Source organism: Gopherus flavomarginatus, chromosome 1 (assembly GCF_025201925.1).
Source record: "Gopherus flavomarginatus isolate rGopFla2 chromosome 1, rGopFla2.mat.asm, whole genome shotgun sequence".
NCBI lineage: Eukaryota > Metazoa > Chordata > Testudines > Testudinidae > Gopherus > Gopherus flavomarginatus.
The window spans coordinates 368,710,373-368,782,461 of NC_066617.1; the positions used below are offsets into that span (position 1 = coordinate 368,710,373).

The 72,089-nt window shown below is 47.1% G+C and overlaps 1 protein-coding gene and 2 pseudogenes across 1 annotated transcript; 1 reads left to right on the forward strand and 2 right to left on the reverse strand.

The window, feature by feature from the left end:
- Window positions 1-15,544: 15,544 nt before the first annotated feature.
- Window positions 15,545-16,510, forward strand: LOC127047104 (olfactory receptor 52B2-like). The gene has a single exon (XM_050945095.1). It carries the CDS (start codon window positions 15,545-15,547, stop codon window positions 16,508-16,510), a length of 966 nt encoding a protein of 321 aa, XP_050801052.1.
- Window positions 16,511-34,084: 17,574 nt separating this feature from the next.
- On the reverse strand, window positions 34,085-35,049 carry LOC127037781 (olfactory receptor 51G2-like; annotated as a pseudogene).
- Window positions 35,050-47,191: 12,142 nt separating this feature from the next.
- On the reverse strand, window positions 47,192-50,780 carry LOC127032676 (olfactory receptor 51G2-like; annotated as a pseudogene).
- Between the last annotated feature and the right edge of the window lie 21,309 nt (window positions 50,781-72,089).

Here is a 72,089-nt window from a genome sequence, read left to right on the forward strand (position 1 = left end):
GGTACTGCTCTTGGGTCCTACCTGGAAAGCTGCTGGTGAAAGAGCCTGTGTCCAATTGCAGCTGGGTGTGTCTCTACCTGTGTGATGCTGGTGAAAGTGCAGGTGGGAGGGCTTTGCAGCTTGTCACAGCAGTACAGGGTGAGAGGGAGCCCAGGCTGTCAGCGGGCTCAGAGGTACCCCAGTTCCAGATGGCACCCTGAGGGGAACTTGTCACAATCAGTATCAAAGCAGCCCTTATAATTGGTTCCTCCTGGGTTATTTTGGACATTTGCAGCTATGCTGCTTAAAACCAGCTAATTTCTGCAAACCAGAATGGACCCCATCCTGGGGTCCTGACTAATTTTAATGGAAGTGTTGCCTGAGTGAAGATCTCGGGATTTGGGGTGCAGAATATTACAGGGCCTGAGGAGGTTTCCAATGTGGTTTACTCTGAACAGTCACATAACCAAGGATGGCCCAGTCCAGAACCCATTGAGTTCACAGTAAGACCCCTGGTGACTAATGTGGGAGTGCATCAGGGTAACCCAGTGACCTCTTCCACACACCCAACCTCAGCGCAGTCACAGGAGCGTATCTCAGAGCCCCGGCTCCCATCCTGCCCCTGCAGTCAGAGTTACGCACCCCCATTCTAGCCACCTCCAGCTCAAACATTTCCTAGGTTTCATGTTTCTGTTCGCTCCTTCACCGATTCAATCCACGCAAACGACTCACCAGGCTCCGGCCCCAGCTGGGGAGGAGGAATCTCTGCCTGTGACCGTGTCAGGGAGCTGCAGGCAGCAGGAAATCTGCACTGACCGAGGCTGAGGTACAGGGATATTTATACTGCTGCCCTGGGAATCCCAGCAGGGACTCAGAGCCAGCACGGAGCCCCAGGGACCTGCCTCTGTGCCTGGCTCAGGTGGGGAAGAGCAGCAGGGAATTAACTCTTTCCTCCTCTTCTGTGGTGAAGTGCGACTGTTCTTACTGTGGTCTGTGAATGCTGAGTGGGGGATGTTGGCCTGGAAGGACAGTCTGCACTGGGGGATTGGAGACTGGCCTGAGGGAGGAGACCTGAGCATGTAACGCTAGAACCCAGGAAGGGGTTAGAGGGCAGGTGACACCTCTGCCTGGGAAACTGAACAGAGGCTGAAGGAGAGGCTGGGGGGGAGTTTTTCAGCTTGGAAGCTGGCTGGGAAATGGAGACAGACACCAGATGGGGCTCAGGTCTCTCAACGGGGCTGGGGCCTGCCTGGGGCCCCAGATGTACCTAACTAAAGGGGGTCCTGTTGTCTGTACCGGCAAGACCTGTCCTAGACTGTGTTCCTGTCATGTAAATAAGCCTTTGTTTTACTGCCTGGCTAAGTGTCTCGCCTGACTGCGAAGTGGGGGTGCAAGACCCAGTGGCTTCCCCAAGACCCCGCCTGGGCAGACTTGCTGTGGGAAGTACACAGAGGGGCACATGCTGAATGCTCCAAGGAGAGACCCGGGAGGTGAAGCCATGTGAGCTGCTTGCCCTGAAAACAGTCTGCTCCAAAGGAGAGGAGGCTCCCCAAAGTCTGGACTGGCTTTGTGGGGTGCAGTTCCAGAGCATCTCTCGCGGACTCTGTGACAACTGGTGGCAGAAGCGGGATCTACTTACTTTAAGTCGCAGCTGCAGAAACTATCGGAAGCCTGCATCCCAAGAAAGGGGGAAAAAAACATAGGCAGGAGTTGTAGACCGAGCTGGATGAGCAAGCATCTCAGAGAGGTGATTAAGAAAAAGCAGAAACCTACAAGGAGTGGAAGAAGGGTGGGATTAGCAAGGAAAGCTACCTTAGTGAGGTCAGAACATGTAGGGATAAAGTGAGAAAGGCTAAAAGCCAAGTAGAGTTGAACCTTGCAAAGGGAGTTAAAACCAATAGCAAAAGGTTCTATAACCATATAAATAAGAAGAAAACAAAGAAAGAAGAAGTGGGACCGCTACACACTGAGGATGGAAAGGAGGTTAAGGATAACCTAGGAATGGCCCAATATCTAAATAAGTACTTTGCCTCAGTCTTTAAAAAGGCTAATGGGGAGCTTAGGGGTAGTGGAAGGATGACAAACGGGAATGAGGATATGGAGGTGGATATTACCACATCTGAGGTAGAAGCTATACTTGAACACCTTAATGGGACAAAATTGGAGGGCCCAGATAATCTTCATCCAAGAATATTAAAGGAACTGGCACATGAAATTGCAAGCCCGTTAGCGAGAATTTTTAATGACTCAGTAAACTCAGGGATTGTACCGTATGACTGGAGAATTGCTAACATAGTTCCTATCTTTAATAAAGGGAGAAAGAGTGATCCGAGTAACTATAGGCCTGTTAGTTTGACATCTGTAGTATGTAAGGTCTTGGAAAAAATTTTGAAGGAGAAAGTAGTTAAGGACATTGAGGTCAATGGTAATTGGGACAAAGTACAACATGGTTTTACTAAAGGTAGATCGTGCCAAACCAACCTGATCTCCTTCTTTGAGAAGGTGACAGACTATTTAGACAAAGGAAACACAGTGGATCTAATTTACCTCCATTTCAGTAAGGCATTTGACACGGGTCCACATGCGGAATTATTAGTCAAATTGGAAAAGATGGGGATCAATATGAGAATTGAAAGGTGGATAAGGAACTGGTTAAAGGGGAGACTCCAATGGGTCGTACTGAAGGGTGAACTGTCACGCTGGAAGGAGGTTACTAGTGGAGTTCCTCAAGGATCGATTCTGGGACCAATCTTATTTAACCTTTTTATTACCGACCTTGGCACAAAAAGCGGGAATGTGCTAATAAAGTTTGCGGATGACACGAAGCTGGGGGGTATGGCTAACACGGAGAAGGACTGGGATATCATACAGGAAGATCTGGACGACCTTGTAAACTGGAGTAATAGTAATAGGATGAAATTTAATAGTGAAAAGTGCAAGGTCATGCACTTAGGGATTAATAATAAGAACTTTAGATATAGATTGGGGATGCATCAGTTGGAAGCAACAGAGGAGGAGAAGGACCTTGGAGTATTGGTAGATCACAGGATGACTATGAGCCGCCAATCTGATATGGCCGTTAAAAAAGCTAATGCGGTTTTAGGATGCATTAGGCGAGGTATTTCCAGCAAAGATAAGGAGGTGTTAGTACCGTTCTATAAGGCGCTGGTGAGGCCCCACCTGGAATACTGTGTGCAGTTCTGGTCTCCCATGTTTAAGAAGGATGAATTCAAACTGGAACAGGTTCAGAGACGGGCTACTAGGATGATCTGAGGAATGGAAAACCTGTCATATGAAAGGAGACTCAAAGAGCTTGGCTTGATTAGTCTAGCCAAAAGAAAGCTGAGGGGGGATATGCTTGCTCTTTATAAATATATCAGAGGGATTAATATTAGGGAGGGAGAGGAATTATTTAAGCTTAGTACCAATGTAGACACAAGAACAAACGGGTATAAACTGGACACTAGGAAGTTTAGACTTGAAATTAGATGAAAGTTTCTAACCATTAGAGGAGTGAAGTTCTGGAACAGCCTTCCAAGGGGAGTAGTGGGGGCAAAAGACATATCTGGCTTTAAGATTAAGCTTGATAAGTTTATGGAAGGGATGGTATGATGGGAGAGCCTAATTTTGGCAATTGATCTTTGATTATCACCAGATAAGTATGCCTAGTGGTTGGTGATGGGATGTTGGATGGGATGGGATCTGAGTTACTGCAGAGAATTCTTTCCTGAGTGCTGGCTGGTGAGTCTTGCCCACATGCTCAGGGTTTAGTTGATCGCCATATTTGGGGTTGGGAGGGAATTTTCCTACAGGGCAGATTGGCAGAGGCCCTGGAGGTTTTTCGCTTCCCCCTGCAGCGTGGGGCATGGGTCACTTGCTGGTGGATTCTCTGCAGCTTGAGGTCTTCAGACCACAATTTGAAGACTTCAATAACTCAGGCATAGGTTAGGGGTTTGTTATAGAAGTGGATGGGTAGAGTTCTGTGGCCTGCTTTGTGCAGGGGGTCGGACTAGATGATCACATTGGTCCCTTCTGACCCTAGAAACTATGAATCTATGAATCTATGAATCTACTGCACCCTGTGGACAGAGCTTCCTGCATTAAGTGACTGGGGAGCAGTAAAGCGAAGGGAGATTGACGGGCACCAGGTGGGCTGGAGATTCAGAGAGAGATGGTTTCAGGGAGTGATTCACCCCTGGGAGTGTGTGACCAGAGAAAAGGCTCTCGCAGTAACAGGGTCCCCTGGGGGATCGCAGCGAGATGTCCCAGGGGCGGAGGAGTCTGTAGCTCGACCCTGGCAGAGAGGGGGTGACCTGAAGAAGGACTGGTGCACTAAAGGTCTACCTGGAATGGTGGAAAGCTGAGAGCACAGGCCGGCGAGTGGGCAGCAGGAAGATGTATGCTAAATGCCTTAAGAGCGACTTTATGGAGCTGTGCAGGCAGGGGGGGCTGCGCACTGGGAGGTCCACCAAGGAACAGCTAATTGCCCAGCTGGAGGAGAAGGATCGCTTGGGTGAACAGAGCCCTGTCCCTGAGGGAAGCCACCCAGCGGATGCAGTGTGGGCCCCGGAGCCTGACATGGATGGGATGTGTCAGATGGCTGCAGAGGACATCCCGAGACCCTGCCTACTTATACCTAGGGGAGGGGTTGGGGGAAGCCCAGTGAATACCGAGGGCACCCTGACCCTGGCAGCCAGCAGGGGATCATTGCGGTGGAGCTCCCCGTCCTTGAAACAGATTCGATTGGAATATGACAGGGAGCTGAGACGGGAAGAGCTCAAGTTAAGGAGGCAACAACTGAAGTAGGAGTGGGAGGAACGGGAGAAACAGAGTAAGCATGAGCTGGAGCTGGCCCGGCTGAGGAGCAGTGGGGACCTGGCGGAGGTGAGTGAGGGGGGACCCAAGACTATAAAGAGCTTTGATAAGTGCTTCCTGGCCCAGTGTAAGGAGGGAGAGGACATAAATACCTTCCCAACATCCTTTGAGAATGCCTGCGAGGTGCACAGGGTTGACCCTGGAGACAGGACCCCTTTTCTCACCCCCTTACTGGACTCCACAGCCATGGAAGTGTACAGCTGAATGAAAGGGGCAAAAGGAGAGGACTACAAACTGTTCAAAAAGGCCCTGCTCCACGAGTTTGGGCTGCCTCCCGAGATGTACTGAAAAAAGTTCCAGAGTCAGTGCAAAACCCATGAGGTCACATACCTACAACTGGCCAACCAGGCGCAGGGGTATGCCCACAAGTGGACAGGTGGGGCCCAAGCTAAAGAGGACCTGCTTGACCTATTGGTACTGAAGCACCTGTATGAGCAGTGCCTGTCCAAACTGAGGTGATGGTTAATGGACCAGAAGCCAGAGAACCCGCAGCATGCAGGCCAGCTAGTCGATGAGTTTGTGAACAGTCAGGCAGGGGATAACAGGGAGGAGTCCCAAAGGAACAGGCCCACCACAATGCGGAAAGAGGGTGACCTTGGGATCTCCCAAAGGGGAAACATGGAGAACCTCTTCCCAAGGGGAACATCTAGCATCAGGGCCAACTGACCTGCTTGAGGGGACCCACGGGAAATGGACTTCTATTACTGTGGCCAGAGAGGCCACATACGGACCCAGTGCCCCAGGCTCAGGGACAGACTGAGCAGAACAAACCTACAGATGGTCAACTTGTTAGAGATCCAGTCGGACGAAGGGACGACGGCGCAGGCAAGGGTGCTTACAGCTTCCCAGCTGCTCAGGAGGGAGAAGGGCCCCAGGCCAGCTTCCTTGGGGGGCTGGATGCTCCGGATACAGGGTTCTCCATTTACAGGGTGGATATGGGGTGGTCCCTGCAGAACGAATGTCTTGTTCCCCTGGAGGTGGATGAGAGGAAGGTCAATGGATACTGGGGCACGGGTGCTGAGGTGACGCTGGCCCGGCCTGAGGTGGTAGCTCCAGGTCAGGTGATGATGAATATCTACCTAATACTGACAGAAGAGTGGGCGGGACCCCATTCAAAGTGCCCATGGGGAGGGTACACCTGAAGTGGGGGGCCAAGGAGGGCCCCAAGGAAGTGGGGGGGGCACCACCATTTACCCACGGAGGTGTTAATGGGGGGGATCTGGAGGACTGGCCAAGCAACTCCCAGGGTGCCCTAGTCGTAACCCATAGCCAGAGCCGGCGAGGGGCACTGCACCCTGACAACGGGGAGGGTACCTTGCCTGAGGCACAGGACCCTAACCTGTTTGGGAGGGAGTGCCCAGAGACACAGCTCAAGGAGGCTGCAGCCTCAGACCCAGCCGGTGAGAGAGAGCAGGTGTCCATCCCTGTCCCAGCTGCTGAGTTCCAGGCCGAGTTGCAGAAAGATCCCTCCTTGTGGAGTATAAGGGACCTGGCCAACCTCAGTGCGGTACAGACCATGGGAGGAGGTTGCTGGAAAAGGTTCCTGTGGGAGAAAGGGTTCCTGTACCGAGAATGGGCTCCCCCAGGGAAAATGGAGTCGGGGAGATCAGGAGGCAGCTGGTGGTGCCCCGGAAGTATCGCCGCCAGCTGCTGTGCTGGGCCCATGACATCCCCCTCTCAGGGCACCAGGGAACCTGGCGTACCCAGCAGAGGCTGCTACAAAACTTTTCCTGGCCTGGGGTCTTTACTCATGTCCAACAGTACTGCCACTTCTGAGACCCCTGCCTGAGGGTGAGGAAGGCCCAGGACAAGGGGAAAATGGCTTTAGGAGCCTTGCCCATCATAGAGGAGCCTTTCCAGAGGGTGGCCAAGGTCAAAAGGGGGGGCTCTGAACCAAGAGAGCCCGAATCACAGCCCTGCAGACTGGAACGCTGGTGGAAGACCCCTGACCAGCTTGAACCCCAGGGATACTGGGGTGGGAAAAGGGCACGGGCCGCATAAACCTTCCCACTGCAGACTACAGGTGCCATGGAGCACCCCTGACCTAAAGGGGGCATGAAACTGGAAGGGCCTGGTGTAATTCTCACCAATGAATGGGAGGGATGTTGGGGCATCCATGGAAACGTGGGTTGGTTTCAAATTCTCCAGGTCACTGGCTGAAGTGACCCTACTCAGTTTGATCTCGAAGGGGGAGAGATGTGATGAAATGGGACTGTTCTTACTGTGGTCTGTGAATGCTGAGTGGGGGGTGTTGGCCTGGGAGGACAGTCTGCACTGGGGGATGGGAGACTGGCCTGAGGAAGGAGACCTGAGCATGTAACGCTAGAACCCAGGAAGGGGTTAGAGGGCAGGTGACACCTCTGCCTGGGAAACTGAACAGAGGCTGAAGGAGAGGCTGGGGGGGGAGTTTTTCAGCTTGGAAGCTGTCTGGGAAATGGAGACGAGCGCCCGATGGGGCTCGGGTCTCTCAAAGGGGCCGGGGCCTCCCTGGGGCCCCAGATGGACCTAACTAAAGGAGGTCCTGGTGTCTGTACCAGCAAGACCTGTCCTGGACTGTGTTCCTGTCATCCAAATAAATCTCTGTTTATTGCCTAGCTAAGAGTCATGTCTGACTACGGAGTGGGGGTGCAGGACCCAGTGGCTTCACCAGGACCCCGCCTGGGCAGAGTCGCTATGAGAAGAGCACGGAGGGGCACATGCTGAATGCTTCAAGGAGAGATCCAGGAGGTGAAGCCATGTGAGCTTCTTGCCCTGAAGAAAGTCTGCTCAGAGGAAGAGGAGGCTCCCCAAAGTCTGGACTGGCTTTGTGGGGAGCAGTTCCAGAGCATTTCCCGGGGACTCTCTGACATCTCACTTGTTTGATCTGATCATTTCTCCTTTTGTATGTTATGTAGAAAGGTCGTTGTGACACTGAGGCCACCAGCAAAAAGTTCCTTCTTCCTTGCGAACAGCTCATATCTCAGGCCTGACAAAATCACTACACCACACACAAGTCTTATGGAATATTTACCCATAAAGAGTAGCATGTAAGGTGTGTGCAGAAAGCTTGTAACTTGTCAAGCTTCATAACCATTGCACAAGGCATGTCTGGGTTATAGTTAAGGAAACATAGTGATATTGACAGTGAGCTTTATGGACTTGGAGTAGAAGTTAGTCACCACAACAGCGTGTCTAGGAGATAGCCATTCCAGGAGGGCGTCATCACCCCAGTCTGGTTAGCTGGGGTTGTAATGCCAGGCTCAGTTTCCAGACATGCTCTGTCCCGAGATGATCAATAGAAAACCATCAGAGAAAACTTCAAATAATCAACACCACTTAAAGAGTAAGTGAAGGAACATTACAACAGACAGGATTGACATGCCTATGAACAGAGACAAAAGACTTTCAGGATAACACAGAGTGGGGAGAGGCCCTCTGGATCCTTTCACTGAGGAGCCATTTTGTGGGGCAGGGAAGTTCTCATGAAAAATTGGTTCCTGGTTTTTGTGAATCCAGCCAGTTCTGCAACAGACTAAACTTGGGGGGGAAGTGATTCTACATTATTAGCAGAGTGTAGAGTCCTTCTCTTAGGATGGAAGAATCCCATGCCCCACTACAGGTTACAAGTGGCTAAGCAGCAGTTCTGCAGAAAAGGACCTAGGAATTACAATGAACAAGAAGCTGGATGTGAGTCAGCAGGGTGCCCTTGTTGCCAAGCAGGCTAACGGCTTATAAGGCTGTACTAGTAGAAGCATTGCCAGCAGATCGAGAGAAGTGATTATTCCCCTCTATTCGGAATTGGTGAGGCCACACCTGCAGTATTGCATCCAGTTTTGGTCCCCCTACTACAGAAGGGAGATGGAGAAATTGGAAAGAGTCCAGCAGAGGGCAACAAAAATGATTAGGGGATTGGGGCACATGACTATGAGGAGAGGTTGAGGGAACTGGGGTTATTTAGTCTGCAGAAGAGAAGAGTGAGGGGGGATTTGGTTGCAGCCTTCTACTACCTGAAGAAGGGTCCCAAAGAGGAGGTCTAGGTTGGATATTAGGAAACACTATTTCACCAGTGGGATGGTGAAGCACTGGAATGGGTTCCCTAGGGAGATGGCGGAATCTCTATCCTTAGAGGCTTTTAAAGCTCAACTTGACAAAACTTGGCTGGGATGATTTAGTTGGTGTTGGTCCTGCTTTGAGCCGGGGGTTGGACTAGAGAGCTAATGAGATCTCTTCCAACCCTGATATTCTATAATTTTTTGATTCTATGAAGATAACTATTGAACCAAGTTCTCATTTTGTGATTTCATATTGTATCCATTTGTTTCCACCTCTCTTTCATTGCTAGTTAACTCTCCTTTTTGCTTAACTAATCTGACTATTGTTCTATTATTGATGCTCACAAGCACTGTGTGTAATAAAAGAGTGAGTATTTAAGGCAAAACAGAGTGTGACATACTATAAGCTAAGACCATAACCTGGTCTCCTACCTTGAAGGAACGTTCTCTGGTATGTTTGTCATACCAGGCCTTTTGCTCTTCCTGAGCATCCTTTAGGTTTTCTTTAGCAAGGGCTAAAGAGTGTCGGAGGGTGTTTTGTAGGTTGCTTACAAAGTCCAGAATGTTAGTCCCTGGAGAAGGTGTAAACCCCTCCCATTGCTGCTTCATCAACTGTAATGGCCCCTTAATCTCATGACCATACACAAGTTTAAACGGTGAAAACCCTAAACTGGGATGTGGTACAGCCCTGTAGGCAAAAAGTAACTGCTGCAACACTAGGCCCCAGTTATTGGAGTGTTCATTGATGAATTTACATATCATGGCCCCCAAAGTTCCATTAAACCTTTCCACCAGGCCATTGGTTTGATGGTGGTACGAGGTGGCAATCAAGTGGTTTACCCCATGAGATTCCCACAGTTCTTTCATGGTCCCTGCCAGGAAATTTGTCCCTGTATCTGTAAGGATGTCGGAGGGCCAACCTACCCTGGCAAAAATGTCTGTTAGGGCCAGGCACACAGTGTTAGCCCTGGTGTTGCCTACAGCTACTGCTTCCGGCCATCGGGTAGCAAAGTCCATGAAAGTCAGTACGTACTGCTTTTCTCTGGGTGTCTTTTTTGGGAAAGGACCCAGAATATCTACAGCTACTTGCTGAAATGGGACCTCAATTATGGGGAGTGGCTGGAGAGGGGCCTTGACCTGGTCTTGGGGCTTTCTCACTCTTTGGCATACCTCACAAGACCGGACGTACTTGGCAACATCCTTGCCCATCCCCTCCCAGTGGAAAGACTTCCCCAATCTGTCTTTGGTTCTGTTCACCCCAGCATGGCCACTGGGATGATCATGGACTAAGCTTAAGAGCTTCCCCCAGTACTTAGTTGGAACCACCAACTGTTTTTGCGGCTGCCACTCCTCCCGGTATTCACCAGAAAGAATCTCCTTGTATAAAAGTCCTTGGTCTATAACAAACCGGGATCGGTGAGAAGAGCTGAGAGGCGGTGGGGTGCTCCGTGCCGCTGCCCAAGCTTTCTGAAGGCTGTCATCTGCTTCCTGCTCCATCTGGAACTGTTCCCTTGAGGCTGGGGTCACCAGTTCTTCCTTTGACTGTGGACTTGGGCTTGGTCCCTCTGGAAGCGATGTAGGTGATGGGGTTGTTTCCGGTGCTGGTGAACCGCTCTCCGCGGGTGCACCTGAGGGTATTTCAGGCTCTGGCTGAGCCTTTTGTGTATGGCTGTCTGTTGCTTCTGCCAGTTCTGGCTCACTGGTGCCCTCTGGCATTGAGTTTGAAGATGTGGTTGCACTTGCTGGTGCTGGTTGCTGTTCCAGTTCCGGGCCGGGGACTGGAGGTGCTGCGGCTGTTTCAGTGGTTGGCATGGAATCCGGGTCCACCACCTCTGTCTGGGTCTCTGGTAACACAGACGGGGCATCTGTGGACGGCTCAGGAACAGAAATGGGTCTGGAAGCTTGCCTGGTTTGGCTACGTGTAACCATTCCCACTCTCTTGGCCCGCTTCACCTGGTTGGCCAAGCCTTCCCCCAGTAGCATGGGGATAGGATAATTGTCATAGATTGCAAAAGTCCACATTCCTGACCAGCCTTTGTACTGGACCGGCAGTTCAGCTGTAGGCAAGTCTACAGCTTGTGACATGAAGGGGTAAATTGTCACTTGGGCCTTTGGGTTGATGAATTTGGGGTCTACGAAGGATTGGTGGATAGCTGACACTTGTGCTCCTGTGTCTCTCCACGCAGTAACCTTCTTTCCACCCACTCTCAAATTTTCCCTTTGCTCCAAGGATATTTGAGAGGCATCTGGGCCTGGGGATCTTTGGTGTGATGGTGGTGTAATGAACTGTACTCGGTTGGCGTTCTTTGGGCAGTTGGCCTTTATATGTGCCAGTTCATTATACTTAAAGCGTCTTCCATCTGATGGGTCACTGGGTCGAGGTGGGTTACTGGAGATTGGTGAGGTGGAAGAATAGGGTGTCTGTGGCTTTCCTTGGGTAGTAGGAGGGGTCTTTGGTTGCCCTCGGTTGTAGGGTTTATTGTCGGTGTGCCCTCTGGGGTATTCGTTCCCCTTGATAGTAGCTTTCTTGCTTTCTGCCACTTCCATCCATCTGGCTCCAATGTCCCCCGCCTCGGTGAGATTTTTGGGTTTTCCATCTTGTATGTACCGGGTTATGTCCTCAGGAACACCATCCAAGAACTGCTCCATTTGTATGAGGAGGTGCAGTTCGTCCAAGAATTTAACATTGTTTCCTGATATCCAGGCCTCATAATTTTTCCCAACGTAGTAGGCATGTTTGGGAAATGACACATCTGGTTTCCACTTTTGGGTTCTGAAATGCCGACGGGCATGATCCGGGGTTATCCTCATTCTTAATCTGGCCTTGTTTTGAAACAGTTTATAATCGTTCATTCGGTCCTTTGGCATTTCAGCCGCCACCTCTGCTAAAGGTCCACTGAGCTGTGGCCTCAATTCTACCATGTACTGGTCTTCAGGGATGCTGTACCCAAGACAGGCTCTTTCAAAATTTTCTAAGAAGGCCTCAGTGTCATCACCCGCGTTGTAGGTGGGAAATTTCCTGTGCTGTGGAACCATAATTGGTGAAGGGTTTTTAGGATTGGCTGGAGCATGCTGCCCAGCCTGCGCTAACTCCAGTTCATGTTTTCTCTGTTTTTCTCTCTCTTCACTTTCTTTTTATTGTTTTTCCATTTCTCGGTGGTGGGCCATCTCTTCTTCTTTTAGTTTTCTGTGGTGGGCTGCATTTTTGGCAAGTAGTAATAAGCTCGATAGTATTCATCACCATACAAATTTTGACAGGTTTCCACGCCCCTTTTAGGGCTTATGTCCCGCCTTCCCACCCCCCCGTTTCCGTTGGTGCCAATGTGTGGCACCATCGGCCATTTTGAAAAAATGTGTGTGTGTGTGTGTGTGTATGTGTTTGACTAGGGGAAGTGTTGTGTATGTTTGTGCTTGGTGACATGAAGAGAAAAAAGTTGAAAGAAGAGTGTAAAGAGGAAAAGAGAGTCTGAGTAAGGTTTAGAGAAAAAAAGGAAATTTGAAAGAAGAGAGGTAAGTTATTGAAGAAAAGAGGCTGGTTATGAAAGAATAGAAAGATTTTTGTTTTTAAAGGGTTAGTTAGTTTGAAAGGAGAGATTTTTAGTGAGTTTGAGTAAGGAGAGAGGATGGTAAAGGCTTAGTTTGGTAGGCAAGTAAAGAATAGAAATTTTTGAGATAAATGTAAAAGGTGTATTAAATATCAGGGTGGGTTAAGAGAAAAGTTAAATAATATTGAAAACTAGGTTTATAAAAGGAATTTACTAAGGCAAAACCTGTTTTTTAAGCACAGGATAAAAAAGCATTGAAACTATTCAATACCAATGTAGGTTAAGAAAAAAGCATTTAAAAACATTAAAAACTAGGTTTAAAAAGGGAATTTACTACGGCGGAGCCTGTTTGGTAAGCACAGGGTAAAAAAAATGAATAAAAAAGCATTGAAACTATTCAATACCAGTGTAGATGAGAAAAAAGAAGAAGAGCCCCCTTTGCAACGGGCAAAGATAGACAGCACACGATGGAATCAAAAAAAAGAGAGAGAAAACAACATTGGCGCCAAAGTGTGGCGCCAACGGCCATTTTGAAAAAGAGTGTGTGCGTGTATGTGTTTGACTATGGGGGAGTGTTGTGTATGTTTGTGCTTGGTGACATGAAGAGGAAAAGAGAGAGTTATGAAAGAATAGGGGGATAAAACTTAAAGAAAAAGGAAATATATTAAAAACTAGGTTGAAAAAGGGAAAGGCAAAACCTGTCTGAAAGGCCCAGGGTAAAAAAGGGAGTGAAGACTATTTAATACCGAGGTAGGTTAAAAATTTGCTAAAAAAGGCATTGAAAGTATTCAATACCAATGTAGGTTAAGAAAAAACGAGGTTTAAAAGGAAAATTGACAAAGGCAAAACCTGTTTGGGAGGCCCTGGGTAAAAACTATTGACTACCCGTGTAGGTTAAAAAAAAAACATTAAAAACTAAGTTTAAAAGGAAAATTGACTGTGTAGTAAGCACATGGCCAGTAAATTTAAAAGAAAAATTGCCTGTGCAGTAAGCACAGGGTAAAAACTCTATAAAAAAGTGACTAAGAAAAATACAATAAAGCTCAGGGAAAAATTAAAAAGAAAAAAAGAAAATTTTTACCTTTGCAGTCTTTTTGTAAATGAGGCAGCTTTTCTGGTTTAACCCTAGTAAATAAAACACATTAAAACTATTCAATACCAATGTAGGTTAAGAAAAAAGCATTTAAAAACATTAAAAACTAGGTTTAAAAGGGGAAATTTACTAAGGCAAAACCTGTTTAGTAAGCACATGGCCAAAAACTATAAAGGTCTTCAGGGATGCTGTACCCAAGACAGGCTCTTTCAAAATTTTCTAAGAAGGCCTCAGTGTCATCACCTGCGTTGTAGGTGGGAAATTTCCTGTGCTGTGGAACCATAATTGGTGAAGGGTTAATTCTCTGCTGCTCTTCCCCACCTGAGCTAGGCACAGAGGCAGGTCCCTGGGGCTCCATGCTGGTTCTGAGCTCCCCCTGGGATTCCCAGGGCAGCAGTATAAATATCCCTGTACCCTCAGCCCTGGTCAGTGCAGATTCCCTGCCGCCTGCAGCTCCCTGACCCGGTCACGGGCAGAGATTCCTCCTCCCCAGCTGGGACCCGAGCCTGGTGAGTCTTTTGCGTGGATTGAATCTGTGAAGGAGCGAATGGAAACATGAAACCTAGGAAATGTTGAGCTGGAGTTGGCTAGAACGGGGGTGCGTAACTCTGACTGCAGGGGCAGGACAGGAGCCGTGGCTCTGAGATACGCTCCTGTGACTGCGCTGAGGTTCTGTGTTGGGAGGAGGTTGCCGGGTTACCCTGATCCACTCCCAGGAGAGTCACTGTGGGTCTTGCTTTTGAACTCAGAGTACTTTGGACTGGGCCATTCTTGGTTACATCACTTTTCAGACTAAACCTCATTGCAAACCTCCTCAGGCCCTGTAGCATTCCCGAGGCCTTCACTCAGGCAACACTTCCATGAAAATCAATAAGGACCCCGGGACTGGGTCCGTTCCATTTGGCAGAAATTAGCTGGCTTCAAGCAGCATAGCAGTAAATGTACAAACTGTATAATCCAGGAGCAACCGATTATAAGGGCTCCTTTGATAATGATTGTGACGGATTCCCCCAGAGTACTATCTGGAACTGGGGTACCACAGAGCCCGCTGACCCCCAGCCTGGGCTCCCTCTCACCCTGTACTGCTCTGACAAGCTGCAAAGCCCTCCTGCCTGCACTTTCACCAGCATTCACACAGGTAGAGAAACACCCAGCTGCAACTGTACACAGACTCTTTAACCACCAGCTGTCCAGGCTAGGACCCCAGAGCAGTACCATCTTGCACTCGTCAAATCTGGGCAGTGTGTGTGTTTAATACCCAGTAGGCCTCTCCCTCCATCTGAAGAGAATCATGCACACTTGGGTTAGCCAAGCCGAGATTTTCCCCAAACACTCCAGTCAAAGCTCACTGCTTTAGATTATAACAGAACATTTTATATGAAGCTTAGGTTGCATTTTTGTTTATTTGCTAGGAAAGCTGCTTTGCTCTACTTGGTATCACTTATAATCATTCAAAATCTATTTTGGTACTTAATAAACTTCTTTTGCCTTTATCTACAGTAGTGGGTTGGAATGAAGTGCGTGGGAAAATCATAGCTCGATTGGCAGAGGCTGTTGTATATTCCTTTCCACATTCAGGGAGGGGGGGAATTCTATGAGCTTACACTGTACAGTTTTATGCACAGGGTAAGACTGTAACATTTTGGGTTTACACTCCAGTGGGGCGTACGAATCTGGGAAGCTGGTGGTTAATTTAGCTGCAGCCTCTTTATTGTTGGTTCATGCACTGGCTGGTTAGAGCCTGCGTGTAACTGCAGCGGGGGTGTCCCTACGTTTGTGGATGCTGGTGTAAGTGTAAGATCGGGAGCAGGTCTGCAGCTTGCCAGAGCAGCACAGTGTGAGGGGGGCACAGACTGGTAGGTCAGAGGGCTCAATGAAACCCCAGTTCCATGTGGTTCCCCTGGTGGAACCCATCGCACTGTAACAAATGCAGTCCAGTCCTAGCCGACACTCACCTTCCACTGATTGTCTCTTCTGCTGTTAGTTCCTGGAAATTGAATAGAAGATCCAAGTGATGGTGCATGATGCCAGCTGGCAATCACACCTTTTTTTCCCCCGTGACCTACATCCTGACTGGTATCCCGGGTACAGAGGAGTCTCATGTCTGGATCTCCATTCCCTTCTGTCTGATGTACTTTGTGACACTTTTTGGGAACTCTCTCTTACTATTCATCATATTAACAGAACGAAGCCTCCATGAGCCCATGTATCTATTCGTGTCCATGCTGGCTGCTGCTGATCTGTTGTTATCTACCACGGCAGTGCCCAAGATGCTGGCTGTATTCTGGTTTGGAGCGGGGGAAATTTCTTTTCCTGCCTGCCTGACCCAGATGTTCTTCATCCATGTCAGTTTTCTGGCCGAGTCGGCCATCCTGCTGGCCATGGCATTTGATCGGTACGTTGCCATCTGTGACCCCCTGAGATACACCATCATACTAACCAAGTCTGTGATCGGGAAGATGGGGCTGGCAGTTGTCACAAGAAGTTTCTGTGTCATTTTCCCCATCATCTTTCTCGTGAAGCAGCTGAAGTTCTGCAGAACCAACCTCCTGCCTCACAACTATTGTGACTACATGGCCATAGCCCGGCTGGCCTGCAACGACATCACAGTCAATTTCTGGTATGGCGTAGCTACGGCTATTTTAGTAATTGGTTTGGATTCTGTGCTCATTGCTTTGTCTTATGGGCTGCTCCTCAGGGCCGTTTTCCAGCTCCCATCGAAGGACGCCCGGCTCAAGGCTCTCCGCACCTGCAGCTCCCACCTCTGTGTCATACTCATGTTCTACACACCGGTCTTTTACCTCATTTTTGCACATCGATTTGGGCACATCATCCCAGATTTTATTCTCATCCTTTTGGCCAACTTCTATGTGCTCATTCCCCCCATGTTAAACCCCATCGTTTATGGAGTGACAACAAAAGAGATCCTGAAACGGGTGATCAATGTGTTTCATCGGTGGTGCAGGGGAAGTTCCCTGCTGAGCTAATGCAGGACACAGAAAATGATTTGGGATTTCAAAATTAAACCCATGTTTTCATTGGACCTGCAGGGATATTTTTATTATGTACTTCCACTGAGTAAGGCCGAAAGCTGGTCTCTCTCGTCTACAGAATTTGGGTCCAATGAAAGCTATTTCCTCCCCCAGTTTGTCTCTCTAATATCCTGGGATACACATGGCTGCAACAGCACAGTGCCCTGCCACAGAAAACAGCCAGACTGAGTGAGTCTTGTTTTAAGTTGAAGGGAAAAAACAAAACAAGAAAGCACAAAGGTAAAATGACTTTGTTAGAGCGAGAGCACAATGTGTGCTCGTCTGTGATGAGCTGCATCCGAGCTGCATTCTTCATGGCAAAGAAAAGCAGCTGCGAAAGGGGACGTGCCATACAGCCATGGAAGTGCACTGTGCTGCACACTGGGGAAGGGAGCTCCAGTGTTCGTTCTGCCACTGACCTGCTGTGTCATCTTGGGAGAGTTTCTTTCCTCCTCAATTTCCTCACTGGCAAATGAGCACACTTTGGGGCCAGCAGGGAAGACAGGAGCAAGTCTCCTCAGGGAGACAGGGCAGGGATTTCATGGTCCTCCTCCACACAGCCCAGAACCTGAGCAGGGGTGGCTTTGACTATGTCATCAGGTGATTCTTTTACCTGGAGATCCACCCTATGAGGACATGGCTTGGACAGGATACACCCCCCACACACACAACCCCATGGCAAACGTGGTGATTCAGTGTTGAAGCAGGCCATAGAATTTCATCTAGTCACTCCTGTATTCAGCCCAATAACTTGTGTTTACAGTCCAATTGGGGGTATGAATCTGTTTGGCTAAGGCACCCCCCACAAAGATATGAGAACTCTTGAATCCTTCTCAGGGTCACAGCTTTGCCAGCCTCAGTCCCCCATTCCGTAGCCAAGGCCTGCGTCCCAAAGACTTTGCATTTGCCTGCCTTATGGAACATTTCACGTGGATGGGCCCAGCTTCCCCAGGCTGATCTCACGCTCTTCCCACACAGGTGGCTTTGTGGGGCTCACTGAGTGGGAGAGAGGTCAGGGGGTGCTGTGGCCTGGTGCACTGGGTGAGGGACTTATTTACACGTGCTCTCTGGTGCACTGACCATGGGAGACAGAGAGAGGATAAATGTGTGTGTGTGATTAGCTGTGTCTTACCCCCTGCTAGTGGAATGTTTTGCCACTGAGGGTAATGTGATGAGTCTTGTGTAACCATCTGCTAGTGCCCCAAAAATGCTGCAGGAAACTGTTTCTGCTTTTATTCCCACCTTCCATTCCTGGACCTTTGGAGTAGAAATGTCTCACAGGAACATAAAAACGGCATCTACTGGGTCAGACAAATGGTCCATCTAGCCCAGTGTCCTGTCTTCCGACAGTGACAAATGCCAGGTGCTTCAGGGGAGTGAGGAGAACAGGGCAATCATTGTGCGATCCATCCCCTGTCTTCCCATCCCTGCTTCTGGTGGGCAGAGGTTTTGGGACACCAGCAGCATGGGCTTGCATCCCTGTCCAGCTTGGCTAATAGCCATTGATGGCCTTATCCCCCATCAACTTATCTAAGTCTTTTTCAATCCTTTCCCATCACAACATCCCCTGGCAGGGAGTTCCATAGGTTAGCTCTGTGTTTCATTATAAAACATACATTCTCTTTTTTGTCTTAAATTTGCTGCCCTGGTTTTTGCATTGTGTGAAAAAGTAAAAAACATTTCTCTATTCACTATCTCCACACCAGTCATGATTTTATAGACCTCTGTCATATCTGCCCTTAGTTGTCTCTTTTCTAAGTTGAACGGTCCAAGTCTTTTTAGTCTCTCGTCATATGAAAGCCATTCCATACTCTTAATTGTCTTTGTTGATCTTCTCTGACCATTTTATTTATGTATTTTATCGATCCTGCAGCACAAGTTTCCTGCTGAGCTAAAGGAGGCAACAGAAAATGCTTTGGGGCTTGGAAATTAAAGCCAGGTTTTCATTTGAACTCTAGGGGTGTTTTAACTATGTCCTTCCACTATGTAAGCTTGAGAACTGGTCTCTCTCGCCAACATAATTTGAGTCCAATGAAAACTATTTCATCCTCACCTTGTCTCTCTAATATCCTGGGACACATATGGCTACAACAAAACAGCTCCCTTCCACACAAAGCAGCCAGACTGAATGAGTCTTTGTTCTAAGATGAAGGGAAACCACAAAACAAGAAAGCACATATGTAAAAACACCACGAGAGAGTGAGAGCACGGTGTGTGCATCTCTTCTGTGAGAAGCTGCATCCGAGCGGCACTCTTAATGGCAATGGAAAGCAGCAGCCAAGGGGGACATGTCATACACCAATGGGAGGTGCACTCTGCTGCACATTGGGAGATGGGGGCTCTAGTCTTCTTTCTGCCTCCAACCTGCTGTGTCATAGTGAGAGAGTTTCTTTCCTCCTTAATTTCCTCTGTGGCAAAGTGAGCACACTTTGGGACCAGCATGGAAGTCAGGAGCAAGTCTCCTCAGGGAGACAGTGCAGGGATTTTATGGCCCTCCTCCGCACAGCCCAGAACCTGAGCAGGGCTGGCTTTGACTGTGCCATCATGGGTCTCCTCGACCTGAAGATACACCTCATGAGGACCTGGCTAGGGCAGCACAGACCCCAACACACCACCCCACAGAAAATATGTTTAAGGCCAGAAGGAACCACAGTCTGACCTCCTGTATAACACAGGCCCTAGAATTACCCAGAGTCACCCAAGTATTGAACTCAATAACTTAATTTTTGTTACAGCACCTTCCACACAGAGATGCAAACTCCTAAATGCCTCTCAGGGTCACTGCTTTCTATCCACCTTATAGTCCACTCATCCAGTCCATACTTCTTTAACTTCTTGGCAAGAATACTGTGGGAGACTATTATCAAAAGCTTTGCTAAAGTCAAGATATATCACATCTAGCACTTTCCCTATATCCATAGAGCCAGTTATCTCATCATAGAAGGACATCAGGTTGGTCAGACATGACTTCCCCTTGGTGAATCCAGGTTAACTGTTCCTTATCACCTTCCTTTTAGGATATAGATATTCAGGCCTGTCTGCAAAGGCCTAGACTTTAAGAATGTAGGTGTATTCTTATCACTTAGCTAGTTATAGAGGTATAAAAGAAAGAATCAAAGATCACTGTCTGTGGAATGACCTCTTACTGTGACAGACTAAGGCCTTCAGCTGAGATGTAGTTAGGCAGCCATAAGCTGGGAAGTGTATGGTCACATCCTCACATTCCAAACTAGTCACATTGAAATAAGGTGCTATTGGGCTGTTAGGAATACAATCCTGTCCTGATATTCCTATCACCTCCAGAGAAAGGGAAGAGCCTAGAAGATGTAAAAGGAAACTTAGTTTGATAGTGTCCTGTCTGGCAAGGACTCACTTATCAGTAGACACAGCTGGAAAACCCTTATGTCTGTATAGAAGTAGTTGTGAAATCTTCACATCTGTATTGTTTTGTACGTTTATTTTCATGGTCTCTTTCTGGTTCTGTGATTGTTTCTGTCTGCTGTACAATTAATTTTGTTGGGTGTAAACCATGGAAGTGGTGGAATATAATTGGTTAAATAACCATGTTACAATATGTTAGGATTGGTTAGTTAAATTTCAGAAAAATGATTGGTTAACGTATAACTAAGCAGAACTCAGGTTTTACTATATATTCTGCAGCCAGTCAGGAAGGTGAGGGGGAATGGAACAGGGACTGGGGATAGGGGAATTAAAATCATGTATTGCTGAAGGAGAAAATAAGGGAACAGGGGATGGGAACAGGAAGAGGGACACAGGCAAGGCTCTGTGGTGTCAGAGCTGGGAAGGGAGATACTAAGGAAGGAAAGTGGAATCATACTTGCTGGAAGTTCACCCCAGTAAACATTGAATTGTTTGTGTCTTTGGACTTCGGGTATTGTTGGTCTCTGTTCATGTGAGAAGGATCAGGGAAGTCAGAGATTGAAGTAATAAGCCCCCTAACACTTCCTCTGCTCCCAGTGCTTCAAAATGGATTCCTTGAGAACTTGTTTCAGGATTTTGCCGTGGTCTGAAGTGAGGCTGACCGGTCTGTAGTTCCCCAGGTTTTCTTCCTTCTCTTTTTTAAAATATGGGCACTATATTTGCATTTTTCCAATCTTCCGGGACCTCCCCCGATCACCACACATTTTCATAGATGATGGCCAATGGCTCTGCGATCGCATCAGCCAATTCCCTCAGCACCTTTAGATGCGTTAAATCTGGACGCATGGACTTGTGCATGTCCAGCTTTTCTAAATAGTCCTTAACCTGTTCTTTCACCAGTGAGGGCTGCTCACCTCTTCCCCACACTGTGTTGCCCAGTGCAACAGTCGGGGAGCTTTTGAGAACTTCAGATTTTTCCACATCTTCTGTCACTATGTTGCCTCTCCAGTTCAGTAAGGCCTGGTCTACACTATGCTGTTAAACCGATTTTAACAGAGTTAAATCGATTTACACTGCACCCGTCCACACTACACTGCTTTTTATATCGATTTAAAGGGCTCTTTAAAAATCGATTTCTGTACTCCTACAAAACGAGAGGAGTAATGCTAAAATCGATATTACTATATCAGATTAGGGTTAGTGTGGACGCAAATCGATGTTATTGGCCTCATTATTTTACAGTAGCTACCCACAGTGCACCGCTCCAGAAATTGACACTAGCCTCGGACCATGGATGCACACCACCGAATTAATGTGCCTAGTGTGGATGCGCACAATCGACTTTATAATATTTGTTTTATAAAATCGGTTTAAGCTAATTCGAATTTATCCTGTAGTGTAGACATAACCAAAGAGTTGCTCAATTGTTTTGGCTAATAGCCATTGTTGGATCGATCCTCTATGGACTGATCTATTTCTGTTTTTCCCAATTATACATGTATCTAGTTCCTTTTTGAATGCAATTTTACTTTTGGCCATCACTACATTCCCCTTGCAATGAGTTCCACAGGTTACATTTGTGTTGCTTCAATAGTCAATAGCAATAGTCACACACCCGGATTCCCATCACTTAGGCATTGGTGCAGCACAACAGGGAAACTGAAGCACAGAGGGTATTCAAACCGTAAGACTCAAATAGTCTCGCATATAACGTCATAACTTTCTAACAGGCATGTGCTGGTGCCTAAGGACCCTGTAGCCTGATGATCAAGACCTGTGGTCCCTGATGCCCAGGCAGTAATGGAAGCAGAGTCAAACAGGCCCATGGCCACCTTGTCTCTTGGTGCCCTTTACTGTTGCTGCCGAGCAATCTACACTGAGAAGACAAATTCTCTGACTCTGCCCCTTAATGACACAAGCAATCAGGGCAGTCGACGTGACCTGAGACACCAAGGGGACATTACCCAGTGATAATCCTAGATGTGTAGGGCTGGAAGAGACCTCATGGGTCATCTAGTCCAGTCCCCTACACTCCAAGCAAACATTTTCCTAAGTGGCTGCTGATTTAAAGGGTTTCAGGTTTGGGTGCCGGGGTACTGGAACGAGGGGGACCAAGGCCCATGGCCTCATCACTTATAGACGTTGGAGGGTTAAGCCCTCCCAATGTTTACCGGACAGAAGGGCAAGCAACAGGGGGAGGGGGTGGAGAGAAATGAGTGGACAACAGGAGATTGGGGAGAAGGGGTGGGATGGGGACCCAGGGGAAGGGGTTGTACAAGGTGGGGGCTTGGGGGATGTCTGGTGAGATGGAGGGGCCCCCTGAACTCTGAAGCCTGGACTGTGACTCCCAATGTCTTGCTAATGACCAGCAGCAAATCCCTCTTGGTGCTAATGACCAGCAGCAAACCCCTCACTCAGCACCACTGAATGTCGAGCCCTCCCCCCCACAGCTAGATTGCATGAATGCTCCCAGAGCCGCTCATGAATCACACAGGGAAAGGCCCCAACCAAATCCTCCCAGCTCCCAGCCTTCTACCTCAGCAATAGACCGACTTGCACTGCTGGAGACGAGCAGTGCACATTTATTAACTGGTTCCCCACTTCATCAATGGAAAGTGGATATACACCAGCCTTTGCAACACCTGCGCAGATTTACCACACGCTTCAGGCAAACTCGTTGGTAAAGACAAACTGTCAAATACGTTTATTGACTACAAATGATAGATTTTGAGTGATTATAAGTGATAGGCAAGAAATCAGCTTTAGTCACCAAAATAATATAAAATATAAACACAGAGTATAAACCCTATTAGACTGGGCAACACCTGGATTAAGCAGTTTTTATTAACGCACAGGATACTGCAGTTCATAGCACACACATTTCACCCTTGAAACTTGGGCCAGTCCCCTCTTTTGGAGTCTTCAGGGTTCTGAGTGTCCTTGTTGCTTTCAGCATAGGTGGGGGCAGGAGATAAGCCAAATGTGGGGTCCCTTTGTTCTGTTTTATACCTTCAGTCCATGTGCTGGGAGAATCCAAGTCCAGGCATGTCTGGGCATTGCTGAGTCTCCAGGCAAGGTGGAGCAATTCCCCTGGTGTGACCTCATGCAAGTGAGTCATTGAATTATAACTCCATTGCTGGACAATGGCTGTTGATGGGCTATTTCACACCCAACCTGGGTCTTGGTTACTTTCCTTGCTGTTGACTCTGGGAAGCTAATATCTGGCTGATTCCCCACCTTACAGCATGTTTTAGTGACAACCATAAAACAAAGTCTCATAACCTCATAGACACTAAAACATCCATATTTAGAGAGAAGAGTGAATTTCAGCTGATCATAATCTTTCCCCTGACACCTCCCATGTCCTGCTTTATAAGCAATATCACAATTAGATACAGATGAGGAATATGGGAGTGACAAGAAGCTTATAAGCGGCAAAGAGTCCTGTGGCACCTTATAGTCCTGGGGCAACTTATAGTCCTGTGGCACCTTATAGACTAACAGATGTATTGGAGCATGAGCTTTCATGGGTGAATACCCACTTTGTCAGTTGCATCCGACGTAGTGGGTATTCACCCACGAAAGCTCATGCTCCAAAACATCTGTTAGTCTATAAGGTGCCACAAGACTCTTTGCTGCTTTTACAGATCCAGACTAACACGGCTATCCCTCTGTCATAAACAGATAGCTAAAGGTTAATGTCTCTTTCACCTGGAAAGGAGTAACCTGAAACACCTGACCAGAGGACCAATCAGGAAACAAGACTTTTTCAAATCTGGGTGGAGGGAAGCTTGTGAGTGAGTCCTTTGTTCTTTGTCTTGTGTCTGTGCCCTCTCGGCTATGAGAGTGATCTCTCTCTATCTCAAGCTTTCTAATCTTCTGTTTCCAGGTTGTAAATACAAGAATAGTAAGACAATAGGTTTATATTGTTTTTTTGTATTTACATGTGTGTAGTTGCTGGAATGTTTAAATTGTATTCTTTTTTGGATAAGGTTGTTTATTCATTTTTTTCTTTTAAGCAAATGACCCTGTATTTGTCACCTTAATACAGAGAGACCATTTTTATGTCCTTTTCTTTCTTTTCATATAAAGCTTTCTTTTTAAGACCTGCTGGAATTTTTCTTTAGTGGGGACTCCAGGGAATTGAGTCTGCAGCTCACCAGGGAATTGGTGGGAGGAAGAAGTCAGGGGAAAAATCTCTTTGTGTTAGATTTACTAAGCCTGACTTTGCATACCCTCTGGGTGAGGGTGGAAGAGAGATTAACTCTCTCGGTACTTGTGTTTCCAGGACTGGAAACAGGGAAGGTGGAGTCCCTCTGTTTAAATTCAAGGAGCTTGCTTCTGTATATCTCTCCAGAAACCCAGGGAGGGAACACCTGGAGGGGAGGAGGGGGAAGGGAAATGGTTTATTCCCCTTTGTTGTGAGACTCAATGAATCTGAGGTTGGGGTCCCCCAGCGAAGGTTTTGGGGTCCCCCAGCGAAGGTTTTGGGGAGACCACAGTGAGCTAGGCACTGGATAAATCCCTGGCTGGTGGCAGCGTTATCAGGTCCAAGCTGGTAACTAAGCTTGGAGGTTTTCATGCTAACACCCATATTTTGGACGCTAAGGTCCAGATCTGGGAAAAAATGTTATGACATGGTGTGCAGTGGTGGGATAGATAGAATCCAGAAGCCAATAGGAATATTATATTTTTCGTTTCTCTGCTAGCGGCTTTTAAGCAGAGAGGGTTTGGTTTAAAAGGAACCAGAGATAATTTTTTTTTCTTTTCTCTCCTGGCAGTAGCTTGCATATTAAGCAAGGAACCATTAAGCTGTGACAAAAGGGTCTTTTGTCAGACAATAGCACTCCGATTAACAGTCAAGTACCCAGCACAATACACATGCAAATAAAGTGGTTTTTCTGGTTTACTTTACATTTAAAAGATTAGCTAGAGGAAGAAAGGGAAAAAGGCACTGTTGCTAGGCTTACTCCAGGAGGCAACAGAGCCAGCAGTTCAGACAATAAACACCGGAGGGCACCCCAACACAAGAAAACAGGAACCATGCCTTCCAAGACAAAAATGGAGGCCAAAGGACAAATCAAAGAAGCTGAACACAGGCGACAACTGGAACAAAGAGAGAAAGAGGTGGAGCTGAAAGAAAGAGAAGAACAGATCAAACAGGCAGCCCATAAAAGAGAACAAGACTCCAAAAATGCAGCCCACCACAGAAAACTAAAAGAAGAAGAGGTGGCCCACCGCCGAGAAATGGAAAAACAACAAAAAGAAAGTGAAGAGAGAGAAAAACAGAGAAAACATGAACTGGAGTTAGCGCAGGCTGGGCAGTATGCTCCAGCCAATCCTAACAACCCTTCACCAATTATGGTTCCACAGCACAGGAAATTTCCCACCTACAACGCGGGTGATGATACTGAGGCCTTCTTAGAAAATTTTGAAAGAGCCTGTCTTGGGTACAGCATCCCTGAAGACCAGTACATGGTAGAATTGAGGCCACAGCTCAGTGGACCTTTAGCAGAGGTGGCGGCTGAAATGCCAAAGGACCGAATGAACGATTATAAACTGTTTCAAAACAAGGCCAGATTAAGAATGAGGATAACCCCGGATCATGCCCGTCGGCATTTCAGAACCCAAAAGTGGAAACCAGATGTGTCATTTCCCAAACATGCCTACTACGTTGGGAAAAATTATGAGGCCTGGATATCAGGAAACAATGTTAAATTCTTGGACGAACTGCACCTCCTCATACAAATGGAGCAGTTCTTGGATGGTGTTCCTGAGGACATAACCCGGTACATACAAGATGGAAAACCCAAAAATCTCACTGAGACAGGGGAGATTGGAGCAAGATGGATGGAAGTGGCAGAAAGCAAGAAAGCTACTATCAAGGGGAACGAATACCCCAGAGGGCACACCGACAATAAACCCTACAACTGAGGGCAACCAAAGACCCCTCCTACTACCCAAGGAAAGCCACAGACACCCTATTCTTCCACCTCACCAATCTCCAGTAACCCACCTCGACCCAGTGACCCATCAGATGGAAGACGCTTTAAGTGTAATGAACTGGGACATATAAAGGCCAACTGCCCAAAGAACGCCAACCGAGTACAGTTCATTACACCACCATCACATTAAAGATCCCCAGGCCCAGATGCCTCTCAAATACCCTTGGAGTGAAGGGAAAATTTGAGAGTGGGCGGAAAGAAGGTTACTGCATGGAGAGACACAGGGGCACAAGTGTCAGCTATCCACCAATCCTTCATAGACCCCAAATTCATCAACCCAAAGGCCCAAGTGACAATTTACCCCTTCATGTCACAAGCTGTAGACTTGCCTACAGCTGAACTGCTGGTCCAGTACAAAGGCTGGTCAGGAATGTGGACTTTTGCAATCTATGACAATTATCATATCCCCATGCTACTGGGGGAAGACTTGGCCAACCAGGTGAAGCGGGCCAAGAGAGTGGGAATGGTTACACGTAGCCAAACCAGGCAAGCTTCCAGACCCATTTCTGTTCCTGAGCCATCCACAGACGCCCCATCTGTGTTACCAGAGACCCAGACAGAGGTGGTGGACCCGGATTCCATGCCAACCACTGAAACAGCCACAGCACCTCCAGTCCCCGGCCCGGAACTGGAACAGCAACCAGCACCAGCAAGTGCAACCACGTCTTCAAAATCAATGCCAGAGGGCGCCAGCGAGCCAGAACTGGCAGAAGCAACAGACAGCCATACCCAAAAGGCTCAGCCAGAGCCTGAAATACCCTCAGGTGCACCAGCGGAGAGCGGTTCACCAGCACCGGAAACAACCCCATCACCTAAATCGCTTTCAGAGGGACCAAGCCCAAGTCCACAGTATCAGGAAGAACTGGTGACCCCAGCCTCAAGGGAACAGTTCCAGACGGAGCAGGAAGCAGATGACAGCCTTCAGAAAGCTTGGGCAGCGGCACGGAGCACCCCACCGCCTCTCAGCTCTTCTCACCGATCCCGGTTTGTTATACACCAAGGACTTTTATATAAGGAGATTCTTTCTGGTGGACACCGGGAAGAGTGGCAGCCGCAAAAACAGTTGGTGGTTCCAACTAAGTACCGGGGGAAGCTCTTAAGCTTAGCCCATGATCATCCCAGTGGCCATGCTGGGGTGAACAGAACCAAAGACAGATTGGGGAAGTCTTTCCACTGGGAGGGGATGGGCAAGGATGTTGCCAAGTATGTCCGGTCTTGTGAGGTATGCCAAAGAGTGAGAAAGCCCCAAGACCAGGTCAAGGCCCCTCTCCAGCCACTCCCCATACCTGAGGTCCCATTTCAGCAAGTAGCTGTAGATATTCTTGGTCCTTTCCCAAAAAAGACACTCAGAGAAAAGCAGTACGTACTGACTTTTGTGGACTTTGCTACCCGATGGCCGGAAGCAGTAGCTGTAGGCAACACCAGGGCTAACACTGTGTGCCTGGCCCTAACAGACATTTTTGCCAGAGTAGGTTGGCCCTCCAACATCCTTACAGATACAGGGACAAATTTCCTGGCAGGGACCATGAAAGAACTGTGGGAAATTCATGGGGTAAACCACTTGGTTGCCACCCCGTACCACCATCAAACCAATGGCCTGGTGGAAAGGTTTAATGGAACTTTGGGGGCCATGATACATAAATTCATCAATGAACACTCCAATAACTGGGGCCTAGTGTTGCAGCAGTTACTTTTTGCCTACAGGGCTGTACCACATCCCAGTTTAGGGTTTTCACCGTTTAAACTTGTGTATGGTCATGAGATTAAGGGGCCATTACAGTTGGTGAAGCAGCAATGGGAGGGGTTTACACCTTCTCCAGGGACTAACATTCTGGACTTTGTAAGCAACCTACAAAACACCCTCCGACACTCTTTAGCCCTTGCTAAAGAAAACCTAAAGAATGCTCAGGAAGAGCAAAAGGCCTGGTATGACAAACATACCACAGAACGTTCCTTCAAGGTAGGAGACCAAGTTATGGTCTTGAAGGCGCAACAGGCCCATAAGATGGAAGCATCATGGGAAGGGCCATTCACGGTCCAAGAGCGCCTGGGAACTGTGAACTATCTCATAGCATTTCCCAATTCCTCACTAAAGCCTAGAGTGTACCATGCTAATTCTCTCAAGACTTTCTATTCCAGAGACTTACAGGTTTGTCAGTTTACAGTCCAGGGAGATGATGCTGAGTGGCCTGACGATGTCTACTACGAAGGGAAAAAAGACGGTGGCGTGGAAGAGGTGAACCTCTCAACCGCCCTGGAACGTCTGCAGTGGCAACAAATCAAGGAGCTGTGCACTAGCTTTGCCCCATTGTTCTCAGCCACCCCAGGACGAACTGAACGGGCATACCACTCCATTGACACAGGTAATGCTCACCCAATCAGAACCCCACCGTACCGGGTGTCTCCTCATGCCCAAGCTGCTATAGAATGGGAGATCCAGAACATGCTACAGATGGGTATAATCCGCTCATCTACCAGTGCATGGGCACCTCCAGTGGTTCTGGTACCCAAACCAGATGGGGAAATACGCTTTTGCGTGGACTACCGTAAGCTAAATGCGGTAACTCGTCCGGACAACTATCCAATGCCCTGCACCGATGAGCTATTGGAAAAGTTGGGATGGGCCCAGTTCATGTCTACAATAGACTTAACCAAGGGGTACTGGCAAGTACCGCTAGATGAACCTGCCAAGGAGAAGTCAGCATTCGTCACCCATGCGGGGGTGTATAAATTTAATGTCCTTCCTTTCGGCCTTCGAAATGCACCCGCCACCTTCCAGAGGCTGGTAGATGGTCTACTAGCAGAACTGGGAGAATATGCAGTTGCCTACCTCGATGATGTGGCCATTTTTTCGGACTCCTGGCCCGAACACCTACTACACCTGGAAAAGGTCTTTGAGCGCATCAGGCAGGCCGGACTAACTGTTAAGGCCAAAAAGTGTCAAATAGGCCAAAACAGAGTGACTTACCTGGGGCACCAGGTGGGTTGAGGAACCATAAACCCCCTACAGGCCAAGGTGGATGCTATCCAAAAGTGGCCTGTCCCAAGGTCAAAGAAACAGTTCCAATCCTTCTTAGGCTTGGCCGGGTACTACAGGCGATTTGTACCACACTACAGCCAAATCGCTGCCCCACTGACCGACCTGACCCAAAAGACCCAGCCAAATGCAGTTAAGTGGACTGATGAGTGTCAAAAGGCCTTTACCCAGCTTAAGGCGACGCTCATGTCTGACTCTGTACTTAGGGCCCCGGATTTTGACAAGCCGTTCCTAGTAACCACGGATGCATCTGAGCGTGGTATCGGAGCAGTTCTCATGCAGGAAGCAACAGATCACAACTTCCATCCTGTCGTGTTTCTCAGCAAGAAACTGTCTGAGAGGGAAAGTCACTGGTCAGTCAGTGAAAAAGAATGCTATGCCATTGTGCATGCCCTGGAAAAGCTACGCCCATATGTTTGTGGATGGCGGTTCCAGCTACAAACTGACCATGCTGCACTCAAGTGGCTTCATACTGCCAAGGGGAACAACAAGAGACTTCTTCGTTGGAGTTTAGCTCTCCAAGATTTTGATTTTGAAATTCAGCACATCTCAGGAGCTTCTAACAAAGTAGCGGATGCACTCTCCCTTGAGAGTTTCCCAGAATCAAGTAGTTAAAATGTGTTCTTAAACTGTAGAAGTCTGTTAGTTATATACTTAGTGGTATATGTAATGGTGCATGTGTTGTATTAATCTGTTTAGTTTAAAGTTCTAGGAGGAAATCGCCGCCAGTGACCTTCCCCACTGTCTGCAATTTGGGGGGCGTGTCATAAACAGATAGCTAAGGGTTAATGTCTCTTTCACCTGAAAAAACGTAACCTGAAGCACCTCACCAGAGGACCAATCAGGAAACCAGACTGTTTCAGATCTGGGTGGAGGGAAGTTTGTGGGTGAGTCCTTTGTTCTTTGGTCTTCTGCCTGTACTCCCTCTCGGCTATGGGAAGGATTTCTCTATTTCTTGCTTTCTAATCTTCTGTTTCCAAGTTGTAAGTACAAATATAGTAAGGCAGTAAGGTTTCTATCGTTTTTCTTTTGTATTTACATGTGTGTAGTTGCTGGAGTGCTTTGAATTGTATTCTTTTTGAATAAGGCTGTTTATTCATATTTCTTTTAAGCAATTGACCCTGTATTTGTCACCTTAATACAGAGAGACCATTTTAATGTATTTTTCTTTCTTTTTACATAAAGCTTTCTTTTTAAGACCTGTGGGAGTTTTTCTTTAGTGGGGAGCTCCAGGGAATTGAGTCTGTGCTCACCAGGGAATTGGTGGGAGGAAAAAGTCAGGGGGAAATCTGTGTGTGTTAGATTTACTAGCCTGACTTTGCATTCCCCCTGGGAGAGGGGGAGAAGAGAGATTAGCTTCTGTTTTCCAAGGCTGGAAACGGGGAGGGTGGAATCCCTCTGTTTAGATTCATGGAGCTTGTTTCTGTGTATCTCTCCAGGAACATCTGGAGGGGGGAAGGGAAAAGGTTTATTTCCCTTTGTTGTGAGACTCAAGGGATTTGGGTCTTGGGGTCCCCAGGGAAGGTTTGAGGGGACCAGAGTGCCCCAAAACACTCTATTTTTTTGGGTGGTGGCAGCTCTACCAGGTCCAAGCTGGTAACTAAGCTTGGAGGTTTTCATGCTAACCCCCATATTTTGGACACTAAAGTCCAAATCTGGGACTAGGTTATGATAACCTTGGGGGCCACTTGGCCATCAGGGAACTTCAGCTGCTTGGCTTAGTTGGCACCAGCTCTAACCACCGTTAACAACCAAAGACAAACTGGAGGAGACCAAATCACAGGAGACGAGAGGTGATGCTACCCAATTAGACTGCAGCAGAAAACGAGGTACAGGCTCTATTCCTGGACTCTGGGCTTGTCATATCTGTTTGCATGGTTCCAATTAGTCATATGGCTACTGCAAGGATGGCCGAGTGGTAACAATAATGCTGTCACAGTTGTGATTTTGCTAAAATAAAATAAAATAAAATAGAATAATAAATAATAGAATAATATAGGACACTTTTTCTACCTGACAGCCCCCTTTTCTGCATCACAAACCCAGGATGCAGGCCAGGGGAGTAGATTCCATATGGCTATGTACATGAAAATTTCCCTCGGATAGTTTCAGGATGTGAGGTCCCTTTTCTTCTCCATGAGGAATGAAAAGGGACCAAGGATCCAAAGTTATGCACGGATCTCAGTGATTCACTGGTTGCTAGGCCCACCCACCATCTCTGTAACTCCACAAGTGCTCTAAGACCCTCTCCAGCTCCCAGCTAGCACAGGTTCATCAGAGATGTGCTACCGGGGCCTGTCAGAGAAGCTGTTGCCCACAGGATCTGCTGAAGGGGGCATCGTGCAGGGAGCTACACAGAGATGGGAAGGCTGGTTAGAGAAGCTGATGGGCACAATATCCAGCCATAGACTGGTCAGGAAATTTTGACCTTTCCAGACCCAGAGTGCAGTCATAGACTCTGTCAGTGCAACCTTCATTATGTTATGAGGAAGCAGGAGATGAAAAGCTTCTAGTTTCTCTTGGGGATCCAGGCAGATGCAGCTGGGTAGTATCATGGTTTCTGAGCTTTCAGAGAAAAATGCTCCATTTTCTGTGAAAACTCACCCCAAAAAATTGATGAAAAGGAAACATTTTAGTTTGCTTAACATTTTGCATGGAGAGAAAATCTCTCTATTTTCTAGCCCAGCTCTGGCTCAAACCATAAGCCTCTGTCCCTCGTGCAACAAGACCACACCCCTAGTTGACAGCACTAGCCTGGAATCAACCTTCCACAGTGAGCAGCACCTGGACATCTGCTGGGGGTGGATAAGCCAGTTCTATAAGAGAGGGAGCCCCTGGAAATGGCCTGTCAGCAGCAGCCCATCCATCAGTGGAACAATTTAAGTATATAATAATGGCCTTATTGTGTTGGACAAATGGTTTGTCCTGCACAGTGCAGATACTTCCGAGGGAATGAAGAGAACATGGAATTATCAAGGGCTCCATCCTCTCCGTCTCCTCCATTTTGGCTAATTGATGGACCTTTCTTCCATGAACTTATGTTATTCTCTTTTGGACCAGTTATACGTTTGGCCTTAGCAACAAACCTTGGCAGTGAGTCCACAGGCTGAGGGTGCATTGCGTGATAAAGCACTGGCTTTTGTTTGTTTTGAACCTTCTGCCTATTAACTTAATTGAGTGACCCCTGATTATTGTGTAGGTGAAAATAACTCTTCCTAATTCATTCTCACCACACTGCTCATGATTTTGCAGACCTCTGGCATATCCCCACTTTGTCATCCCTTTTCTGGGAATAGGAGAATCAAAACAGCACACAGTATTCAAGATGTGGGCATGCCATGAATTTATAAATAGGCAATATGACATTTTCTCTCTCTTTATCTATCCCTTTCCTAATGATTCCCAACTTGAACGGTGGAGGGAGCCCCCCTTCAGGGAGGGAGGTCCCCTTGGCCCCTTCTGCCAGAAGCTCTCCCCCACTACAGCTGGAGCACTGAACCTCCTCATCCTGGAGAACCCAGAGCCTCCCCACCACCTATGGCTGTAGCCTTGATCTCCCCTCCTACACCTCATGGATGGAGGAGCCTTAGGCTGGACAGAGCCCCCTCAGCCATGCCATGCCTCCTCTCTTGAGACCCCAATCTGCCCCAAGGGGAAAATATGTCTCTTTCCAAAGAACCTGAACATTTTAAATGTACCATGCATGTTCCCGGGCAGCTGAGGAGGTGGTTATGACATTGCCCCCAGTATTCAGCATGATGGTATCATTATGATATGTTTATGAATAACATTATAATACATCTTGTACAAAATATGCCTTGTGAGGTGTCTATGGAAATGTTATGATTTGTGAAATATGATAACACTCTATTTATGCATGTATCATTTTTGTATCAGAACTCATGAATATTGACTATGTATCTGTATTTCAAATGTAGCTATGCCTGGGCAAAATGCTTCCTATCAAGACAGCTGGTTGTGAAAAGCCTATTCAGGGTAATGGAACATGAAGGAAACAGTAGGCCTGAGGAGCAGCTTCTCCCCCCACCCGGTCACCCTTCTGAGAATGCTCCAGACAGCCTGTGGATAATGGCTGCTATGACTCAACAGTGCATGCAAGGACATGTGACCAAACCACATGACACTAAACTCCATTTTGGTACCTTTATGTTTCCAATATATAACGTAGGGTGTGGGATCATTTCTTGACCTCACTCCCCAGACAAGAGAACTCCTGGAAACACCTGAGGAACAAAGACTGAATGGAGGGAAGTGCTGGTCCCAGGCTAAAGGGATTTCTAGCCTGCGTATGGAAACTTGGTGGACTGCTTGTTTCATCAGTCAAGGTGAGAAATTAGTAATTCATATCCAACTTATCTAGTATGTTAGGCTTAGTTTGTCTTTTTTTGTTTATTTGCTTGGTAATCTACTTTGATCTGTTTGCTATCACTTAAAATTACTTAAAGTCCACCTTTCTGTAGATTTGTTTATGCTTTATCTTTACCAGCATGTTTTGGGTACAGTGTTTGGGATAATCTCAAGTCTATGTACAAAGGCTGTTGCATATTTTGCCCACATCCAGGGGAAGTGACCTGTATTAATGAGCTTACACTATACAGACACCTGTGCAGAGCAAGACGATATAATTCTGTGTTTATACTCAAGAAACAGGGCAAGGTGGGGAAGCTTGGAAATTGGCTGTTGTCTGCTGCCTGTCTTTGAGAGGCTTAGGTAAAGCACTCAGGCAGCTCAGCTGGTTGTATGGCCCTAACTGCTGTCATGTTGGGTGATAACAAGGCTTGCAGAGGCTGGCTGTGTCACCAGCAGAGCAGTGTATGATTGGCCAGCCCAGCTGGAGGGTTGAGGGGCACAGCAGTTGCCACAGCTTTCAGACTGCTCCGGCGGGGATGACAACTTGTCATAGTGGAAAGTGTTATACAGCTTCCTGTGTTCATCACCCCTCCCATTGTTCCAGGCCTTGGACCCCAACTGACCCTCTCTCTACAGAGTGGAGATCAGTAGCTCATCTTGTCTTGGATTTAAGTGTCCAGGATGCAATAGGTGACCCATGTCACCAGCACAGGAGCCAGGCAATGAATTGACCCTTCACTTGATGAACATCCTGATTATCCTCGCACGAAGGTGTTTGTTTTTCACGCTGTACACAATTAGGTTCATCAGGGTTGGGACCAGAAGGTAGATATAGCCCAGGAGAATCTGAAGGAAGTGAGAAGAGCTATTCCCGAATCTGTGTATCACAGACAAGCCAATCTCTGGTGTGTAGAAGAGCAGTACGGCGAACAAGTGGGAGACGCAGGTGTTTAGGGCCCTGAGTCTCTCCGTGTCGGATGTGACACTAAGCACAGTTTTGAGGATCATCACATAAGAGAGAAAGATTAGCAATGAATCCAACCCTACCGTTAAGAGTTTAATAGACAAGCCATAGATGGTGTTGACTGTGATGTCTGAACAAGCCATCTTCATGACTTCCTGGTGCAGGCAGTAGGAATGGGATAGGACATTGGCTTGACAGTATCGGAACCGTTTCAGGAGAAAGGGAAGTGGGATGTTAAGGGCCACCGATCTTAGCACAAAGAAAAGTCCCATCCTGGCTATTCTCAGTGCGGTTAAGATGGAAGTATATCTCAGTGGGTTACAGATCGCGACAAAACGGTCAAAGGCCATTAGCAAGAGCACAGATGATTCAATGTATGAAAGCGAGTGGATGAAGAACAACTGAGCAAAACAGGCATCCAGGCTGATCTCCCTAGAGTTAAACAAGAATATGCCCAGCATCGTCGGGTGGTTATCGATATGCCAAGGTCTGTGACTGCCAACATGGAAAGGAAAATGTACATGGGCTCATGGAGGGTTCGATCTGTTTTTATAATGAATAGAATGACTGAATTTCCAAATATAGAAATAACCAATATTAAGCAGAAGGGAATAGAGATCCAGCGATGTACATCTTCCTGTCCTGGTATCCCGGTGAGAAGGAACACTGCAGGTTTGAATTTGGTGTCATTGACAGCTGACATAATGTATTGGGCAGGTCTGAGGAGTTTTGAACTTTCCTTCCTAAATGGGAAAAAAACAGGACACTAAATGATATTTTAGAAGATACATTTCTGCTTTCAGTGCAAGTCTAGAGACTCCTGGAAGCTCAAGGAAAATCAGCAAAAACTTAGTCTTGGATTTACACCACCAACAGGAAGATATGCACTGCCAGACTGGATCAGACCTGCAGTCCATCTAGCCCGGTATCCAGTGACCAGTTCCAGATGCTGCAGAAGAAGATTGGAAGAAGCCCTGAAATAGACAGCTGTAAGATATCCTGCTCCCAGGGAGAATATCTCCATGACAGCCACTAGTTAGACATATGTAATGGTGTAAATCAGGAAGGTTTAGAGCTCTTCCAAGACTTTTTAAAAACAATCCTCACTACTATAATTGGATTTTCTGGTTGAATTCTGCTAAACTCTTGGCCCTCTTGATATCTTGTGGCTGGGAATTCTGCAAACTACTTGACAACTGTAAAAGCAGCAAAGAATCCTGTGGCACCTTATAGACTAACAGACTTTTTGGAGCATAAGCTTTCGTGGGTGAATACCCACTTGGTCAGATGCATGATGAAGTGGGTATTCACTCACGAAAGCTCATGCTCCAAAACGTCTGTTAGTCTATAAGGTGCCATAGGATTCTTTGCTGCTTTTATAGATCCAGACTAACATGGCTACCCCTCTGATACTTGACCACTGTGTGATTTTGCAAATATGACCTTCCTACAGGCACCCTTTCTGGCCCTCCAATTCTGAGTGTGGCCCATTGTATCATGAAATGAGTCTAAACATATGGCCCGTTCATGGTGAAAATGGTTCTGTACCTAAGTGTCCTGGAGTGAAGCTATCTATCTATCTATCTATCTATCTATAATTTTGTCCACTGCCTTGCAGTACATGAGATTAATTCTTATTGCCATTTTCTTAATTGAATAATATTGACTTTAACTGCATCACTACAGCTCCGCATGCATAAAATCAGTTAGAACTGGGCTCTATTTACTTTCCCTTGCCAGATGTTCCCAGTGATATACTCTGACCTCCAAGAATCACTCCAAGAGAAGTGAAAGTGCTTCCCTGGTCAAAGTAGACTGACTCCAGAGAGTTTGCTCATCCTATAAATGTCTCTTCATCCTCACAGGACCTGCATCCTCTCTCCATGCAGGTTTTTGTCGATATTTGGCAAGTTACAAGCTAACACAGAGAGTTACTTCAGCTGGCCAGGGTCTGGAACCGCATCACAAATGGGTGAATAGTGCAAACCTAGTGTTTGTACTAATATCCAGTAGAGTGTGCAATTTACTTGAGCAATGCTCCTGTAAGAGGTGATGGGCCAAGTTACATTCAACCACAATTACACTCCCCTTTCCTATACCCCAGCTCTACTCTTTGCTGAAACACACAGCAGAGCATGGCTGTCTTTAAGAATAAGCAGCACTGGAAAACTTGGGGCACCCCTGGGTCTTAGTGTCCACCCCTCTGCCTCTTCCTATCCCTGTTCTGACCCTTCCCATAGACTCCCACTGCAGCTGCAGCCTGGTGAGTCTCCCTGTGGACGAGATCTAGTACTTAACAGTGAAAAAGCCTCCAGCCTGCCAGACCTACTAGCACAACACTGAAACTGGTAAAGAGCCATTCAAGGGGTAATGGAGTCGTTTAACAGGCATTTACTAACTCCCAGGTATAGACTGTCTGGTTTTGAGTTTACTGACAAAACCAGCTGTGCATTGCTGTAGTATTTACTCAGAACATATTAGTCTACAGGACCTTAGTTTAAAATTTGCTTTAAATATATTTCATGAGTGTGTTCTTGAAGATTATATAATCAGATCTCTAAAAAATCCTCGCATAGATTTTTAGATGCTTGAATCTTCAGACATACAGTTTTTTCAATAAATCCTTCAAAAGACGCACCTTATCTAAAATACATATGCGAGACTAGGCTGCCGTCGGGCATAGGGGCACCAGTTTAATAATACTGCATAGGGCCCCATAAATCCTAAGGATGGCCCTGCACCAAAGGTTCTGTTCTCCCAGGAATTTTTGCAAGGACTTGCACAAGTCTTCAAGAGTGATTGAATGCATGACCAGGAATGTAAGTGTTAGAAACAGCTTCTTGTCTGTTACTAAGAGACAGTATCATACAACTATTACCTGAAAATGATTTCATAGCATAAACCCTTTGTCAACAATATGTGGAATGCTTCTGAGACATTTCCAAAGCAAAAGCCATTAAGCAGTAAAGTTACCACTGCTTCTTCCTGTAGAGATTCCAACAACTCTGCTACTGGCTTTCAACATACAGGCATGTCATGAAAGTTTGGTTCATAATATTTGTATTACAATGAAACAGTTTGGCAGAACATTTACATATCTGTATTTTGGTACACACATGTCAAAACCATCCTTTCCCCTCTGATGATTTCTCAGGTTACAGTGGGATTTACAATGTAGCATCTCTCATCTGGCTTTCTTCAGAATCTGAAAAGATCCCAGTGTCTCAGCCCTCAGTCAGTCACTTGTCATCAAACAAAAGTCTAGTAGCTCCTCTGTCCCTGGGTTAATAGCTGACAGATTCTCCTCAGGTTCTCTTCTGTCAGTCTGCAGCCTGTAGCCGGAGCGGTAACAGGCACTGGGATCAGTATAGAAAATATTAATTCCTTGAGCTCTCACTATCTAGTACATAGTAACTCCAGCGCTTGTTATTCAGCTACGATGAGAGTTTGCAGAAAGCAGATTTCAAAGTCATATGCATGAGTATTCATGGAAATGGAACTTCATTTCACACAGGAAAGTCATCTATTGCTCTCTCGCTCTCTCGCTCTCTCTCTCTGTCTTTCTCTCTGACAGTCTAGCTGCAGTATTTATAAAATACTTAGAGATTCCAACAACTCTGCTACTGGCTTTCAACATACAGGCTCTCTCTCTCTCTCTCTCTCTCTCTCTCTCTCTCTTTCTCTCTGACAGTCTAGCTGCAGTATTTATAAAATACTTAGCCCCCAGGAACGGCATTGGGACAGACATGGAGCTTAGCTGCCATAATGTTCAACCCAGTTCTTGGGATGTTTGCTGTAGAGCTACATTAGGTTAACTATTGTGATGTTTGTGTTATGGCTGTATTGGGTGAAACCTTCATGGCTCATCTTAGTTTAGTATCAGGATACTGGAAAACAAGCAAGAAGGGAAGCAACAGCTCAATAAAGCCATCGCTCAGTCAGCACTTTAGGGAGGTCGTGAGACAACACTGGAGCTATAAGTTGGGAAAAGCCTATTTCTGGGATCCTGCCACATTACACAGCTTGTTTTGCCAGCACTCAGAGACTTTCCAGAAGAGGAAAAGCTGTTGATGGGAAGCTCTTCAGACTAACAGGCACAGACAGCACCGAGGAAGTCTGAAGGCCCTCAAACTACCTGGGTCCTCATCAGAGTGAGAGGGTTTGGGGATCAGAGACGTGTACAAACTCTTCTTTGAAAATCCTCTTATTCACCCATGTTACACATTATTTCTACTGTTCAGATTAAACAGTATTTTTGTTCAAGAAGGCTGGCTGGTCACTCATCTCACCACTAGTCATAGAATCCCAGAGGGAAGAACCTCAGGTGCCAAACCCACTGCGAATTGCTGGACAAGCACAATCAACCCACAGTTTACAGAAGCCCATTGCCCAGTCTGAGGTGGGAGGGTCATGGGATTCCACCCCATGAGAGAGCAGGGTCTTATATCTGACATGTGGCACTTGGAGACCAGAGAGGGGGCAGAGATCCCAGCAGTGCTGTAGCTCTGAGGAGGACCCCTCTGCCAGTCAGGAAATTAACATATGCCCTATCAGACCCATTACTACAGACCATGGCAGCTCTGAATTCCTGTGTTCACAATTAAGCCAGAGAATAAAATCACTGAAAATGCATTTGCTGATTAAATTTCCAGTATTAAATAAACCTGAGGAAATTTGTGAACTAGACACTGATATTCTGTGGGGTCTCCTCTCACTCAGCCCCTGGCAGGATCTAACTCATAGCACTCTGCACTTCGAAAAATGGTACCCCTTGATAAATCCTGACTTGAGACATTGGGGATTTATCACTCCAAGCTCTCTTTGAAAGTCAGTTTTCTGTAAAGCTTGAATAATGCACTGTGGTGCCCAGGCAGATGGGGGGAAGGGGTTCCCAAGCTATCTAGCACTGCCTGCTCTCCAGCCCCGTCACTGAGTCACACCGACAGCCCAGCTCAGTCCTCTGCCACTGCACAGAAATCTGCAAATGGAAACAGCTCACAGCCTTTCCCCTTCACTTTGCATTTTAGAGATAGTGAAACCTGCCAACGTACCCAATTGCTGCTAGACGTGGAGCTGCTGACATGAGAAGGCTTCACCCTAAAGGACAAGGAGTCATCGGAGAGGTTGCACAGGCAGCAGGCAGTATCTGTTCGGATCGGGAGGCAACTGGCTATATGAAACATGCCTGCACATTCCCTTGGGGGCCACTTGGCCAACAGGGAACCTCAGCTGCATGGCATAATGTGCACTAACTTTAATCCCATCACGGCCAAGGCAAACTGCAGGAGGTCAAATCACAGGGGACGTGTGGTGATCCTACATAATTGGACTGCAGCCCAGCTCTGGGCTCTGTTACTGGAGTCTGGGCTTGTCATCACTATTTCCATAGTTCTGATTAGTCATCTGGCTATCTCGGGGGCATCCAAGTGGTAACGATGATGCTGTCACAGCTGTGGTCTTACTGAAATACAAAAAATATAATAATAATATAGATCCATATTTTTCCCCAACAGGCCCCTTTCCTGCATTACAAAGCCCGAGTGCAGGCGAGGGAAGGGACATTCCACAAGGCTCTGTTGTACAGGGTGGAGAGGCCTGCACAGAGAGTGAAGGCTGTTTATACAAGTGGATGGACACAATACACCAGTCATATGCTGGTGAGAAGGTTTCAACCTTTCCATACCCAGGGTGCAGCCATAGACTTCGTCAGTGCAACATTCATTTACACTACGAGGAAGAGGCAGATGAAAAGCCTCCAATTTCTCTTGGGCATTCAGGCTGTTGCAGCTGGGCAGAATCATGGCAACCGAGCTTTCAGCAAAAAATGATCCATTTTCTATGAAAACTCACCCCCAAAAATGGATGAAAAGGAAACTTTTTAATTTGGGTCAACATTTTTGATGGGGTGGGGGGAATCTTTTTGTTTTCCAGCACAGCTCTAGCTCAAACTATGAGCTTCTTTCCCTCCTGCTACAGGACCACTCTCCTAAGTGGCAGCTCTAGCCTTCCCATCAGCCTCGCACACTGAGACTGCCCTAGACATCTGGTAGGGTGTACATGTCATCTCTGTAGCAGAGGGAAGCCTTGGAGAAGGCTTGTCTACAGCATCCCATCCATCAGGGGAATAATTTAAGAACATAAAAATGGCCATATTGGAATAATGGCCCATCTAGCCCAGTGTCCTGTCTTCTGACTGTGGGCAGCGCAGATACTTCAGTGGGAATGAACAAAACAGGGCAATTATCGAATGATCCATCGCCTGTTGTCTGCTCCCAGCTTCTGGCAATCCATAATTTAGACACCCAGAGAATGGAGCTGCGTTCAAAACCATCTTGTCTAATACCTATTGAAGGACCTCTCCTCCGTCAAGTTATCTGGTTTTTTTGGACCAGCTATACTTTTGACCTTCACAATATCCCTTGGCAATGAGTTCCGGAGGCTGTCTGTGTGTTGCGTGAAAAAAATACTTCCTATAATTTGTGTTAAACCTGCTGCCTTTAACTTCATTTGGTGACCGTGGTTCCTGTGAAGGAGTAAATAGCACTTCCTTATTCACTTCCTCCACACCAATCATGATTTTGCAGACCTCCATCATATCGTCCCTTAGTCATCTTTTCCAAGCTGAAATGTCTCAGTTTTATTAATCTCTCCTTATATGGCAGCCATTCCATAACCCTAATAATTTTTGTAGCCCTTTTCTGAACTTTTTCCAATTCCAATATATCTTTTTTTGTGATGTGAGGACCACATCTGTACACAGTAATCAAGATGTGGGCCTACCTTGGATTTATATAGAGGCAACATGATATTTTCTTCTTACTCTCTATCCCTTTCTTAATGATTCCCAACATTCTGTTCTATTTTTTGACTGCTGCAACACATTGAGTGGATGTTTTCAGAGAACTATCATCAATGACTCCAAGATCTCTTTCTTGAGTGATATCAACTAATGTAAATCCCATCATTTTCTATGTATAGTTGGGATTAAGTTTTCCAAAATGCATTTATTTTTGCTTATCAACACTGAATTTCATTTGCCATTTTCTTGACCCATCACCTAGTTTTGTGATATCTCTTTGTAACTCTTCGTAATCTGCTTTGAACTTAAGTATGCTTAGTAGTTTTGTCTCATCAGCAAATATTGCCACCTCACTGTTTACCTCTTTTTCCAGATCATTTATTAACATGTTTAACAGCACTGATCCCAGTACGCATCTCTGTGGGACAACACTATTTGCCTCTCTTGTGTCTAAAAACTGATCATTTATTCCTACCCTTTGTTTCCTATCTTTTAAGCAATTACTGATCCATGAGAGGACCTTCCTTCTTATCCCATGATTGCTTACTTTGCTTAAGATCCTTTGGTTAGGGACCTTGTCAAAAGCTTTCTGAAAATCTAAATACACTATATCCGCTGGATCATCCTTGTCCACGTTTGTTGGCCCCCAAAGGAATTCTAATATATTGGTGATTTGAAAAGCTATGTTGAATCTTGCCCAAAAAAGTGTGTTCATCTAAGTATCTGAAAACTCTGTTCTTTACTATAGTTCTAACCAATTTGCCTGGTACTGAAGTTTGGCTTACTGGCCTGTATTTCCAGGATAACATCTAAAGCCTTTTTTAAAAAATCAGCATCACATTAGCTATCTGCCAGTTGTATGAGAAAGAGGCTGATTTCAGTGATAGTTTACATACCACAATTAGTAGTTCTGCAATTTTGCATTTGAGTTTCTTCAGAAATCTTGGGTGACACCATCTGGTCCTGGTGACTTTTTACTTTTTAATTTATAAATTTGTTCCTAAACCTCCTCTACTGATACCTGAATGTGGGAGAGTTCTTCAGATCTGTCACCTAAAAAGAATGTCTCAGGTGTGGGAATCTCCCTTACATCCTCTGCAGTGAGGATCAATGCAAAGAATTCACTTAGTTTCTCTGCAACAGCCTCATCTTCCTTGAATGTTCCTTTAGCTCCTCAGTCGTCAGTGATTGTTTGGCAGGCTACCTGCTTCTGATTTACTTTGAAAAAATAATTGCTTTTATTTTTTGTGACTTTTGCTAGTTGCCCTTTAGATCTCTTCAACTAGGTACACAGTATCATCTAGCCCGGTTCAAAAAGTATGAGTCACCCCTGACAAAAAAAACAATGAGATTGAATTAAAATAATAAGATTTTAAAATACACTACAGTGGGGTTTGTTTTCCTGTTCCTTTGGTTTCTGAGTCTTTGTGGTGCACGTGGTACAGAGATTCTAGCTTTTCTGAAATTCACTTTTTAAAATAAACTCTTTTAAGAAAATAAAAAGCTGAGATTCCTCCGCAGTCTCTGGAATCCAGAAGTTGGGGTTTTAAGAAAGACAGGAAATAGTGCGAGTCTCCCAATAAAATCCCAGGAGCTGGTGCTGCTGGCTATCTCTGAAGCTGAGCACCCACAAACGAAGGCACTGAAGGTTACTTAGTGGGCGTTTCTGGTCACACAGTCCATCAGTAGCGGAGACGCTGTGTCTCTCTGCATTGGGGTACAGACCCCTGGGTTGTAAGGACCAAGGTTACCCACAGACAGCCCGACATAACAGTGATGGATGTGAAGAGTCACTGAGTACCCGATGCACAGCTCAGAAGGTCTCCTCCTCTTTTCTCAGATATGAGACATGCACACATTGGTTAGGCGAGGCCATGCATATTCTTAATAGAAAGGGGCTTGACCCAAGCCCAGCTCCGAATGTCTGCTGCTAACTCTCTATTGGTCCCAAACAACCCCCTCCCCCAGATCCAGCTGTCCCCAAACTTGTTGATGATGGAAATTTGGATGCAGCGTATGATATTTATATACAGTGCTAGAGCGGCTCTAGGTGCCCATGGAGCAGGTGTTGGGTCAGGATCAGACTGAGAGGCAGCTCAGCAGGGCTCTGTTCAGCCAGGTAACGATCTCCAGATCCTTTGCTCTCTGAAGGCACGTCCCAATTCCCCCTCCTGGTGCTGAGCTGCAGGAGGGACCCAGAACTCCCTCGTCAAAGGGGGCTGTGCCAATGACAGGCCTCGTCACCAAGGGGTGTTGGGAAGAGTTCAGGTTCTCCACCAAGTGCCCCAAATCGTCGTTATGAGGCACACAGAGCTGAAATCTCTCTAAAGCTCTTAGCTCTGGTTACAATTACTGTGGAGTCCAAGTTCCTCATATTTATCACTACTACACCCCATGTGGCAGGGCAGTGCTATTAGCACCACAGGGCAGATTCAAAGGCCAGAAGGCACCATTGTGATCACTTAGTCTAACCGCCTGCGTAGTACATGCCAGAGACCTGCCCCACGATAACTCGAAAACTGAGGAGCAGACTCTTTCAGCGTACAGAGATGAGCCCGGATGGTGTGAGGGGTTCAAAATATGCTTGCTTGGAAACTAACCCCAATAAACATCGCATTGTCTGTGCTTCATACTTCTTGTCTTTTGCTGCTTGCTGTCTGCGTGACAAGAAGCAGGGAAGTGGGAGGGTTGAGGGAAAGCCCTCTAACTACACAAAATGGGTGAATGTGACCCATAGGGACAAAGGCCTGGAATGGACCTCCTGGGTCAATGACTCCAGACCCCTGCTATGGCAGATGACCCTGATGTATCATCTGGTGCATAATCCTGTCAAGCTACATCTTAAAACCAGCTGGGTTGTTTGCCCCCCACTGTTCCTGTTGGGAGGCTGTTCCAGAACCTCCCTCCTCAGATGGTCAGAAACCTCCTTCTCCTTTCCAGACTGAGTTTAGTCCTGGCCTGTTTCTACCTATTTCTTCTTTTGCCAGCACTGTCCTTTAGCTTCACCCTCCCTGGTGTTTACTCCCCCATCCCCCAGTGTATTTATAGTGCAATCCCTGCTCAGCCCGTGTTGTGTTAGGCTAAACCAGACAAGCTCATTAAGTCTCTATGTAAGCCCGGTCCTCCATTGCCCTGACCGTCCAAGGAGACCTTCCCTGAACCTCTTCCAGTTTAAATTAATCTTTCTGGAATAGACCAGAATGTAAGACACTTTGCCAGAGGAGGTCTCACTAGTGTCTTGTATAAGGATATTGACACTTCTCTATCTCGCCTGACACCTTCTAGGATCTCATCTTTAGGGCTAGCCCTTGGGGCGGGCGGCATGGTTGGCTGCCCACGGCAGCCTGCCAAAGAGGGTGCCATGCTCAGGGTTTGTCTCAGTACCGGATTAATAATGGTGCCAATGGTGCCGTGTCTCTGGGCCCACACTCAAAATGAGTCCTGGCCTGCTGGCCTGGCCCTCCACTTGCTGCTGGTTCCTCTCCGCTCCCCCTCTGCTCCACTCCTCTCGGCCAGCTGGCACAGGGCTCTCCCACACCAGCTGGCCAGCTGAGGACTCCTACCAGTGATGGGGGCTCTGCCTCACCCCTCCCTCCTCCCCCTAGAAGCTCCTACCACTTGGCAGAGTGAGTGGCTGGGTGTGGGGGGGCCTCGGCAGGCCCAGGTCAGGGGTTTCTGGCTGCTGCATGACGTGGACAGCTGGGATCCCCAGTTTCTGCTGTGTGCAACCCCTGCCTCCTCCCTGGGCTCTTGGTCCCCTGCCTGGCCTGGGGCAGCACTGGTGGGAGGGTGCTGTGCATGCAGCTCCCCTACCCTGTTCGCTTGCCCCAGCCCCACTACTATTTGAATGCGGAGGCCTGGGAGCGTGGGGGTCCTGGACCATGCTGTGCAGGAGGCAACCCTGGCACTCAGTGAACAGGCACTCTGACCAGTGGGTGCTCCTTGCTACCGCTAACGCCCCCTCAGCCTGGGCCCCGCAGAGCAACCGGAGTCTTTTTGCCCCATCCCGCCCCCAGAGCCCCTATGGGAGACTTGAGTCCCCTGCCCCTTTGAGATGATTCAGATCACCTGTGCTCCAGGCCCAGTGGGGAGCTGCATGCATCAAGCTGCAGCCAGGTGTGGAGCAGCCTGATTCAGGTTGGTTTGGAGGAGAATGGGGCAGATCAACAGCAGGGGGTGGCTCTGGAGTTGCGGGAGGGCAAGCGTGGTCTGGCTCAGGATTCAGGGTTTCTGGTTTGGGAACAGAGGTTTGGGAGGAGCCCTGTTCTGGTAGGCAGGGGGCCATCAACAGGGGTGGGGGGCTGTGCGAATGGCTTCTCCTGGGTCTCTGGCAATAATCGTATCTCTGACATGACTCAGTCACAAGCACCTGGTGCAGGGCGTAGGGGAAGGGTGGGGGGCTGTGCCCCATGAAAAGCCCCTGTCCACATCTGGTACAGCCCCCATGATCACACAGCACCCAGAGTGTTCAGGAAGGGCCAGGACTGCAATTGCAGAACAGTTCTGCATCTTTCTTTATGGCCCATGGATGTTTAAGCAGAGACTGGATAGTGACAGGCCAGGTCTAATGGAAACCATCATTCACATCCCTTCTCTTTACTGACTGTATAGGCAGGAATTTGGAGGTTAGAGTGGCCACCGATACAGCTTTTTATGGGCCAACGTCCTACTGGTGTCCTGGCTCTGCACGAACACAATCACTTTCTATATATTGCTGCCTGCCTTGTTCTCCTTTCCCCAGTTCACTGTCCTTCCTCACCAGGGTGGGGTCGGGGAGGCAGCCCCTCTCGCATGGCTACAGGCCTTAGCCCCTTCACAACCTCTGTGTACAAAGTGGAGATCGGTGGCTCATGTCATCTTGGATGTAAGTGTCCAGGGTGGAATAGAGGGCCCGTGTTTGTCATGGCCGTGTCACCAGTGCTGGAGCCAGGTGATGAATTGACCCTTTGTGTTCCCCCTCTGGTGTTCTCTGGACCGGTGATCTGGTAGGTCACTGCAGTCCTTGACTCTGGGAGCCAGACTGACCCTGCTCTGCTGTGAGAACCCCCACTCCTGGGCTGTTCACACACAGCCTCGGACATGTAAGCTGCTCCTTGGATTGCACAACTGAATGACACTAGCCAATATCTCCAGTCCCAGACACAACCCTAGGAACCTCCGTCTTGCAGTGTCTAGTTATGCCCGCTGGACACTGCAAACTTATATGAGTTCATCAATTTAACAAAGAGATTGAGATGTACCAGGCTTATTATCTCCAGGGGAGTCGCTGACACACTTCAAACCAAACACACTGCTTCAGGTAGAATAAACAAACAGATTTATTAAGTACAAAGATACATTTTAAGTGATTGTAAAGAGCATAAAAAGTCAGATTTGGTCAAATGAAATAAAAGCAAAACACATTCTAAGCTGATTTTAACACTTTCTATGTCCTTACAAAATTATGTACTTCTCACCACAGGCTGGCTGGTTGCTCTTCAGGCAGGTTCTCCCCTTTGATCAGCACTTCAGTTGCTTGGTGGTGGTGTCTGTAGATGTAGGTGGAAAAGAGAGGAAGAGTATGGAAAACGTCTCTCCCTTTTGTCATGCTCTTTCTCCTCTCTTGGTTTTACCCCCATCCCCTTTCAGAGTCAGGTGAGCATCACTTCATCGTAGTCCCAAACTGACCAAAGGAAGAGGGATGACTCACCTGAGAGTCCAACAGAACCTTTGTTGTTGCCTAGGCCAGTGTCCACTGTTCCTGTGAGGCTGGGATGGGTTTGTCCCATACATGCATGCTCTGATGAGGTGTGAACTGCCCTTCTGCTCTTAGGGATCTTTTTTCTGGGCTTGCTTTAATTCATGATGATACATTTTCATCCTCATAACTATATACATGAAATTACAACCTATAACTTTATTATAACATTACAGTAACAACAGTTACTATAACATCACTATAACAATAATGCTTAGTGCATCATGAGCCTTCCAAAGACACTTTACATGACAAACTTTGCACTGGATACAACACAATCATATTATAAGGATGAACGTGGAGGTGTAGGGGGTTCCCCTAAGGCACAGAGTGTCACAACCTTCACTTGATGAACAGCCTTATTATCCTTGAACGAAGGTGTTTGCTTTTCACACTGTACACTATTGGGTTCATCAGGGGCAATATCAGAAGGTAGACATAGCCCAGGAGAATCTGAAGGAAGTGAGAAGAGCTGTTCCCAAATCTCTGTATCACAGATAAGCCGATCTCTGGTATGTAGAAGAGCAGGATGGCACAGAGGTGGGAGATGCAGGTGTTCAGGGCCCTGAGTCTCTCCGGTGGGATGCGACACTCAGCACAGTTTTGAGGATCACCGTATAAGAGAGAAAGAAGAGCAACGATTCCAAACCCACCATTAAGAGTTTAATAGACAAGCCATAGATCAGGCCTGCACAACTCGTAAAGCGGCGAAGGCCACATTACTCGAAAGAAAACAGCTGAGGGCCGAAATCCCCCGGCCCCGCGGAAAGACCCCCCCCGGCCCAGTGGAAACACTCCGCCCCAGCACCGCCCAGCCCTGCAGAAACAAACCCTCCTTTCCCAGTGCCGCCCCACCAAAACAGCTGTGGGCCAAAAAGGAAGGTTGAGGGTCGGGAGGTGATACTTGATTTTAAATCAACCAGGGGCTCCCAGCTGAAGAGCTGGCTGGGAGCCCTCAGGGTCAAATTAAAGGACCCGGGGCTCCGGTGGCTGCTGGAACCCGGAGCTTTGTGGGGCTGGGGCAGGGATTTAAAGGGCCCAGAGCTCCTGCTGCTGAAGGGAGCCCGAGCCCTTTAAATCCCAGCCCCAGCGCATCCGCTGGAGCTGCCGCCGGGATTCAAAGGGCTCTGGGCTGCCTGTGGCGGCGGGGAGCCCTGATCCCTTTAAATCTCAGCTGCGGCTGGGAATCTCTGCGGGCAGCCCAGAGCCCTTTGAATCTCAGCCGCGGCTGAGATTTAAAGGGCTATGGGCTACCGATGGCTGTGGGGAGCCCAGAGCCTTTTAATCCTGTCCACAGCTGGCAGGGCCAGCTTTAGGAAGTGTGGGGCCCGATTCGAACATTTTCGGCTAGGCCCCGGCAGGGATGACTGAAAGAAAAAATAATGTAAAAAAAAAGCCTTTCATTTCTTAGCAACCAGTTCCCTATAAAAAGTTCTACCACAGTATGTATTTTTTGTACCAATAGGGTTACCATACGTCCATATTTTCCTCCTGGATGGCAATTTAAGATCCAAAAACCTGACATGTCCGGGAAAGTACAGATGTATGTTAACCTTACCTAAAGTTCTTTTTTAAAAAGATGTGTCTGAACTAGAAATGAGCTCCGCCACTCCCTGAGGGTGTGCTAGGGTGCATGTGTGGGTCCCAGCTGCTCCCTGCCCACTTCATTGAAGCAGGTGTGCAGGGTTATTTCCCTGGGTACTACAGGGCACCAGTGGACATGGAGCTGGCTGGAGGTGGGGGGGAGGTGGCTGGAGGTAGGGTCTGGCTGCAGGCTGGGCAAGACGTGTGGGCAGGCTGGAGACAGTATGTGGGGTGGGCTGGCTGTCTTCAGGCAGGGCCACAGGGTGGGTGCGGCATGGGTTGGCAGGGCTGGAGACAAAGGAGTGCAGGACTGGCTGGTTTCAGGCAGGGGGGGTGCGGTAAGGGTTGGCTGGAGACAGGGAAGGGGGTGCAGGGCTGGCTGGAGACAGGGGTTGGTGCAGGGCTGAAGGCAAGGCAGAGGGTGAGAGGCTGGCTGGAGACGGGCTGGCTGTGGGCAGCGGGTGCAGGGCTGGCTGCAGACAGGAACTGGTGCAGGCAGGGCAGGAGGTGCAGCAGGGGTTGGCTGGGGGCAACTGGTGCAGGTACAGAGGGTACAACCCATCCTGTATGGTGGGTGTCCCCTCCTCCTGCCTCCTCCACCAGGGTAGCAGTAGCAGCCCGTGGCTCAGGAGCTATTTAAAGGGCCTGGGGCTCCCCTGCTTCCACTGCCCCAGCCCTGTAAATAGCTGCAGGAGCCCTGGGGAAGTGGTGGGATTCCAGGGGATATTTAAAGGGCCAGGGCAGCAAAGGCATCTGGAGACCCCCCCCACTATTCCAGGGCTCTGGGGGCTATTTAAAGAGCCCGCGGCTCCCCTGCTTCTACCGCCCCAGCCCTGTAAATAGCCGAGGGAGCGCTGGGGAAGTGATGTGGCTTCAGTGACTTTTAAGGACCGGGAGGGAAGAGGCAGATGGAACCCCGGCCCTTTAAATAGCCCCCAGAGCCTCCCACTGCCCCAGGGCTCTGGGGGTAATTAAAGGGCCCAGAGCCCCCCTTCTTCTATCACCCCAGCCCTTTAAATAGCCACGGGAACCCTGGGGAAGTGGTGGGGCTCTGGTGGCTGTTTAAAGGGCCGGGGTGGAAGAAGCGACGGGAACCCTGGACTTTTTAAATAGCCCCGAGACCCCACACCCCTAACCCAGGGCTCCAGCAGTGGTGTTCTGGTGGCAATTTCAAGGGCCTGGGAGCCACAAGCCTTTTAAATTGCCCCCTGGGGAAGCTGGGCCACCCCGCTACAGCGCACTGGCTTTTGCCGGTACACCATACTGGGGCTTGAGCATGTGGCCCTCTTAGGGGCAGGCTGATTCAGGGGAATTGGTTGAATTGGCCTAAAGTCGGCCCAGGCAGCTGAGATTTAAAGGTCTCTGGGCTCTCTGCGGCTGTGGGCAGCCCAGAGCCCTTCGAATCCCGACTGAGATTTAAAATGCTCTGAGCTCTCGGCTGCCTGCAGCTCAGAGCCTTTTGAATCCTGGCCGCGGTTGAGATTTAAAGTGCTCTCAGCTCCCCTCGGATGCGGTCAGCCCAGAGCCTTTTGAATCCCTGCGGCGGCTGAGATTTAGAGAGCTCTGGGCTCCCCGCCCCTGCAAGCAGCCCAGAGCCTTTTGAATCCCGCCGCGGATGAGATTTAAATGGCTCTCGGCTCCCCACCTCTGTGGGCAGCCCAGAGCCTTTTGAATCCCGCCGCGGGCCGCACAGTGAGCCTCTGCGCGCCGCATGCGGCCCCCGGGGCCTATGTTGTGCAGGCCTGCCATAGATGCTGCTGACTGTGATATTGGAACAAGCCATCTTCATGACCTCCTGGTGCAGGCAGTAGGAATGGGAGAAGACATTGGCTCGACAGTATCGGAACCATTTCAAGAGAAAGGAGAGTGGGAATATTAGGGCCACCGATCTTAGCACAAAGAAAAGTCCCATTCTGGCTATTCTCGGTAGGGTTAAAATAGAAGCATATCTCAGTGGGTTAGAGATTGTGACAAAGCAGTCAAAGGCCATCAACAAGAGCATGGAGGATTCAATGTATGAAAGCAAGTGGATGAAGAACAGTTGGGCAAAACAGGCATCATGGCTGATCTCTCTAGAGTTAAATAATAACAGCCGCAATGTCGTCGGCATGGTGGATAAAAATAAGCCAAGGTCTGTGATGGCCAACATGGAAAGGAAAATGTACATGGGCTCATGGAGGCTTGGATCTGTTTCTATAATGAACAGAATGACTGAATTTCCTCCTATCGAAATGACATACATGAAGCAGAAGGGGATAGAGACCCAGAGATAGATGTCTTCCTGACCATGTGTCCCGGTGAGAAGGAACACTGCAGAGCTGAATTTAGTGTCATTGACAGCTGACATAATATACTAGGCAATCCGAGAAGTTTTGAACTTTCCTTCCTGAAAGGAAAAAGAACAGGATACTACATGATATTTAACGAGACATCATTCTGCTCTTAGTGAAAGTCTAGAGACTCCCAGGAGCTCAAGGAAGATCAGCAAAATCAAAGTCTTGGATTTAAGAACATAAGAATGGTCATATTGGGTCGGACTAAAGGTCCATCCAGCCCAGTATCCTGTCTCCTGACAGTGGCCAAAGCCAGGTGCCCCAGAGGGAGTGAACCTAACAGGCAATCATCAAGTGATCTTTCTCCTGCCATCCATCCTCTGACAAACAGAGGCTAGGGACACCATTCCTTACCCATCCTGGCTAATAGCCATTAATAGACATAACCTCCATGAATTTATCCAGTTCTCTTTTAAGCTTGTTATAGTCCTAGCCTTCACAACCTCCTCAGGCAAGGAGTTCCACAAATGGAATGTGTGCTGTATGAAGAAGAACTTCCTTTTATTTGTTTTAAACCTGCTGCCTATTAATTTCAGTTGGTGGCCCCTAGTTCTTATAATATGGGAAAAATAAAGAACTTTTCCTTATTCACATTCTCCACATCACTCATGATTTTATATACCTCTATCATATCCTCCTTTAGTCTCCTCTTTTCCAAGCTGAAAAGTCCTAGCCTCTTTAATCTCTGCTCATATGGGACTCGTTCCAATCCCCTAATCATTTTAGTTGCCATTTTCTGAACCTTTTCTAATGCCTGTATATCATTTTTGAGATGAGGGGACCACATCTGTACACAGTATTCAAGATGTGGGTGTACCATGGATTTATATGAGGGCAATAAGACATTCTCCATCTTATTCTCTATCCCCTTTTTAATGATTCCTAACATCCTGTTTGATTTTCTGACTGCCACTACACACAGTGTGGACATCTTCAGAGAACTATCCATGACGACTCCAAGATCTCTTTCCTGATTAGTTGTAGCTAAATTAGCCCCCATCATATTGTAAATATAGTTGGGGTTATTTTTTCCAATATGCATTACTTTACATTTATCCACATTACATTTCATTTGCAATTTTGCTGCCCAATCACTTAGTTTTGTGAGATCTTTTTGAAGTTCTTCACAGTCTGCTTTGGTTTTAACTATCTTGAGCAGTTTAGTATCATCTGCAAACTTTGCCACCTCACTTTTTACCCTATTCTCCAGTTCATTTATGAATAAGTTGAATAGGATTGGTCCTAGGACTGACCATTGGGGAACACCACTAGTTACCCCTCTTCATTCTGAGAATTTACCATTTATTCCTACCCTTTGTTCCCACTCTTTTAACCAGTTCTCAGTCCATGAAAGGATCTTACCTCTTATCCCATAATAACTTACTTTACGCAAGAGACTTTGGTGAGGGACCTTGTCAAAGGCTTTCTGGAACTCTAAGTACACTATATCCACTGGGTCCCCCTTGTCCTCATGTTTGTTGATCCCTTCACAGAACTCTAATAGATTAGTAAGACACGATTTCCCTTTACAGAAACCATGTTGACTTTTGTCCAACAATTTATGTTTTTCTGTGTGTCACCACCAATAGGAAGATAGGCACAGCCGGACTGGATCAGACTTGTAGCCATCTAGCCCAGTATTCAGTGGCCAGTTCCAAATGCTTCAGTGGAAGGTGGAAGAATCCCTGCAATAGGCAGCTGTGAGATAACCTGCTCTCAGGGAAAATTTCTCGCCGACACCCACTAGTTAGACATATTTTGTGGTGTAAATCAGGAAGATTTAGAGCCCTTCCAAGACTTTTTAAAACAATCCTCACCACTGTAATTGGATTTTCTGGTTACCCATATAAACATCCAGTCCCTCTTTTAATCCTGCTAAACTCTTGCCCCCCTTGATATATTGTGGCTGGGGGGTCCATGAACTACTTGAGCGCTGTGTGATTTTACAATTGTGACATTCCCACAGACATCCTTTCTGGCCCTTCACTTCTGAGTGTGGCCCATTTTATCATAGCACGAGTCTAAACAAATGGCCAATTTATAGTGAAAATGATCTTTGTATCTATGTGTCTTGGTTTGAAGCTTTTTATAAATGTGTTTCATATATATATAATTTTCTCCAGTCCTGTGAGTTCAAATTATACCACTGCCTATTTACAGTACATGAGATAAATTCTGCCATTTTCTTAATTCAATAATATTGACTTTAACCGCGACACTCCAGAACTGCATGTATAAATTCAGTCAGAACCAGGCTCTATTTACTTTCCCTTATCAGATGCTACCGGTGATACACTCTGACTCCCCAAGAATCCCCCCAAGGGAAGCTGAAGTGTTTCCCAGGCCAAAGTAGACTGAATCCAGCATCTGATCATCCTACAGGCTTCATCCTCACAGGACCTGCATCATCTCCCCATGCAGATGTTTGTAGATATTTGGCAAGTTACAAGCTAACGCCAAGAGTTACTTCAACTGGGCGGGGGAGGTGACGGCATGACAAATGGGCAAATAGTGCAAACATTACATTTGCATTAATATCCAGTTGAGTGTGCAAATTATTTGAGCAATGCTCCTGTAAGAGGTGATGGGTGTAAGTTAACCCAATCACTACTACACACTCCTTTCCTATATCTTTCTTGAAACAGAGACCAGCGGTTCTGTTTTGTCAGGAATTTTTGGAAATACTTGCACAAGTCTTCAAGAGTTATTGGATGCACAATCCGAAATGTAAGTGTTAGAAACTCCAGTCTGTTACTAAGAGAAAGTATCATACAACCTATTCACTGAAAATGATTTCATAGCATAAACCCTTTGCAAATAGTATGTGAAGTATGTGACATCTGATATACTTTCGAAAGTAAAAGCCATTAAGCAGTCAAGTTACCACTGCTCCTCCCTGTAGAGATTCCAAAAACTCTGCTGCTGACTTTCAACATAAAATCATGTCATGAAAGTTTGGTTTGTAATATCTGTATTACAATTAAAAGTTTTGGCATAACATTTACACATCTGTTCTTTGGTACACATATGTCAACCCATTCTTTCCCCTCTGATCTTCTTTCAGAGATGATTTCTCAGGTTCAAGTGGGACTTAAAATGTAGCGTATCTTTTTTGGATTTCATCACAACATGAAAACATCTCAGAGTCTCAGCTCTCATTCAGTCACTTGTCAGCAAAGAAAAGTCTAGGAGTTTCTCTGTCCTTGGGTTAATAGTTGCCTGGTTCTACCTCAGGTTCTGTTCTGTCAGTCTGCAGCCTGTAGCCAGAGTGGTAACAGGCATTGGGGTCAGTATAGAAAATATCCATTCCCTGAGCTCGAACTCTCTAGTACATAGTAACCTCAGCACCTGTCATTCAGGCATGCTGAAGGTTTGCAGGAAGTGAATATCAAGGTCAAATGCAACAAAGAGTCCTGTGGCACCTTATAGACTAACAAGATTCTTTGTTGCTTTTTACAGATCCAGATTAACACGGCTATCCTTCTGATACTTGAAGGTCAAATGCATGAGTATTCATGGCAATGGAACTTCATTTCACACATGAAAGTCATCTCTCTCTCTCTCTCTCTCTCTCTCTCTCTCTCTCTCTCTCTCTCTCTCTCTCTCTCTCTCTCTCTCTCTCTCTCTCTCTCTCTCTCTCTCTCTCTCTCTCTCTCTCTCTCTCTCTCTCTCTCTCTGACTGTCTCTGTCCTCTGTTCATAAAATCCATAGTACCAAGGAACGGTACTGGGACAGACATGGAGCTGAGCTGCCATAATGAATGTGTATGTTAAACCCAGCTCTGGAGATGTTTGCTGTGTAGTTACATTGGGTTAACATTTGGGATCTTTATGTTATGGCTGTATTGAGTGAAACCAGTATGACTCATCTGATTCTAACAGAAGGCTGTTGGAAAACACACAATAAGAAAAGCCATCTGTCAGTGATCATTTCAAGGAGACTGAGGGACACTGGAGCTACAAGCTGGGAAAAACCTATTTCTGGGCTCCAGCCATGTTACACAGCTTTTTTGCCAGTGATCGGAGTCTGTTCACAGGTGGTCCAGCTATTGGTGAGAAGCTCTTTGGACTGACAGGCACAAACACTGTTGGAGATGTCTGACAGCCCTCTTCCTGCCAGGGTCCCTGTCAGAGTGGGAGGATTTAGGGTCAGAGACATGTACAGACTGTTGTTTGAAAACCCTTTTATTCTCCCATCTTAGGGTTTCTTCCTACTTCTCATATTAAACCGTATTTTAGTTCCAGAAGGCTGACTGGTCACTGGTCTCACTATTAGTCACAGAATCCCAGTGGAAAGAACCAAAGGTGACGTACCCACTCAGACCTGCTGGACAAGCACAGTCGATCCACAGTGTGCTGTAGCCCAGGGCCCAGTCTGAGAGTAGGAGGAAAATGGGATTCCACCCCCTGAGAGGGAAAGTTAGGAAACCTGACATCTGGCACTGGGAGACCACAGAGGGGGCAGAGATGCTGGCAACCCTATACCTAGGAGTGGCATCAGCAGGGCAGAAGTGCTGGAGCCCTCAGCTAGTCAGGAAATAGAAATAAGCGTTATCAGACCTGTTACCACAGAGCAACACAGCTCTGAATTCCTGCCTTCACAATCGAGCCTGAGAATAAAAACTTTGAAAATGCGTTTGCTGGTTCAGTTCCCATGACCAAATAAACATGAGGTAATTTGGGAACTAGTCATTGATATTCAGTTGAGTCTCCTCTACCCAATCCCCTGGCAGGATCAGGCCCAGAGAACATGGCACCTTTAGAAACGAGACCCCTTGAGAAATCCTGACTCGGGGCATCGAGTTTCTAATACTCTGAGGTTGCTTTGAAAGTCGTATTTCTGTGTAGCTTGAACACCCCCCTGTGGAGCATGGGCAGATGTAGGGGAGGGGTTCCCAAGCTACCTAGTGCTGTCTGCCCTCCAGCCCCATCACTGAGTCACCCCAACAGCCCAGCTGAGTCCTCTGCCACTGCACAGAACATCTGCAAATGGAAACAACTCACAGACTTTCCCCTTAACTGTGCATTGTAAAGATAGTGAAACCTGCCAACGTACCCAATTCCTGCTAGAAGGGGAGCCGCTGACACCGGAAACTTTCATGCTAAAGTACAAGGAGTCATCAGAGAGGTTGCACAGGCAGCAGGCAGTATCTGTTCAGATAGGGAGGCAAGTGTCTTTATGAAGCATGCCTGCACATTCCCTTGGGGGCCACCTGGCCCTCAGGGAATCTCAGCTGCTTGGCTCAGTGTGCACCAGCTGTAACCCCTGTGACAGCCATTGGCAAACTGCAGGAGGGCAAATCATAGGGGATGTGTAGTGATGCTGCCCAACCAGACGGCAGCACCAGCCCAGCTGCAGGCTCTACTCCTGGAATCCGGGCTCTTCATCATTTTTCTTATGGTTCCGATTAATCACATGGCTACCTTGGGGATGGCCAAATAGTAATGATCATGCTGTCACCGCTGTGATCTTGCTGAAATAAAATGAATAAATAAATAAAAATAATAATAATAATAGTTAATAACATAAGACCATATTTCTGCCCGGCAGCCCCCTTTCCTGCATTACATACTCAGCGTACAGGCCAGGAAAGGAAGATTCCACAAGGCTTCCTACATGGGAATTTCCCTCGGATCATTCCGGGTGTAAGGTCCCTTCCCTTCTCCCTGAGGAATGAAAAGGGGGACCCAGGACCCTGAATCCCCAAAGTTATACACAGATCTCAGTGATCCACTGGTAGCTATGCACACCCACCCACAATCTCTGGGCCTCCACAGCTGCTCTAAGACCCTCTCCAGCTCCTTGCTAGCACAGGTTCATCAGAGATGTGCTACCAGGACCTGTTGCAGCAGCCGCTGCCTGCAGGATCTGCTGATGGGGCGTTGTACAGAGTGGAGGGGCTGCACAGAGATGGGAAGGCTGCTTAGAGTAGCAGATGGGCACAATACCCCAGCCGTAGACTGGTCGGGAGGTTTTGACATTTCCATCCCCACTGTGCAGCCATAGACTCCTTCAGCACAACCTTCATTTGTTTCGAGGAAGAGGCAGATGAAAAACCTCCAATTTCTCTTGGGGATTCAGGCAGTTGCAACAGGGCAGCACCATGGCAGCTGAAATTTCAGAGAAAAATGATCCAGTTTCTATGAAAACTCAACTCATAAAAAAATGGAGGAAATGGAAACATTTTAATTTGGGTCAATATTTTCCATGGGGCAAATATACTGTCTATTTTCCAGTCCAACTCTAGCTCAAATCATGAGCCTCTGTCCCTCACGCTACAGGACCACACCCCTAGGTGGGAGCACAAGCTCTCCTCCATTTGAGGCTATTTCCTGTCACTGGAATCCTGTAGGGACCCCCTCAAGTGTCAGGAGTCTGTCACCTGTGGTTGGAATGCTGCTTCCCCATCCCAGCTCAGCATCACCCCCTTTGAGGGAGGCTGGCACCCCCACTCGCCTCCCCTGAATGTTCCGCCACATCCCATTTCCCCACTTTTATGACAGAAGTGGGCATTTGTCCCGTTTGCTGTTGCCAACTGATCAAATCAGCAAGAGCAAGATTAAAAGGGACAAATGTCTCCTTTTGGGGGAAAAAAAAGTCAGATTGGCTGGCTCAGAGCTTAAAAAAGGCACTTTCTCAACCAGAATGGTAGGTATGGTCACACTACCATGGACGTGTGCCAGGGTGGCTACACCAGCTCTATCCATCAATGGGATAGTGTAAAAACATAAGAACGGCCATATTTGGTCTGATCAATAGTCCCTCTAACCCAAATGCCCTGTCTTCTGACAGTGGCCAGCTCGAATGCTTCAGAGGGAATGAACAAAACAGGGTAATTATTGAGAGATCCATTCTCCATCATCTGCTCCCATATTCTGGCCGTCAGAGGTTTAGAGACTCCCAGAGCATGGGGCGCTATCCCTGGCCATCTTGGTTAATAGCTATTGTTGGACCTATCCTCCATGAACTTATCTAATTCTATTTTGACCATCTAATTTATACTTTTGGCCTTCGCAGCATCCCTTGGCAATGAGTTCCACAGGTTGACTGTGCGTTGTGTGAAGAAATACTTCCTTTTTGTTTTAAACGTGCTGCCTGTTAATTTCATTTAGTGACTCCAGTTCTTGTGTTATGAGGATGAGTAAATAACACTTCCTTATTTACTTTCTCCACACCAGTCATGATTCTATAGACCTCTAACATATCCTCCTTACTTTTCTCTTTTCCAAGCTGAACAGTCCTAGTCTTTTTATTTTTTCTTCAGATTAAAACTGTTCCACACCCCTAAATATTTTTGTTGTTTTTCTCTTTACTTTTTCAAATTCAAATATATCTTTTTTGAGATGGGCGACCAGAACTGGGCACAGTATCCCGGGTGTCAGTATGCCATGGATTTATATAGAGGCAATATTATAGTTTTTTTGTCGTATTATCTATCCCCTTCCTAATGGTTCCCAAATATTCTGTTACCATTTTTGACTTGTCCAGGATATTGAGTGGATGTTTTCAGAGAAATATCCACAATAATTCCAAGATCTCTTTCCTGAATGGAAACAGCTAATTTAGAGCCAATCGTTTTTTAAGTATAGTTGGGATTATATTTTCCAATGTGCATCACTTTGCATTGTGACTCTTTGTAATCTTCTTTGGACTTCAGTCTATTGAGTTACAAATTTTGCCACTTCACTGTTTACTCCTTTTCCAGTTAAGACCGACACAAAGAATCCATTTAATTTCTGTGCAAGAGCCTCATCTTCCCTGAACGCTTCTTTAGCACCTCAGTCATCCAGTGGGGCTACCTCACTCATCCAGTGGCCCCACTGATTCTTTGGCAGGCTTCCTCCTTCTGATGTACATTGCTTAAAGAGTTTTAGTTTGCTTGTTGCATACTGTTAATGCTTTGGTATAGTACACAACAGGTTTTTTTTTTCCCAGCATCAATATTCTGCATGATCATACTAACAATACAGGTTTTTTTAACACTAGGATACAACACAAAAGGGAACTTATTATTAGTGGCGGGCAAAGTAAATACTTTCATTAACCCCCTTTTCAAGCTTCCCCATGAACTAGCTGCTTCTTTTGTTTAGGTTTATTGTGGTTTTTTAAGGAACAACCCAATAACTGCTGCACTAACCCTTTCGTGCTCTTTTCTGTTTTACTTACTAGCAAGATATTGTTTATATACTTCACAATTTTTTTGTTTGCAACAATTTTTAAACATATTTTTACAGCAGTATGGAATATTGTGGGTGTATCGCAGTACCCCCAGGCAAAACATTTGAGCAATATCGAGTACCCTGGAACACAGAAGCCATTTGGTACTGGGATTCTGGATTTAAAGTAAACTTTAAAAACCATTTGCCACATTCAGCACAGAAAACCACTTTATTTCTGGGATACCACCTCCAGCTACTATGGGGGCTCCCTGCTTAACAATTTTGTTTAATCCTCAATAATCAATAGTTAATGTTCATGTTCCATCTGGTTTCTCACCTGGCTAGATTGGTGCTGCATTAGGCACTGAGTAGCTCCGGATTAATTTTCATTTTCCCAGTCTTTTAATGACTTGTTTCAGGGTTTTTTTTTGGGCAGGGGGGAAGGGGCGCGGCATTGGGTATTATTTAATGTGTGGAGGAACGTCTCCTTCTAGTGTAACCAAGCTTTGTACCTTTCCTGTGTTTAGAGGGTTTGTAACCCATCCATTTTGTATTTCAGTCCACTGGGATGTCCAGCCTTCTGGCTTTGTTTGTTTTATTGCTTGTACAATTTGAGTAGCAAGCCCCATGGGAATTAGATTAACATCATCCTTCCCCTCTTTTACAGTAACAGCTTGTTTAATACAAATATTTGAGAAATGCATGACTATATTTAATTGCTTTATTGTTTCAGTTCCAATTCCATTTTTTTCGGCGAGGGCACACTTCTCCTGAGTGACATGTGCACCAAACTGGATAGGTAGTGGTTTTACATTGTAAATCTGCTTCTTTTTGATTTTTTTTGTATTTGTACAGAGTTTGTAAGTGGATATGAGCCCATGATCAATTGGAATAAGAGCAAAAGAAAAGCTGTGATTGCAGTCCCTGCTTACAACGAAATGTGCACACCATGCGGTAGCCTACGGATCCACGTACTGATGACAGTGACTTAGGGCTTGTCTACATTACACGCTGGATCGGCGGGCAGTGATCGATCCAGAGGGGGTTGATTTATCGTGTCTAGGCTAGATGCGATAATTCAACTGCCGAGCGCTCTCCCGTCAATTCCTGTTCTCCACCAGAGCAAGAGGTGCAGACGGAGTCCACGGGAGAGTGTAAGCCATCGACTTACCACAGTGAAGACACCATGGTAAGTAGATCTAAGTTCATCAACTTCAGCTATGTTATTCACGTAGCTGAAGTTGTGTAACTTAGATCGATCCCCCACATAGTGTAGACCAGGCCTTAGTATTATGTGGTGCATGCTTAACAGAAATCCAACAAAATGCACAGCGCCACATAGAGACAAACACTCAGCACCGAATGAAGACCAGATCTGTATGGAGGAATCAACTTAGCTAGTTATTCCCTGCTATGGGTAGAATCTGGACAGGATGTTTTTTTCCCTAAAACTTCTGATGCCCATCATGGAATATATTCCACACACACATCGCCCAGTGTGAGACCCTCTGGGCTACATGATCTAATGGTTAATTCGTGCCTGGAACTCTATGACTCTATGAATCATTCTCTTGAGTGGAGCGTTATTTTGGATGCAACTTAAACAAGTTGTTCCTCTGAATGATGATAGGCACTAAACACAGATGGATGATGGCCAAGAAGAATTGGGATTGTCACAGTAAAACTGGGATATATGGTCTCTTTACCCTCTAAACCAGGTCCTTTCAAGTCATGCATGGAGTCTCAAAATTGTCCCACTCTTTGAGCTGAGGACAACACACCATCTATGCTAAATGCTTATCACCAAGTATCAGAGGGGTAGCCATGTTAGTCTGGATCTGTAAAAGCAGCAAAGAGTCCTGCGGCACCTTATAGACTAACAGATGTATTGGAGCATGAGCTTCCGTGGGTGAATACCCACTTTGTTGGATGCATTCGACGAAGTTGGCATTCACCCACGAAAGCTCATGCTCCAATACGTCTGTTAGTCTATAAGGTGCCACAGGACTCTGCTGCTTATCACCAAGCAGTTCTGACTGGACACCACAGTTTCTTTCCTTTGGGTGCTTGTGACCAGAGCTATACAGTCACCACAAGCCTCCTTAAAACTAGGAGGTTTATTGAAAAACAGCACAGAGCATTGGAAATAATGGTTATAAAATAACAGGGAGCTGCCACACGTCTACACTTGTCTATCGCACATCTCATTACAAGCTAAGTTAGACAGGCTTTGCTTTGGAGATAGAGGAACAGAACTGGCCCAACTTACATTCTCTTGGGACACCAAGGAGCTCTTGGGACCCAGACTAACTACCCTGTGTCTCTGAGAGCATCTTCCCATTGGTTTGCTCTTTTCTTGAGGAAGCAGCCTGTGCTGAAACCTGCTGAGCCTGGGCCCACTCATCACCGTAGTGCTCAGCTGTGTCCATGTTACAGGTCCAATGTGTGGAGCTGACCTTTTCCCTCAGGCTGATTTCTCCCAGCCAGACAGTTTACGATGAAGCCCCTGTGGCTGTTGCTCCCCTGTTTGACCGTTAGACACACTCAGTCTGAATGGCTTGTAAACATGTGCCCGGTGACTGTGCCGAAACACCTGACATCTCTGTGATGCTCCAACATTCACCTCAGAAATCCATTACTCACCCCTCACTGTCATCCCCGAGCACCCCCACAACTGCCACAGAGACCAAGATGCTGGAGTCACAGGGCTTTCCAGAAGCAGCTGTCACAGGAGGCTGAGTTAGGAAACCTTTTATAGACAAATGTCAGAGGTGTTCCTCTGTGGAACCCTGACACAGCGCTGACCTTAGGGTCTCAGAGTATCTGAGCACCTGGAATCTCTTTATCCTTCCGCCACTGCTGTGAGGCAGGGCCAAGCTATGATCCACCTGTGCAGAGGCCCAGAGACAGATAGCAGCTTGCTCATGGTCACACATGGCAAGGGAATCAAAGCTAGCTCCACTGAGTAACAGAGCTGTGCAGAGTTTAGAGCAGACTGGGGATGGCTAACAGCTTCCAAGAGTACAGCCCTCTTTAACCAATTCCCTGTGGATGGGTGTCACCACAGAGTGCCGCCTTGGGGCCTGAGGTAGCCCTCCAGGCAACCTGCCCTTCCCCCTTTGGTAGTTGCAGTGAGTTACTCTCAGCCTGGGGAACTTAAAACAAGATTCCCCTTTGTGGGGTCGCATTAATTCAGTCTACTCCAAAACACAAACACTCCTACCCTCCAGCCCCATCCTCCTTCTTTACTCAGGAAACTCCACTGCCCTACCTGCTGCGGTTAGCATTGGTTCAGGCTTGCCACATCCTCTGCCTTATCTCTTCCCTCAAATCTCTGCCCCCTGCTCTTTCAATTCTGGGCCAATGTGGGGAGACCTGGACTCTCCAACTTCCCTAGGGGTATGTATTGGGTTTGATGATAGAAGATGGGGGTTGCTCTCGGGCCCACAAGCCACCTGCCCAGGATAGGAGTAGGGTCTGGTGCTCGTTATAGAGGTTCTGGAAACCTGGGCAGCTCTTACCTTGGCCCGGCTCTGGCTTTGGATTTGGACAGAGATTGGAGCTTCAGGTAAAGAGGAGGAATGGGGGGTGAGGTTCCGGGGAAGAGATGGGGCAGAAGGAGGGGCAAAGGAGGAAGGGGATGGAACAGAGGGCTATGGCTTCAAGTAAGAATGGGGGAGAGGAAGGTGCCTCCGGGAAAGAGGAAGCCCGGGGTGGGGCCACACAGGGGATGGGGCCCCTGCATATGTTCTGCTTTTGCCTTTTGAACAGGTGGTCTCCCTACAGTGAATGGGCTGGACTGGGATAGGAGCTACCTGGGCCTCTCTGTGGGAGATGATTCCCATTCCCACCCCTTGGAAAGCAGCTGGGGCAGCACAATCACAGGGGACAAGGAGGGAAACTGGGCCTCAGTCTCTTGTCAGGACTCCTGTGCGTCAGACCCTCACTCACTGGATATTTCCATTACATGCATCTGAGGAAGTGGGTATTCACCCACGAAAGCTCATGCTCCAAAGCGTCTGTTAGTCTATAAGGTGCCACAGGATTCTTTGCTGCTTTCACTCACACAGTCAGCTCTGCTTGGAGGAGGGGGGAATGGGCTCAGCAGGTGAGTTGTGCTGAGACAACAACTGTGTGCAGGCGGGGTTGCCTGAAAGTCTTCTGCGTTAATCTGACAGGACTAAGTAGTAATCACCTGGCTGAGGGTGTAGGGGAAGGGTGGGTGTCCATGTACCTTGAATATCCCCTGTCCACAGCTCCTGCAGCCCTCATAGATCACACAGCAACCAGAGCGCTCACAGTGAATCAGGACTCAGACTGCAGAACAGCTCTGCAGCTTTCCCCATGGCCTATGGGTGTTTAACCAGAGACAGGACAGGGGCAGGTCAAGTGTAAGAGGAAACAACATCCACGTCCCTTCTCTTTATTGACTGTATCAAGAGGAATTCTGAGGTCGGAGGAGCTACAAATATGGCTCTTTATGGGCCAATATCCCACCGATCCCTTGGCTTTCCACAAACACAGTCATTTTGTAAATGCTGCTGCCTGCCTTGGTCTCTTTCCCCCTGTGTGCTGTCCTCACTCACCAGAAGCTGGGGACAGTCTCATTTCATTCCTTGAAGCCTTAGACCCCATCTCAACCTCTTTCTATAGAGAGGAGATGAGTAGCTCATCTTGTCTCAGATGTAAGGGGCCAGGATGGAATCAGTGTCTGTGTCCTGGGTTTTTCGTCTCCTGTGTCACCAATGCTGGAACTGGATGATGAACTGACCCTTCACTTGACGAACAATATGATTATCCTCGATCGAAGGTGTTTGCTTTTCATGCTGTACACGACTGGATTCATAAGGGGCGGGACCAGAAGGTAGACATAGCCCAGAAGAATCTGAAGTAGGTGAGTCGAGCTGTTCCTGAATCTGTGTATCACAGACAAAACAATCTCTGAAGTGCAGAAAACCAGGACGACACAGAGGTGGGAGACACAGGTGTTCAGAGCCCGAACACACTTTGTCTGCGACACAACGCTCAGCACTGTTTTGAGGATCATCATATACGAGAGGAAGATGAGCAGTGAATCCAACCCCATAATTAAGAATGAAAGATACAAGCCATAGAGGTTGTTGAATTTGTTGTCTGAACAAGCCAACTTTATGACTTCCTTGTGCGCACAGTAGGAATGGGAGAGGACATTGTCTCCACAGTATTGGAACCGTTTCAGGAGAAAGGGGAGTGGGAATATTACGGTTATTCCTGTTAGCACACACACCAGTCCCATCTTGGCTATTCTTGGCAGGGTTAAGATGGAAGCATATCTCAGTGGGTTACAGATGGCAATGAAGCGGTCAAAGGCCATCAACAAGAGTATGGAAGATTCAATGCACTGAAGCGACTGAATAAAGAACAACTGGGTAAAACAGACATTAAAGCTGATTTCCCTAGAGTTAAACAAGTATATGCCCAATATTGTCGGCATGGTGGCTATCAATAGTTTGCACTAATATCCACTTGAGCGTGCAAGTTATTTCAGCCATGTGCATGTAAGAGGTGATTAGTGAAAATTATATACAACCAACGTAACACTCCCCTTTTCTGCACCTCAGCTTGACTCTTTGCTGAAACACAGACAAACGGTTCTGTTATCTCATGACCTTTTCAAAAGACTTGCCCAGGTATTGCAAAGGGATAACATTCATGACCCCAAATGTAAGTGTTAGAAAGAGCTTCTGGTCATTTCCCAGGAGACAGTATCATACAGCTGTTCATTGAACAAAGAATTAAGAGCTCAAACCTATTGCCAACAATATCTGGAGTACTACTGAAATACCTTCTAAAGCAAATACTATTAAGCAGTGCAGTTACCACTGCTTCTGACTTTCAGAATACAGGCATGTCATGAATTTTTGGTTTGTAATATCTGTATTACAATGAAAAGTTTTGGCATAACATTTACACATCTGTACTTTAGCATACTCATGTCAGTCCATTCTTTTCCCTCTGATCCACTTTCAGAAATGAGTTTTTGGGTTAGAGTGGGACTTAAAATGTAACGTCTGTCATCGGGATTTCTTCAGAACCTGAGCAGATTGCAGCATCCCAGCCCTCATTCAGTTGATTGCCAAAAAACAAAAGTCTAGTAGCTCCTCTGTCCCTGGGTTAATAGCTGACTGGTTCTCCTCAGGTTCCGCTCTGTCAGACTGCAGACTGTATCCGGAGCGGTAACAGCCATTGGGATCAGTATAGAAAATATTCATTCCCTGAACTCTCACTCTCTAGTACATAGTAACTCCAGCACCTGTTACTCAGGCACAATGAGGGTTTGCAGGTAGTGGATTTCAAAGTCAAATGCAGGAGTATTCATGGAAATGGAACTTCATTTCCCACAGGAGAGTCACCTATTGCTCTCTCTCTGTCTTTGTCTTGTATTCATAAAAGCTGTAGCACCTGGGAACAGCATTGTATCAGACATGGAGCTGAGCTGTCATCATGAATGTGTGTGTTAAACCCAGTTGTTAGGATGGTAGCTTTATAGCTACATTGTGTTGACTGTTTCTGTTATGGCTGTACTGGATGAAACCAGGATGGTTCCTGTTAGTTTAGTAACAGGATGCTGGAAAAGAAGCAGAAAGAGAAGTAACAGCTGAAGAAAAGTCATCTGTCAGTAAGCTCTTCAGGGAAGCTGAGAGATCACTCTGTAGCTACAAGCTGGGAAGAGCCTATTTGTGGGCTCCAGACACTTTACACAGCTTGTTTTGCCAATACTGGGAGTCTGTGCAGAGGTGTGGAATCTGTTGCTGAGAATGTCTTCATACCGACAGGCACAGACGCCGCTGGGGATGTCTGAAGGCCCTCAGCCTGCCTGGGTCCCCGTCAGAGTGAGAGGGTTTGGGCTCAGAGACATGTACAGGCTATTGTATTACAATTATCTTATTCTCTCATGTTATGCTTTATTCCTACTGTTCAAATTAAACAGTATCTGGGTTCAAGAAGGCTGGCTGGTCACTTGTCACTAGTCACATGCTCACAAAGGGAAGAAACACATGTGCCTAACTCACTTGGACCTGCAGGGAAAACACATTCAACCCACAGTGTGCGGTAGAGAAGGTCCCAGTCTGAGGGTGGGAGGATCATGGGATTTCACTCAATGATAGGGAAAGCTATTATGCCTGACATATGGCACTTGGAGACCAGAGGAAGGGAAGAGATGTAAGTAGCCCTGTAACACTTAGGGGTATATACAAGGCAGAAATGCTGGACCCTCAGCCAGTCAGGAAATAGAAATATGCCCTATTGGACCTGTTACCACAGAGCAGTGCAGATCTGAATTCCTGCCTTCATAATCGAACTAGAGAATACAATAATTTTATATGCATTTACTGATTACATTTCCTGGAACAAATAAACCTGAGGTAATTTGTGAACTAGTCACTAATATTCCAGGGGGTTTCAGGACCAGGCCCAGAACACACTGCTTCTCTAGAAATGGGACAACTTGACAAATCCTAACTCAGGGTACTGGAGTTTTAATGCTCCGAGCTCACTTTGAATGTCAGATTTCTGTGTAGCTTGAATAACCCATCTTGGTTTGTGAGGAGGTGTAGGGGAGGGATTGCCAAGTGACCAAACGCTCCTGCCCTCCGGCCCCTGTCTCTATATTGCACCAACAGACCAGCTGAGTTTGCTGTTGCTGCACAGAACATCTGCAAATGGAAACAGTTTTCAGCCTTTCCCCTTCACTTCATGTTTTAATAACAGGGAAACCTCCCAACATACCCAATTCCTGCTAGACGAGGAGCTGCTAACACCAGAGGTCTTCAGCTTAAAGGAAAAGGAGTCATCGGAGAGGTAGCAGGCAGTATCTGTTCAGATAGGAAGACAACTGTGTTTATGAAGCATTCCTGCACATTCCCTTGGGGGCCATCAGGGAACTTCAGCTGCTTGGCTTAGTGTGCACCAGCTTTAACCCCCATCGTGGCCAAAGGCAAACTGCAGAAAGACAAATCACAGGGGATGCGCAGTGATCTTACCTACCTGGACTGCAGCTAAAGCCCTGCTGCAGGCTCTATTCCTGGAATCCAGGCTTGTTATCACTGTTCATATGATTACGATTAGTCACCTGGCTATCTTGGAGACGTCCGAAGGGTAACAATGAACCTGTCACAGCTGTGATCTTGCTGAAATAAAACAAAATAAAATATAATTATAATAATATAGTAGCATATTTCTCCCCAGCAGCCCCCTTTCCTGTATTACTAAACCAGGGTGCAGACCAGGGAAGGGATATTCCACAATGCTCTGTATCTGGAAATTTCCCTTGAATCATTCCAGGAGGGGAGTTCCCTTCCCTTCTCCCTGAGGAATGAAAAAAGGGACCCAGGATCCAGGGCTCCCCAAAGTTAGGCACAGATCTCTGTGGTCCACTGGTAGCTAGGTCCCCCCACCCACAATCTCTGGGCCTCCACAGCTGCTCTAGGATGCTCTCCAGCTCCCTGCTAGCACAGGTTCATCAGAGATGTGCTACCAGGGCCTGTCACAGTTGCCACTGACTGCAGGATCTGCTGATGCGTGAATTGTACAGGATGGAGGGGACTGCACAGACACGAGCAGATTAGAGTAGCTGATGGGCACAATACCCCAGCCCTAGACTGATTCAGATGTTTTGACATTTCTATGCCCCGAGTCATGCCATAGACTCCGTCAGTGCAACCTTCATTTATGTTATGAGGAAGATGAAACACCTCCAATTTCTCTTGGCGATTCAGGCAGTTGCAGCTGGGCAGCGTCATTGGGTCAAAATTGTGGAGGGGAGGCACTCTGTTTTCCTACACAAACCATGAAACTAGGTCAAACCATGAAACTCTCTCTCTAGTGCTACAGGACCACACTCCTTGGTGGCTGCACAAGCCCCCCATCAACCTCCCACACTGAGCACCCTTAGGGTGACCATAGTTCCCAAAGAGAAAACAGGAGAGACACAGTTTCTCACCCTAGTCCTCCCAACTCTGTGCAAAGCTATCACCCATCACTGGAACACAGTAGGGGCCCCCTCAAGTTTCAGGAAATTGTCACCTGTTGCTGCAACACTGCCTCCTGCCTCCAAGCTCTACCTCACCCCCGGCTTGGGGCTGGCATCTCCATTCGCCTGCCCCAAACGTTCCTCCGCTCCCCACTTCCCCACTTTTATGATAGAAGTGGGCATTTGTCCTGTTTGCTGTTGCCAGCCGATCAAGTCTGCAGGAGCAAAAAATAGAAATGCCTCCTTTTGGGAAAAAAAAAAGTTGAATTCACTGGCACAGGGCTTAAAAAAGGGATTGTCCCAGCCAAAATATGATGTATGGGCAACCTAGCACGGAAGTCTGCTAGGGTGGCTAGCTGAGCTCTATAACAGAGGGAACTCTGGAAAAGGTTTGGTCCATCTAGCCCAGTGCCCTGTCTTCTGACTGTGGACAGTTCAGGTACTTCAGAGGGAAAGAAGAGAAGGGGGAAATTATTGAGTGATCCATCCTCCCTTATCTACTCCCATCTTCTGATAGTCAGAGACTTAGACACATCCGGAGCATGGGGTTGTGTCCCTGACCATCTTGTCTTACAGCCACTAATGAACCTCTCCTCCGTGAATTTACCTAGTTCTTTTTTTGGACTCAGTCATACTTCTGGCCTTCGCAACATCCCCTGGCAATGAGTTCCTCAGGCTGACTTTGCATTGCGCACTGTGTGAAGAAATGCAGCCTTTAGTTCATTTTAAACCAGATGTATATTAATTTCACAGGTAATCCCGGTTGTTGTGTTATGCCTTTTATAGACCTCTATCATATTGCCGCTTAGTCATCTCTTTTCCAAGCTGAAAAGTCCCAGTATTTGTAATCTCTCATCCAATGGAAGCCATTCCATACCCCTAAACATTTTTGTCACCCTTCTCTGTACTTTTTCTAATTCTAATATATTGTTTTGGAGATGGGGCAACCAGACCTGCACAGAGCTTTCAAGGTGCTGGCATACCATGCATTTATATAGAGGCATCTATTTCAGTCTCATTATCTATCCCTTTCCTAATTGTTTCCAAAATGGGCAGTGGGTGGAGCCCACTTTTGGAGAGGCTAGCCCGCCAAAGCTTCTCCTTCTGCCCTTCTTCCCCGCCCCCAGCTAGAGTGGTGAGCCCCCTGGAGAAGTCAAGAGCCCCCACAGCAACTTTGGCTAGAACCCTGAGCATTGGTTGGTGGAGCCCCGGGCTGGCTGGAGCCACCCCAGTCACACTGAGCCTCCTCTCATGAGACCCCGAGCCACCCCCAGAAAAGCTTGTCTCTTCCCAAAGGACCTCAGCTTCTCATATTTGCCTTGCAGGTTCCAGGGCAGCTGAGGAAGTGGTTGAGACATTGCCTCCCATATTCATCATAGTGGTATCATTATGACACCGTTATAATAGATCTTGTACAAACATGTCTTGTGAGGTGTCTATGGAAAAGTTTTAGAGCAGAATCCGTGTTAGTCTGTATGAGCAATAACAACGAGGAGTCCTTGTGGCACTTTAGAGGTTAACATACTTATTTTGTGTTGTATCCTTGGGGGCAACACTTTTAGGAAGAAATCACTGGAGACACAGAGAGCTGTAAACCTTGAAGCAGCATTTTATTGCCACTCACAGAACTAACAGCCAGCCAGCCAAAACTGGCTGGGCTATCCCCTAAAAGTCTAACTCAGTTGTTCATAGCAATACAAGATTCTATAACCACAACAGCCAAATACACAGCATTTGGGCATAAGCTTTTGTGGGCTAAAACGCACTTCATCCGATGCATGGAGTGGAGCATACATTAGGGAGGTATAAATAAACAGCACACGAAAAGATGTGAGTTGCCTTACCAAGTGGGTGTGAGGGATCAATGTTAATGAGCAAATTCAATTCAGGAGGAGGTGGACTATGTCTGTTACAGCTATCCCCCTATTCCATTTTGTTTCTTACAGCTGTCCCCATACTCCATTTTCTTTTTGTTCTCCTCCTGTGGCTGCCCTTCCCTGGCTGTTAAGTTGTTTACCAGGGCCACTGCCCTTCTCAAAGGGAGGGCCCCTTAAGTTGTTTACCAAGAGCCATTGCCCTTCTCAAAGGGATGGCCACTTGTGCTGCATGCTAAGTCGGACCACTGCCCCGTTCAAAGGGTTAGTCCTGTTATCACCTTGTTGAATCTGGGCTTGGTGTAGGGCAGGCAATGTCCAGAGCTGCAAGACCTATTGTGTTTTTAAGATCCTTGACATGAGTCATAGGCCTCATGTGCTTTTGAGTCACCTATTGCATAGGACTCTGCCCAGTCATGTCTCTGTGCTCACCTGCAGTTTTTCCCTGTGCCTCCTCCCCTGTGACAGAGGGAGCCTATCAGGATTACTGGTGGGAAACTGCCTAAGTTTGCCTTTAAAAACAGACAATTTTGAAACAAACATCAGAAAGGTTCCTGCATTGCTGCCTGGTCTGATCAGCCAGGGGTTTTGGGGGGTCCTTTCTCCGCTCTTGTTTTATTTTTGAGCGTACCCTCGGTTTTTAACCCCTCCCACGAAGAACGAATTGCTGCCTAAGAGATCTCCTGATTATCGAGACCGTGCGGAGCCCTCCTTGCCTCTTCTGATGTTGCTGCTGCTTCTGCCTTTGCTGCTGCCTTGGGGACTGGTAAGAATCCCTCTGTGAAACTTTCCATACTTTTATTTTATTACTTTAGCTGCTGGCTCTGTTTCCCTAGCACACAGACTCAAGCTAAACTTTTGTCTGTGCCTTAAAACCTCTCTTAAACTCTGCGGAGCTTTGCTGCTAAAAATAAGCTTGTGCCGCTGCTAAGCTCTGCTCCCTGCTTTCAGCTGTATCCACAGCTGCAGCCACCATCCCTTGGCTTCCTTGGGGGCTGCCTTGGGAGCTGTATCCTGGGCACATACCACTCTGCCCTCTGTGACTTCCCCGTAGCATAAGGTGCACCGTAGGTTTTGCTTTTTAGTTTAATAAGTCATAGTTTGCTAAGATTGTAGAGCTTGTAAGTTTCACCTGCCTTGTTATAGTTTGCTGTTTTGTTACTCTGTATAGTTGCTTGTTATAGTTTGCTTAGAATTGTGATATTTGTTGTTTTGCCTAGTCGTTGATTAAGATAGATTTTAAAAAGCCATTGCCTGGTTGTATTCTGTATCGGTTTTATTACTTTGTATAAGCTGCTTGTAATTTATATAAGTTTGATTAAATTAGAGGATAAAGTTTTTACTGCTTGAATTCGTCTTCTCACTGTCCCAACCTCTCCCTGAACTTTCCCGTGTTTGTTTTTCCCCCGCTCCAATCCCCTCCCTCTGTGTACTTCTTCGTGTCTCCCTGTTGTAACTCCTTGCTTCCCCCCCCCCCGTGTATCTTCCCAAACCCTTTGCCGCTTCTTTCCTTTTTTGGGGGGTGTCCCTCCAGCCCTTCCCTACACCTCTCTGCTGCCTCTCCCTGTATCCCCTGTGTTCGTGCCCCCGCTCCTCCGCTGCCCCTCCCCTACCGAAGATCACATCACACTGCTCCGTTTGTCTGCACCCCGCTGCTCCGCAACGTCCCTGAAGTGCTCTCCGCTGCTGCAGCCTGTTTCTTCCCTCAGCCTCTCCCCCTTCTCCACGTGCCTCCCCATCGCTTGCACGTTCAGCGCCCTCCCCTCCTGCTGCTCTCAGAGTCCCCTTCAGTGCGCTCCAGCTGCTCTTGTCTCCCGCACCTCCAGCCCGCAGGCCCCTGAAGACTGCTGCTCTGGGCTTCAGAGTCTCTCGCTGCTGCAGCTGCACTCTCCTCTCATCAGATACCACTAATCACTCACTCCCCTCCCCACTCCTGTTTCTTGACTCAGCCTTTAGGTACACTCTTGCTATCACAGCCTCACAACTAAAGTCAGTAATTCTCTACATTGCATAATTTCACTTATCACTCATAGTGTATTATTGCACCGTGACTCACATTTTACTTGTGGTTATAACACCCCATTAGTTGCCTCCATTTTTCTAATATACTTAGTATACCATTTTTATATAGAAGCTACCATTTTATTTTGCATTTTCTTTTGGGTACTTTTTGCATTCCACACTGTATCTAGAGTTGTTCCTATATAAAGTTAAGTTGCTTATTGACTGTACTGTATCCCATTGTGCTGAACCCACTTACTGTACCCCACTGTTAAA

Bases quoted from the DNA above. Each gene is read 5' to 3' on its own strand.
- LOC127047104 (XM_050945095.1), top strand. From the start codon at position 15,545: ATGATGCCAGCTGGCAATCACACCTTTTTTTCCCCCGTGACCTACATC.